The sequence below is a fragment of the Neofelis nebulosa genome, chromosome 10 (assembly GCF_028018385.1).
Source record: "Neofelis nebulosa isolate mNeoNeb1 chromosome 10, mNeoNeb1.pri, whole genome shotgun sequence".
In the NCBI taxonomy this organism is placed as follows: domain Eukaryota; kingdom Metazoa; phylum Chordata; class Mammalia; order Carnivora; family Felidae; genus Neofelis; species Neofelis nebulosa.
Genome location: NC_080791.1, coordinates 72,093,290 through 72,165,378, shown reverse-complemented (window position 1 = coordinate 72,165,378; position 72,089 = coordinate 72,093,290). Strand labels below are relative to the sequence as shown.

Sequence of the window (72,089 nt, the reverse complement as noted above, 5' to 3'; positions counted from 1 at the left end):
GTTGGCATTTGAACCTTGGCAATTTGTGTCCAGAGCCTATGCTACCATCCCTTATGCAAAGATCTTTGATGGAAGGTCCATAATGGGGGAGTGTGGCAGTCCTCTAAAGATCTGGGGAGATTCTTGTTGCCCAGCTGGGGAAGGGACCCTCTGCGGGAAAGGTCTTAGAGGGAGGGGACTTGGTCAGAGACAAGTGTGGACTTCTGGCCTGATGAGTGAGAGCTGAGTGGGAGCCCCAGGCTCTAGAAGCTCGCCCTGACCTTCAGCCTCACCGCCACCATCTCTCTCATACTTGTCCTGTGGCAGCTCCCCACTGGCTACCCGGCCTCCTGTCCCACCATTGCCCCATTCATTCTCCATGTCATATGTCTCCAGAACTCAAACATTGTCATGTTGACTCCAGGATAAAAAGTCCAACCTTCTCCCCTTGGCCTAGAGTGCCTTGCACGATCTTCCCCGTCCACCCCACTGGCCTTGTTTCTGGTCATTTCTCCCTTGACTTCTCCACTCGAGCCCACTGGCCTTCTTGCTGGTTGTAGAGCATACACTGTCCCCTCATTCCACCTGCTGTGTCCAGTGCAGGGCCTTAGTCCTTCCCGTCCAGATGTCTTTCCTTGAGGCCTTTCCTGGCCACACCACCTGAATGGATGTCCCCCTCTCCATACTCAGCCCCTTGCCATCCCCTTACTTAGGGGGTTATTTACTTACTTTCTCACATTTATCACTATGTGAAATTATCTTTTTAAATTTTATGTGTTTACTATCTGTCTTCCTCCACTAGAGTATAAACTTCCTGAAGGGGGAAATTGTGTTTTGATTAATGTTGCATCCTCAGTGCCTAGAGCAGTGACATACGGTATCTGCTAAATACATAACTCTTGAATGAGCACTTGCTCTGCCATTTCTTATCACTGGGCCTTTGAACATGCTGATCCTTCTGCCACCTTCTTCACTCAGCTGAATCCACTAACCCTTTAGTTCTGAGCTCAAAGACCACACCTTCAGAGAGCCTTCTCCCTTGCCTACACTAGCCCATGTCCCCCCTTACCCCCTGTATATCTGCCCTCCCAGAGGACTGCACTTCCATTGTTGTGTATCACTCCTGGTCAATTTCTATGTCTCCACCAAAAAGTAAACTGTGAGGGCAGGGACTGGCTGTTTTGTTTACTCCTGTGTCCCTGGTGCTTAGTACAGAGCCTGATACTCAGTAGGTGCTCCAAGATTATGTGTTGAATCATTGAAGGGAAAGCGGGGGGGGGGGGGGCCCTCAGGTGGCTATCAGAGTGAGGGCACAGGTCATTCTCATCTGTTTGTCCCTTGACAGGTCTAAAAAGCTCTGCCAGGTATTTTCACATACATGATCTCAATCTTTCTAATACACTCATGAGGTAGGCATTGTGATCTTTCTTTACAGACAAAGAAACAGAGGCTTAGAGAGATTAAGGAACCTTCCCAAGATTATATACTCAAGAACAGCAGAGCTGGGACTCAAACCCACGCCTCCTGACTTGAGTCTTTTTCCTGGTATCCCTTGCAGAGGGTAGATCCCAGGTGAGGTGGGAGGCAGCCCTACTCCTGCCCCAGGTTCTTTGCTTACCTCACAGCCTGCATTAGTTATCTACTGCCGTGTAACAAAACCTGGTGGCTTGGAACAACAGTATTAATTATCTCACTGTTTCTGTAAGTCGGAATCTGGGTGCAGCTTCAGGGTGTTTCACAGGCATAGTCAAGGTGCGGGCTGGGGGTGCAGTCATCGAAGGCTCAAATGGGGAAGGGTCCACTCCAAGCTCCCGTGGCCATTGGCAGGATGTAGTTCCTTGCTGGCTGCTGGCCAGAAGATGTCCCCATTTCTTTGCCACAGGGGTCTCTTCCTCAAAGCGGGCAAGCTGAGAGGGTCAGAGGCAGCCAGAGAGATGGAAGTCACAGTCTACCACTTCATCATGGAAGTGACATCCCATCACAATTTGCTGTATTTTGTCACGAGGAGCATATATCCAGGTCCCCGCACACCCAGGGGAGGGGGCCACTGGGAATCATGCCAGAAGCTGCCACTGCACAGCCCTGTTCCCTTTGGCAGCTCTCAGCTCATGAATACCTGTGTGGCAGCTGACCTTGTCCTGTTCACAAATATCCATGGGGATGCTGCCTGCATTCATTCACTTACGGACTCATCTATTTGACAGACATTTACTCTGTACCTACTGTGAGCTAAATCTTTTTTTCTTTTTAAAAAATTATTTATTTTAATTATTTTCAGCTAATCATGTATTTACTTAATTTATTTATTATTGGAACATAAGTAACATACCATGTTATATTAGCTTAAAGTGTACAACATAATGATTCAACAAGTCCACGCACTACTCGGTGCTCACACCGTAAGTGTAGTCACCATCTGTCACCATATGTTAAAATCTTACTGACTATATTCCCTATGCTATACTTTTCATGTCCATGAAATACTTATTTTGTAACTGGTGATTTGTACCTCTTAATCCCCTTTATCTATTTCACCCATCACCCCATTTCCCCTCTGGCAACCACCAGTTTTTTCTCTTATTTAAGAGTCTGTTGGTTTTGTTTTTGTTCTCTTTTTTTTCCTGTTTGTTCATTTTTGTTTCTTAGTTCCATATATGAATGAAATCATATGGTATTTGCCTTTCTGTCTGACTTATTTCACGTAGCATTCACCCTTTAGGTCTATGCAGCTTGTTATGAATGCCCAGATCTCATTCCTTTTTATGGCTGAGTAATACTTCATTGTATATATACACCACGCCTTCTTTACCCATTTATCTACTGAGGGACACTTTGGTCGCTTCTGTGTGTTTTGTAAAGAATTCTTCAGTAAACACAGGGATGCATATATCTTTTCAAATCAGTACTTTTGTTTTCTTTGGGTAAATACCTAGTAGTTGAATTACTGGATTGTACAGTAATTCTATTTTAATTTTTTGAGGAATCTTTATGCTGTTTTCTACAGTGGCTTCACCAATTTGCATTCCCGCCAAGAGTGAACTGGGTGCTAAATCTTGATTACTGGAGTCACCAAACTGAATAAGGCTCATTTCCTGCCTTGAAAGAGACAGGTCTGTAAAGAAATCAATGAGATTTGTGCATGCTCACGTAGACTTTGGGAAATAGCAGTGCTAATGCTCATTTAGCACTGTGTACCAGGCATCAGTCCAGATGCTTTCAATGTAGTATCTCTTTTGCCCCTCACAGCAGCCTGTAAGGTAGGTACTGTTACAATCACTCCATTTTATAGAAGAAGAAACTGAGGCACAGAAAGGTTAGCTCTTTGCTCCGGGTCAGCCAGCTGGCAGGCCAGGGTGGGACTCCAGCCTGGGCGATCTGACTCCTGAGTCCATAGGCTTAGTCGCTTAGTTGCTGTGCCGTCTTTTCTCTTGAGAGGCAGGCTCCTGGGGATGGGCTGTCGGAATGATGGGTGTTGGGAGGGTCCTCAGGAGCACTTCCTCCCTGTTCTTCAAGAGCGGTCTATAGACAGATATTTTTTGTGGGTCTTGGTGAAGCTGCCCGCTAGATTATCTGGAATGGGAAGAATGGCTGGGAAGCCCACTGGCAGTCTAGGGAAGAGAGTTGTTTTGGTTTAAAAGATTGACATTTTAATAAACTGCTCTTAATTAACAGCACTTTGAAATTCTGAGTGATGTGCTCTCCATCTTAAAACACGCGGGCGGGTGGCTTCCTAGAGAGGATGATGCTTGTGGGTGATCTCCCTTTTTGAAACAAACCCAGACCCTCCAGTCACAATGTATTTTTCATTCCAAAAATGATCTTTACTGCAAATGTTGCTTTGGTTCGAGCGAATTAGAAAGCCTTATTACGCAGGCAGGCACTTCAAACAGTGCCCGGCTCGCTGCGCCGGCTGTGGCATCAAAGGCTCGGCTGGAATCCCTGATTACCACCCAGGCTCTCGGCCACTCGGGAGCAGGCGGCATCTGAAGCGGGGCCCTGGCCCTGGGACCAGCGGGCTCAGGGTGCCTAGGAGCCGGGCAGCAGTCTCCCCGCCAGGCTTGGTGCTTTTCTCCCATCGGGGGTGTGGAGGGGTGCCGTGGGCTGAAGGGGAGAATGGCTTAGTTGCCCTTGGCTGGGCACTTACTGTGTCCCACATACACTTTTACATGCATTATCTTATTTAAAGTTTCCAATAGCCACTTATAGCAATTGTGGCACTGGGAGATGATGCCCTTCTTTTTCTCCCTTATTCTGGCCTAATTAAGAAATAAGACAAAAGAGCAAGGCAAATAAGAGACCGGATGTCCTGTCTATTATTGATACCACAGCTGATATTGGAGAAGGTGGCTGGTGTCTGCAGGCAAGCTGGCTTTCTCAACCTGAAGCTCACAGTTATGTCGTTCCTTCCCGGGACACGTGCACAGGCAGCCCGGGACAGGCTGCCTCAGGTGAGAGCATGGATCTGTCAGTTGTTAGCCGAGAGCAAAGTGCACGCCCCCTGCAGGCAAGCCAGCTCTCCCCAGATACAGAGAAGGGCTGAAGGGGGCATGGCCATATTAATCTTACCAAACTCACCAGTCAGATAATTCCTTTTTACTTTTTGAGGCCAAGTGAGTGAGGACAGAGGAAGGGGTGTGTGGGCCCCTCCATAAGTAAGGGAACAACGAATTCCCAGACTCTTTCCCCGGCCACTGTTATTATTTTCTTTATTCTCTGGCCGGGGAAGAAGGGCTGAGTTTCACAAGCTGCCCAGCTAGTAGGTGGTAAAGCTAAGATTCTGTCTGACTCTACTTCCTCTCCAGAGCTCGAGCTCCTCAAGTTCAGAAGTGAGTCCCAGGCATTCAGTGTCCTTAGGAACTGGCACAGCGTCTAGCTCAGGGTCTTTTAAGTGAACAAAGGAGATCCATTCCTTCATTCAGCATTTATCGCATTGCTATATGCTGGGCGCTGTACTTGCTGTTGATGGCATTAAGCTGGTCACGTGGGTGTATAGTGGCCCATCCCCCAAGAGACAGGCCTTCCTGCTAATCTCTGGAATCTGTGAATGTGACCTTATTTGGAAAAAGGATTTTGCAGATGTCATTAAAGATCTCAAGATGAGATCATCCTGGATTACCTGAGTGGGCCACAAGTCCAATGACAACTGTCCTTATCAGAAACCAAAGAAAAGGCAGGAGAAGGGGACAAGGCCACTCGAAGACAGAGGCAGGAGTGACGTGGCCACCAGCTGAGGAACACTGGGAGATTCCAGAAGCTGGAAGAGGCAAGGAAGGATTCTGTCTTTGGAGGGAGCACAGCCTGGCTGAAACGTTGGTTTTGGACTAGCATTCAGAACCACGAGAAAATAAATTTCTGTTGTCATAAGCTCACCAGTTGGTGCTAACAAAGTACCACGTAGGCAGTCCTAGACGTTGGAGGATAGAAAGACACCTTGGGCCCTTTCCCCTCATTCCTGACACATATGGGGGACGTGGGAAGAGGTGGCCAGTCATCTCATCAGGACCTGGGTCTGGAGTGCTTGATTCCCCCTAGCTAAGGCATGAAGGCAGGAGGCCTCTCTGCAACTTGGATGGCATTGTACACAACATGTTACTAATCGAGTAAACATAAATGAAAATGAATAGCCACAGGTGCACATGGACCCCTCTATACCAGGCCATGGAGATATGGGGCTGGAGGGTTTGGTTAAAATCTGATGGGTTTTCCCTGTAGCTCTGGCTGTTGAGATCTCTTGGCATCCAGAAAGGAAAGATGGAGAATTGCCAACTGGTTTTTGGAGGGAACTTCAGGAGCCACCAGCACTCCTTGCCAACCTTCTTCTCAAGGAGACATCCAGCTGCTGTCCCAATGCCTCAGAGAGTTGGCACAGCATTGGGCCACCCTTCCCGGGGCACTTCTGTCAAAGTACTTCCCTGCACGGAGCCCCCATCTGTCTTCCCATGATGGCTGCTTTCACTTTTATTTCACAAATGAAGAAACTGGGTCTTGGCAACTTTCTAGGGTCACACATACGGTAAGTGCTGAAGCAGGTACTCTGAGAGATGAGAGAACCTCAACAATCTTTGCTGGTAGTGAAAATAATGAAGCACAATACACAAGTAAGGCTTTGTAGTTGTCACCATTATGCTGTGAAGCCTCATCGTTGGTTATCATAACAAGCACGTTCGTAACTGGGCTTAGCTGTGGTCCTTGGAAGACTAGGTTTGTTACCTAAACGAGGGGCTTTCTTTCTGTACCTCCACAGATATATGTATTTGGGGTGGGTTTTTTTCAGAACATTTCCTAAATTTTGGTCTCCTGGGTCCATGTACAAGCACAGATTCTGCCTAATAGAGATCATCCATATGAAACCTGTTGGCTCGTTCAAGGTAACCTTGGGCATACTACATACCAATAAATATTAAATACAGATGCAATTAGTTAGAGGCACTAGGAAGTTAAGGATTGTATTTGAGCCTGCATTCTGGCTGGCCACTCACCCCTCCTTCCATCTGGGCTCTTTGCAGAGGCCTGGGAAGACACAGTTGGGACATTGGTGGCACCTCTCTCCCCTCCATCTAACCTCAAATCCGAACCATAGCACCAACCACGTGTGCCGTCCAAAGTGAGGGGTGTTCTGTAGCACAGTGATGGACAGCAGAGGCCTCGATGAACTGTCAGCCTTCTGCAGTGAGATAAGCATCATACACAGAATGTAAATCAACACCCTGTTTCCTTCATCAAGAAAATCTTGCTGGGGAAAGTCAGCTGCACTAAACAGTGTGCATAGTGACGTAGGTGATTTACAGTCTTGCCCCTAATCTCATTGCAGACTACACTTCAGCAGCACTGCTATGGTTCAGGTAAGGCATACAGAGAGAGAAAAGAGGCAGGGTCTGCCCTAAGGAGGGACAAGCGCCAGTCCCCTACCAAGCCCCCTGCCCAGAAGCCATAGGAAGTGGGAAAGAGGCCCCATGGGTGTCAGGTCTCTCCATCAGTGGTTCTGCTGATTAGGAAACTTGGCCCATCTAGCCCTCTTGGCAGAATCCTATTAGCAACGGAGTGAGGAAAAGGCTGGTCAGAGAGATGAAGAGAGGGATAGGGGCTCTCTTTCCCTACAGAGATGTCTTTCAGTTGTGCTGTAAAGCCTTAGTGACAAGAGCAAAAGAAATTTCCTGGCAATCGTACTGCAACCCTTACATGTTCTTGACTTTATGGTTCTTGATAAATGTAACAGCAGAAGGCCTGCAGGCATCTTCTAGCCTTCCTGGGAAATGTGAGGTTTTGTTTCCAGGGTGCTGGGATGCAGGTTTTTGGATTGGCAAGCTCCCAGAAATGGCCGAGATGAGCACACCTCAACCATTTCTTCCGCTGGGCAGAGTCAATCCTTACTATTAACTGACTGGAGGCCAGAGGCCTTGGGGCATTCTCTTGCCACTGGGCACAGTGGCCTGCATTTGAAGGGTCGGGATGCCTGAATTTGTGTCTTCAGAACACATCAGGGACACTCTTGGTTTTGGGGGTCCTGTTGCAAGGGGTCTGTGACAAAGCAGTCCATCCTGTCAGAAGGTGGGGAGTGAGAAGACAGAGGGGTCTCGGGGTCGCCTTGAGATCTTCCCTGTTTGCACTTGAGCTGGTCATGAAAGGATGCCAGAAAGGACCCAAATTGCCAGCCTGCTGGGTTCTTAGGGAAGGAGCTGGCCCAGGCCGGACTCTGCCTGGGAAGCACTTGGCTGCCTAAAGGAGCTCAGTTAACGGACGCTGATACAGCCTTACCTGCCAGTGCCTCTTTTGTGGTGGGCTCTGCAGGGGAACGCAGAGCCGAGGCAAGCACACCGAGCCGAAAGCAATACTAACGAGAGCTGATAGTACGCGTTCACCACGCACTGTGCTTATGCTCAGAGCTTGATGCACGTTATCTAATGTAAGCCCTTCGCAGTCCTCAGAGGAAGTGCCGTGTGATCCCCTTTGACAGTTTCAAATATTGAGACTTGGTGGTGACTTAGTCTGTCTGAGGTCACCCAGCTAGTGATGGTGGAGCTGGAACTTGAACTCCACAACCAGGCTCTGGATCAGTGGTTTTCACCTTGGCTGTCCATTTGCATCACCTGGAGAGCTTTTACAATGTACCTGCGTCTGCACCTCTCCCTAAACCAATGAAACTGGAATCTCTGAGGGTGAGGCTAGGTATCGATATGTAATAACTTCACCCCAAGGCTGCATGTATTCAACCAGGTTGAGAACCTTGTCTCTGGAACCTGTGAGCTTAACCACTGCACCGCACTGCCCTAGCCCTGCTCATGTCCACAGCAGCCCCTAACACAACACCTCTTGGTGACACCTGAGCACTTGCTTTTTCCCACTGGGCCATGCCGGCCCCAGAATGGGGCTCTCATGGAAGTCTCTGACATAGGAGGACCATTACTGTATCATAAGAGAAGTATCCTCTCAGCAGGGAAGAATCAAGGGCAGCCTCATGGAGAAGACAGGAGAATCCAGGGAAGAGTAAGAGGGAGAGGCTGCTGGGAGCTTAGCAGGAGCCCCTAGTCTTTGTTCATTCATATGAAGTTGATTCCCTAGGTACCACAGTAGAAGGGTGTCTGAGCAGGGTAGTGACCCCAGCAGGAAACCATTCCCTTGCTGAAGACCTTGTAGCTCCTATTGTACCCTCTTGCCCCAGGGGGAGGGCAGGAAATGGAGTTTGCTGAGGAATTCATTGAAAAATCAAGTGTAAACATATCAGTAAGAAAAACCATCTCCTTGTTTCTCCCCCATCTCCCTGTCCACACTAGCAGTGCCAAGGTCCCACAGCCCATATACTTAGTGCTTCATTCCTCTTGGCCTTTGTCCCCACAGTTTCATATGCCTGGAAAGGCCTTCTGTCTTCATCAGCCATATGAGCACATTTGCATTTATAGTTCAAAACCTGCTCCTGAAACCATTGTGAACTCTCCCTGGACAGACTTAACTCCTTCCTCCTCAACCCTGCCATAGCATGTACATAATTCTGGGGTTGCACGGATCACCCTATCATTGTAATTGCCCATGCCTGGTTCCCTGCAAGACTGGGAGCTCCATAAGCAGAGGGTCTAGCACATAATAGGTGCCTAAGTCATGATCAGATTAAATTTCTCTCCAAGGTCAAGAGTCTTGGAACAGCAGAATTTTAGGAAACCAGACATAGTGAGGTTTCTCTATGTCTGCCACTGCTAAGCAACATTATCCATGATCTTCGCTGCCTTGGACCAAACAATTGCTTAGAAAGGGTCTCTTTTGGAAGACAAAAGGATTACCTGTGATTGTGATATCAGTAATTTTCTGGCAGCCATTCACAACTGAGCCTGGCCAGCTCAGCTTGTAATATTAGCTATGCCAGCTTGTGGAAGAAAGGAGGCACAGATACGGTAAATTTTGGAGCAGATACAAGGGCAGGAGGGGCCTAGACCTGAGGGCGCAGTGTTTTTATGAGAGGTGGAGTGTGTGTGAGTGTGTTACTGAGGCCAGGGGTAGTATCTCTGGCGATGCTGCCAGATGGCCTGAGGGAGGCCATTGGTTGTGTGTGCATAGAGGGGAGAGGGAGGCCTAGGGGGTGGCTAAGAGGCCTCTGATGAGGAAGGGGGAGAGGGAGCCATCCAGGACTCATGGGGGGCTGGCATCATTTGGATGTGTAAGGGCATCTGCCAGAGTTAGTGGGTGGACCGTGTGCACAGGCGCTTGTGTGCAAGTGTGAGCTACCAAGTCCTCCCCCACGACTGTGGGCAGACCCAGGCTCCCGGGGCCAGCCAAAGAGGGGATTACTTTCTGGTTTAGTAGATTAAATGCTGAGGTTTCTGTGAATTAAATCCCAAAGCAGCTTTGGAATGTTTTCACTATCTGCACTGAGAAAATGAGATCTTTTTCATCTGGTAACATAGGGATAATAATACCCAGATCCCTGGGCTACAGTGAGGATTAAATGAGATCCTGAATGCCCAAAACCCTGGCCTGTGCCTGGGACACAGTGAGGCCCTAATCACTGGTGGTTCTCAAGTGAACCGAGGCTCAGAGGGGCTGGCGAGCGGCAAGCCTGAAATAAGAGAGCTTTATTCCTTAAAGACAGCAGCCAGTGCCCTTGTCTTTGGTGTCCTTTGGTCTGTGAGCCTTCAGTCCTGCCTGGGGCAGCTCAGGCTTGGGGTCAGATGTGGGCTCATTCTCAGGCTGTCCACGTCCTGGAGTGAGACCTGAAGCAAGCCCTTGAATCTCTCTGAGCCTCGTTGTCTTGTAGTATTAGGACTTACAGGGTTGCCCAAGGATTTGCTACTTTCATCTGCCCCTTAGCTCCCAGCCTCTGCCTGTGACCGCCTCCAGACTGTTCGCCCAAGAGTGGCCGGATAATAAGCTCTTTAAAACTGAAGTCAGAGCTTGTTTTCCCGAGCACACAACTCAGTGTTTAAAGTCTGCAGTCCTTGCCATGGGCTGGCAGGCCCTCAGTGATCAGCCCCCTGCCGTGTCTACTCTCCAGTTAGATGGCCCCGTGCACTGGGCCAGCAGGCAGCTTCCTTGCTGTTCCTAAATATCCCAGGCTCCTGCCTCAGAGCCTTTGTACTTGCTCTTCCCTCTGCTTGAATGCCTTTCCCCCAAGCAGTGGCATAGCTTGTTGCTGGACCGAATGTCTGCTCCAGCCTCTGCCGCCTCATCCTGATTTCCCTGTCCACACAGCCCTCTCAGCCCTTCTCTGTTCCCTTATCTGGATACAGTTTTCTCCTTGGCACTGAGCCGTGGCTGCCATTGTCTTGTATGTTTGTCTGTGGTTGGCTCCCAGGCTAGGATGCAGGCTTCTGGAGAGCATGAGCTTGGTTCGGCTCACTGCTGTCGGCCCAGCAACTGGGTAACTTTTGGCTTAGTAGCTGTTTGGTGAAGGAATAGATAGATGACTGAGCGAGTGCCTGCAAAGCATTGTTCCCACCACCCAGTGAGCCCTCAGAATTATTAGTGATGGAATGAAATGACCTCGAATCCATAGCCCCAGGATTCATTTCTTGCCTTGTTGTCAATGTACTGTGCAACCTCAAGCAGTGAACTTACCCTCTCTGGGCCCCTGGGAGAGCATTGGGCAAAAGGGGATTCCAGCTTCTGCCTTGGCTGAGGGAGATCAGGGTCACGGAAAGGGTAAGTTGATAAGGGTGTAGTTTGCCAAGCAAAAGAAGCCCCCAAAATATAAAGTAGAGGCCCGTTTTCTCTGAAGAAAGACAGTCACTTATTTCTCAGTATGCGGCCAGCTGGCCTGTGTCAGGTGGTCGTGTGTAAGAGAAGAAAAAATCCCTTTGACTGAAATGGTGATATTTTACTGAGGCCACTTGGTTTTGCTTTCAAATAATTTCTTCAGGGCTCCCAAGTGCCTCCTCTTTCTTACTCATTAGCAGTCTACAGAACTTAGAGGGAGACTCTAATTAGGGAAAACTTTTGTATCATTTGCTAGAGAAAGAATGAGGAGGGGCTACCTTACAGGCCAGAGAGAACTTTTTGCATCTACGTGAGACCCTTTGGCTCCAGGCCTTTGACTTGAGCTCAGGAGCAAAACCGAAAGCCACAGGTCAGGAGGACGAACCTGCCATTTGGAATAGGCAATCATCGTTATTTCTTAAGATATAAATTCTGAGAGAGTACACAGGTCTGGGGCGTCTGAGGTGTCTAGGGATGGGTCTGACTCTTGCTTGTCGAGGAAGTGCAATTATTGATTCTGCTATTAATGAGGAGTGTGGAGTTTACAGGCTCAGGGCAAAGGAAGAGCAATAGGGACAGCCTGCACTGGCAGACAAGATTCCAGAGACTGCTCTGCTGTACTCTAACTCAGACCCCATAGGGAAGGGGATAGGCCTACTATCTAAATCCCTCTGGAAATCTGTGAAGGTGAAAAATATTTATGCTCTTGTGCTAGTATTAGCTCAGTGTGTGTCAGCAGGGGGGAAGATTGCTGATGTCTTGGGTCATGTCAATGTAGGTAGAGTGTGCTGAATGAGGGAGGTCCTGCCAGCCACCATATTGATCAGCTCCACTGAAGTTGGGGTTTTTGGCTGTGGTTCCCATATAGAATATAGACAAAGTATAATGAAAAAGAGAAAGTGGTAGAATGATATGATTATTTTTTAAAACCACTTAATTAATGGTTAAGCAGCAGGATTAAGAAGGGTAAGGGGGATCTATCTGACAATGACCATGCTTTGGGCAATGCACAAGGCAGTGTTGGGGAGGTGAGCCCTGGTCTATGCGGATGGCAGCTTTCTCAGGTTGCTCTGCTGTGTTTCCTCATCCTTCTGACTCTGCCAGGATGATGGTTGCATGTGATGTTTGTCCCATGGGTGTCAGGCAAGGGCTATTCTTAGGTGTGGCCCTTGAAAGCCTTCCTAGGCCAAGACGTGGGAAGCAGTGCCTTGGAGGGTGTTTGGGAGTGACATGGACAATGCCAACTCAGAACAAGATCACCTGGGGCTGTTGACTCTAATCCCAGAGGCAAAGAACTCTGGGCCTCAGTCTCCCCTGTGTGTTCTTTGGTCTACTCTGTACCATCACCCCAGCCAAGGCAGTTCTCTTTGAAGCCATTGGGACCCCGGAAGAGATATGCTCCTGAGCCCTACCTACAGCCATTAGCATGAGTCTGGGTGGTAGTTTTAGCTAATGCAATGACAGGAATGAGTTGGTTTAGGTGCTGGGTATCTGAAGACCCTGAGTGATAAGCCTCTTTTTGCACTTCCCATATCCCCATGGCATTCCTTACATTATTGGAGTCAGCAGGCACCAGGTGATCTTGTTCTGGGTTGGCATCATTCACATCATTCCCAAATGCCTGGGTCCCAGGCCTGCTGGTCATTGATGGAAGGTGGTGAGAGAAGGGAACAATGTGTTAGACATCAGACACATATTATCTCATCAATTTATGAGGTAAATGTTATCAGCTCCATTTGATGAAGAAAATGCCGCTCAGAGAGGCTAAGCAACCTACCTAAGCTCACACAGGTAGGGAGTAATGAAGCTGATTTTTGTACCTGCGTCTTTGTAACTTCAAAGTCTGTGTTCTCTCCAGCAAGACATGTTTTGTCCCTGAAGAGATTACAGACGGGGAGAGGGAGTGTGGCTGGCCGAGCATCTGCCCCTAGGTCTTGGTTTGAGAAACAGGACAGGATAGCCCCCTTGAGAATGGAAATTGAGGTTAGTGAGTGAGGTGTCAGAGACTATTCCTGCCCCCAACCCAATAAATGTTGATATGGAAGTCAGAGACTGGTTTCCTTTCGAAGGGGTCCGTGTGGGAGAGTCAGCAGTAGGAAGAGCCTGGGGGAGCCATGCAGCAGCTGCCTCCCATCATCAGACTGTAGTGGTGAGAAAAGCCACAGCCCCAACTCGGTTGTCACAGCACAGATGGTGAGACACTGTCACTAGCTCTCCACTGGCTTTCTCTGTGGCCTTGGCCACACCACTCCTATCACCTCCATGGGCATGCATAGCTCGTACTTCTGTACCAGGATGGTGCCTGGGACTGTTTGTTAAAAGTGAGATTCTGTTTCAGGAAGGCCGCAGAGGGCCTAAGCATCAGCCTTTCTAACCAGCTGCCAGACAAGGCTGCTGCTGCTGTCCAGGGATCACACTCTGAGTAACCCCGTTCTCATGCTCTGAACTCTGAGCCACACTGTGTAGACAGTGTCACAGGAGCTTCCTTCAGGAAGTCTTCTCTGACCTGCTCCCCAACCTGCAACTCCTTTAGGTGCAAAGTGGTTAAGAACATGGACCTTGGAGCTAGATGTTCTGAGTTTGAATGCTGACTCTGCCTGTGTGACTTTGAGCAAGTTACTTGACTACTCTGTGCCTTGGTTTCATCATGCGTAAACTGGGGCAGATGATAATAGCATCTCTCAGGATTGGGGAGTGAAACAGTTGTTATGTGTAAAGCTTTCAGGATGAGCCCATTATAAATGTTAGTTCTATCCTCTTCATTATTTTTGTCATTATCACCTTCTCTTTCCTGTCAGCCTCCCTGTCTTGTTCCTCTCTGAGCCCCGTGCCTAGCACAGAGAAATTGCTCAGAAGTCAAGTGGGGAACACTGATGGGCAGGCAGAGCAGGGTCACTTCTCACAGGATGCAGATTTATGGCCTAGAGGCCAACACTGGGGCCGAAGGAGGGATTCTGTGGGGATTACCGGCTCCTCCCGGCAGGCCCGACCTTTCCTCATCTTATCTGGTTGCTGACAGAAAACAGAGGGTGTCCCAGTCCCAGCCCCACCCTGCTCTGGCCCTCTGTGTTCTGGACCTTTGCCTGTCTGCTGGGTTTTGCTCTGAGGGCAGACGTCTCCCATAAAGCAAGCCTCGTGAGGGAGGGATCTATAGGCCCAGGAAGACGGGGGGGGGGGGGGGGGGGGGGGGGCGGGGTATGCTTCAAAGCTGCCAAGACAGGGCCCCTGACGAGGTCTGTTTCATCAAGGACTCTCCTGTCTTCTTGCCAAATGCTGGGGATGCCATGCCCTGCCGGGGGCTCTAGGGGTCGGTGCCACATTTTGACAGAATGCAGTCCTCTCTTTAGATCCCTGGCTAAAAAGAAAAATGCACACACACGAAACAAAAGCCCTGCTGCCTAACATAAAATACTGCTTCCTAATCCCAAGTGTGGCCAAGTGGGCTGTTAAGATATTTAGAAGGCCTTTAAATTATTTCCACTTTAGAAATGGTTTTATGTCTCCCATTTTGTTCACTTGGTTGGCTAAGGTGTAATTGCTCTGCTGGCCCAGACTTTGCTTCCTCACCAATGGGGACCCTGGTTTTGCATCTTGATATTAAGAACAGATACTGAGAGCTGAATGGGGCATTGTTTCCTGGCCAGATCAGTAGCTGCTGCCTGCTTGGAGGAAGTGAGCAGTCCGAGATTGGCAGCCCGACCTAGCCCATGTTGTGGCTTGCTTTGATTGTTTGATTCTCTCCGGCTCCAATCGGGAGCCGATCACACACATCCAGGTTTTCATTTGCACTCCCTCCCCCCATCCCCTGCCATCCATTTTCCACAGTTGCAGGTTAAAGGAGTGGGTTTGGCCATTGGCAGCCTGTGCTGATTTTTTAAAGAGACTCTGTTCAGGTAGCTGGGCTGGAGGGACAGGGGATGTCCCCTGGGTGTCCTCCAGTTAGATCTTTGGGTCAAAGCAGAGGCCTGGAGTCTAAGTGTCTTCTGCTCTGTTTCCTTACTTGAGACCCGTAAAGGTTCGAGAAACTTCTCTCAAACTCGGAACAGTAAGGAACACCCATTCTTTCCCCAGAACATAGAAATCACTTGAAATTTTGCTCCTTTCACATTTTAATCAGAGAGGTTGAAATATAGAAAACCACAGCATCTCATTTAAAAATTTTTTTTTTTTCAACGTTTTTTATTTATTTTTGGGACAGAGAGAGACAGAGCATGAACGGGGGAGGGGCAGAGAGAGAGGGAGACACAGAATCGGAAGCAGGCTCCAGGCTCTGAGCCATCAGCCCAGAGCCCGACGCGGGGCTCGAACTCACGGACCGCGAGATCGTGACCTGGCTGAAGTCGGACGCTTAACCGACTGCGCCACCCAGGCGCCCCCAGCATCTCATTTTAAAAAGCATATAGAAAAACGTTCTACTGGTTACTTAAAAACTTTTTAAGTCTTTATCATCCTTCCCAGTGTCCCACCGCTTCCCTCCCCCTTGATCATCATGATGTTTGGTCATAAACGCCAAAAACCCAAATAGAACCCCCTGAGCAGTGGGACCCAGCTGAAGAACAATGACAGGATGTTGGCTCGCAGAGTGTCAGCATTTGCCAAATAAGTTTATCCTTTATTTATTATTTTCATTGTGGTTTAAAACACACAGCCCCCAAAGCCAAGTCTCTAAACCAAAACGTATGGCAGGCCTGCCTCGGCCCACAGCACACAGTAAACTCAGAGACTTTTCCCCTCCCTCCTCATCAGCGATTGGGACAGAAGATAGTATGTTTTGAATTTACAGAGAGATCTACTGCTTTGGGCCCAGTTTTAGTACTTTTAAAAAGCAATCAATAATGGCCAGTTTGTAATAAGAAAAATTTATGAACTGACAGGCAAAATGTAATTACGGAGGGGATTCTTTGCAAGAAAAAAGAGGTGATGTTAACAGACATCCCGACAATCTGTTTGCGCTCATTTCATTCATATAAATGATGAAGTGCTTCTGGGTTAAAGCAGCATTCTCCAAAGACTTCCCGGGAGCCTGGAAAAGTCACTGCCAAATTCTCTGCTAACAGAGGGCAGTGAGTCTTTGCATTAACTTCTCGTTGTTACCCGCAAAATGGGTTTTTCACGGTGTTACTTTTATGACTATGACTGTTCCCCAGCAGCAACTTACACACCTCATCTTCTCGGTCCCTGAGGAGATGCAGGGCACTTGTGAGCTTTCCAGAAACCAGGTGGTGTTGTAGGAACCTCAAGAGCCTTTGGCTCCTCCCAGGCCTCCCTTTCCTGCAGCTTTCTCCTTTCAGCCACCACTGCTGAGGACAGAGGTGGAGCTTTCTGAGTGTAAAAGGTGCCTGGAGAAAGGGAAAGCAAGGCTCATGGGAAAATAGCAGAAGTTGCTCCCAAACTGCCTGATCATCAGGCCCATGATAGGTCTCCACAAATGCTTGAAGGACAATACTAGTGACATCTAACATCTACATATCACTTTTCAGTTCATAAGGTACCACTGATAACAGTGTCCATTTTGACCATCCCAGCAATCTGAAGGGACATTTATTGTTACACCCATTCTACAGATGAGAAAATTTAGCCTCAATGAAATTACTTGGCTTCCCATGGTCACACAGCTTATTACTATTTCAACCAGGATTTCAACCCACATTTCTCTGTCTCCTAAGCCTGTGTTCTTTTTGAACATGCCAAGAAGAGAGAGACCAGTTCATTTAGAAAGAATGAAGAACAGGACAGACGTTCTTGTTAAAGAAATGCAGTCCAGTGAAATTTTATGTGAATATGTTGACTTTGAAAATGAGACCAAGGTTGCCGGAGGTAGAACCGTTTTTACTGTTTTGCATTTGCAGGTTGATGATTTTCCAAGTGTTTCCACATCTCGACTTTATGTCATTTGCAGCTTACAGTGACTCTGTAGGGAAGGCAAGGAAACTTCACCACTCCTGCATTGTGGAGGAGCTCAGAGAGGCTGGGCCACCTGCTTGGTGCCAGAGAGCACGTACCTGACCATGTCACCACAGCTCATTGCCATATAAGAGGGGTCCTTTGTATTGCTTTTACAGAAAAACCTCACTGTACTAGAAACAAAAAGTAGGGCCCTTAGTGATTTGCTTTTTTTCCGTGCATGTTTTACCTCTCAGTTGAAAGTTGAATGATCACAAGTCATGTTGAAATCCAGGAATCAGGGCAAGAAGCATCCGAAAAAGGGGAAGTTATTAGAAAGAGTCACCCAGGGGAGGTGCCAGGGTCAGCTTAGCCTCAGGGGAGCAGGACCCCCATCTTGACCTTCAGTCCCAGCCCCGATGCCGTGGCCTTGGCAACACCAAGTCACGGAAGCAAAGGGTCACATTTCCCAGAGCTTTTTAGGAACATAGGTGGAAATGGAAGGGGTCCGAGCCTTCAGTTACCTTGGGATCCAAATGCACAGCATCTTGCATGGCTGCTGGTTGCAGGTTTGGGTGTGTTTGGCCCTGTGCCACCTCTCCCGACACAGTAATGGGTGATGAGAGTGGCCAGAGACAGGTGTGGCTGTGGGGGAAGATGTCAGGATTATCCAGTCAGCCTTGTTGGTTAGAAATTTTGTTTTTGGATCTCCATTTATATTTCTCATTTGTTGCTGTAATAAAGCTACAATCCTCTAACAGTGGTTTAAAACAACACTTTCTTCTTCCCCCGTGTCTGTGGGTCATCTGGGTGTTGGCTGATCTCACTGGGGTCGGTCTTAGGGCTGTAGGGTGGGTTCACATCTGCCCCCTGTATCTTTTCTTCCTTCAGGGCAAGAGCCATGGTGATGGCAGAGTCACAAGACCCCAGCCAAACTGCTTAGTACATGAAGGTCTCTTCTTGGGTCACTTTTGCAAATATTCCACTGGCCAAAGCCAGTCATGTAACCAAGCCGAACCTCGGCAGGCCGGGGAAATCTGCTCTGCCCTCTCCAATGAACTGAGAGGGGAGCGGATATTTACTGAATTATCCAAACTATTCACACCATCCGCCTGACTCCAGCATCCTAGTTGTTAATTGACTATAACTCAGAGGGAGAAGAGATGTAGCTAATCATTATTGAAATGCCCCTGATCTCCCTGCATGGGAGAGACAGGCCATGGGAGCCGCAGGTGCAGAGGCTTACAGAAGGGTGTCCGGCAGGTGTGGCTGCCTCCCCCAAGGGGCAGAGGGTGTGGCGCTAGGGACCAGCACATCCTGGGAATCCCCTGAGTACTGCAGGGCAGGAGGACAGGACAGGGGTGAAAGGGAGAAGCACCAGAGCCTGATTGAACTGGGTTCCAATCCCAGCTTCCCTATTCTCTGAGCATGCTACTCCCTCCTCTAGGCTTTGGGTTCCCCATATGTCGTCACAGGACCATTACGCCATACACCTCAAGGCGGGTGAGTGTGCAGGGACAGGAGGCAGAAAGCCAGAACCCTTTGATGAGGGAGTTTGGCTTTTCAGGAGGGAAGGACGGAAAACAATATTTGAGAAGTTTTGGGCTTCTTTATAGGAAGGGGGCTGTAGGCTGAGTCTGTAAGTAAAACAGAAGGAGGTAGTGAGAGAGGTTGAATGGGGTGGGCTTCTGCTTCAGCTCATTAGAACGCCCCCTCAGTTCCTTCATTCCCGCAGGAAATGTTTACTGAGCTGCGGCCAGGCGCCCCCCACCCCCACGTGCAGCGACTGCATCAGTGAATAAAAGATGAAAACCTCCACCCTCGTGGTGGAGTGGAGGCTGCACTTATTAAGCATTTACTATCTTTTGGCCCTGTGCTGGGCTAGACATCCACCCTCGCAAGATGTTTGCTACCCTGTCTTATTTGAGGACAGGAAAACCAAGATTGGGAGTAAAGATCATCCCTCCCAGTGGGTGCCTACAGCAAGTAAGAGGCACAGCTGGCACCATTTGAGCCCAGAACCCTCTTACTCTGTGGCTGTCCTGGCCCCAGATAGCAGTTTACAAGCAAGCCTGAGACTCTCAGAAGGCAGGGGGACCAGATGAGAGGAGATGGGCAACAGCATGTGGAGGCGGTTTCCAGTCTACGGATGGGGGTGTTTGCTGATGTGAGCAGAGGCACTGGGCCGGGTTCCAAGGTAGGTGTGTGAGCATGGGTGGGTGGCCTGCCACAGGGCGGTCTCTCTCCTGGCCGGGCCAGAGGGGCCAGAGGGGCCCAGCAGCCCTTTCTTAAGAGTTAGGGAGCAGGGGTGACTCCAGAGGTCTCTGAGCTGCTTCACCATTAAGACAAGTCAGCTCCCATTACTGGTGTCAACTGCTCAAAGATAATGGGATCAAAGCTTGCCCAAAATCTGAATGAAATCTGGAACAGATGTTATTTAGGAAACACTTATTTTTGTTTGTTTGTTTTGAATGTGACGATAAGCCTAACAATTGATTATTGGCAGAACTTTGGCTCATATCAGAAACAATCAGCTGCCTGGCCTGAGACTGAATAGAATCCCCAGCTTCCTTCTACTTCCTTCCCCACTCGAGCCTGGATGTGGACTTCCCATGAGGTAGATGGGCCCCATGCCTCCAATTCAGTCTAGTCTTCAAGGCTCTCTGCTCTGCCCCTTTTGGCCCATCATCTTTCTCTCTTCCTGACCTTTTCTTTCTAATGCCTCCTCCTACGAATCATGTGAGCTCGGCAGGTGCACACATACACACTCACACCCACCAGATGCTGCAGCTTCCAATCTTGGCAATGGCCAAGGGTTCATAATGGGGGTCATTCCCAACCACACAGGGCTAGTCAGATCCTGTTCACCAAGGCCCCTCAAGGAATCTTTCTGTGGGGGCACGTGTGGGGGGCTCAGTAGGTTAAACATCTTGATTTTAGCTGAGGTCATATCTCACCGTGTGAGTTCAGGCCCTGCATTGGGCTCTGTGCTGACAGCATCCTGCTTGGGATTCTGTGTCTCCCCCTCTCTCTGATGCTCCCCCCCAAATATAAATAGACATTAAAAAAATAATCTTTCTCTAGACTTCACTCTCAGGCACTCCAACTGAATGGGCCTTTGGCTGCTTTGAAAATTCCAAGAGTGTGAGGTTTAAGGACACCATTAGTTTAGTACCTATTATGTACCAGACATTATACAAGCATATTCCAACTTTGTTCAGGATCTCTCTAGCCTGTGGCCTAGATGAGGGTCTCGGGAGTGGTCTTATCTTATGTTTCGTTGGCTCTTGCCCCATCCTGCAGAATTCCCTGGTCCTGTTTGAAGGGACCCTAGGATGGTGACCCAACTCTTAAACCAGCTGGTTGGCTGTTATTTTCATGAAACCTGTGTTAGAGTCTTCCTTTCTTACTTTCCTGCTGATGGCAGTCATTAAAGCTTTGACATCAGTGACTAGAGCCAGGTCCCCAAATTCTCCTCAGTTTGTCACTCTTCAGAGGCTGGAATTCGACCGTACTCCACAAAAAAATACCCTCCCCCCAGTCTGTGTTGCTTGGGTTCCAGACTGTGTTGGTTATGGACCATGTTTCGTCAAGTCCCTCTGGAAATTCATTCTTCCCTCTTCTGCCTGCAGCTGCTGTCTCCATGGGCTCACCCTAAGATTCCCTTAGCTAGACTGGGTGACCAAGATCCCCAACATGTGTCATATTGTCATAGCCTTCCATATTTTGGCTGCTACCTCCTTGCTGCTTACATTCCCCTTCTCTCCATGGAAAGAGTTATTCTGTGTTCCTTGCCCCAAGCTTTTGGATGTGTCTGATTCTAAATCCCAGTGATATGTTAGGATAAGTTAGAATGACTCTTTACAACAACCGTGTGAGGACATTGACCATATGATTGTATGGTCCAAATCACGGGATCCAATCAGGAGACTGAAAGTCATTGAGGAAAGATCACTGAACTGTGTTCTAAGAGTCCTGAGTTCTAAGGCTGTCTTGCCATGAATCCTGATATGGCCTTGGGCAAATGGGTTCTCCTCTGTGGTTTTCTGAGCTCCTACTCATGATCTGGAGGCAGCAAGAAGATAGCTCCCCAAATTTCCTTCCTGCTCTAACAGGAGAGATGCCTAGTTTAAGAATAGGCTGGTTTTCTTTGCCCACCAGCGACTGGTCATGCACTCCTTGAACATCCTCAACAAGGACATTCAGTGCTCAAAGGACAGAGTCAACTCAATACCTGTCTGCCCAGATGGTCTTGTTGCTATCTCCATCGATCTCCATCTTCACTGAGGCTTTACTTAATGAGCAGGACCTTCACTACCTGCCGGACCTCCTCTGCTATTGCTATCCTTTGCTGTCTCCATTTCAGCCACACTGGGCTCTTGGTGGATGCTTGACACATAGACATGCTCTGGGCTCAAGGCTGTTACCTCTCCCTGAGACACTTTCACCCCAGATACTGGTACAGATCTATCCCTTCTCCTTCTGGTCTTTGCTCACATGATACCTTATCAACAAGGCCTTCTCTCCAGCCTCTTTGTACGTACTCCCCACACACACCACTCCTCTCCCATTTCCCAGCTTTATTTTTACCACCTCAGTTATTACTGTCTGACATGCTATATATTTTACTTATGTTTTTGAAACCTGTTGTCTGTCTCTGCACATTGGGATGTAAGCTCCAGAAAGGCAGGGGATTTGGTCACTTTTGTTGAGTTTTGCACAATTCCAGAAGGCACTCTTCATGTAGGATATAATGTAGAATATGATGTAGTGGTTCTACCTGAAACAGTATCTGGCACACAGTAAGCCCTTTATAGATTTCTGTGGCATGAATAAGCCATGTATCCTTGGCACAGTTAAATCTCTTAGAAGTAGAATGGAATGCACATGTGAGTTCTGCATTCAAACAAAATAGAGGCATAAAATAGGATGACACAGCCTTAGATATTTAGATGAAACTTTTTTCCCCTGAAGTTTTAAGCCAGTCTCTTGCTCCTTCTCCATCCTTACCTCTGAACCAAGAGATTTAATAATCAGGGTATTAGAGAAATAGTCTGGAAGCCCATTAGAATGATACTTAATGCAGAGAGATTCAAGTTTATTCACTAAGTCATCATTGGAAAACAGGTCTCTTGAATTTTTGCAGATCTGGTGAGTAGAGGCCATGACTGCTCTTCCTCTTTGTACAGCTAACAGCCTTGCTAGACAGAGACAATGCCTTCTTCTGGATGGAACCAAGGTCAAGCAGGATGGGTGGGTGTCCCTTATAAAAGATTGGGGTTTCCTAAGCCGAGGGTTGCTCTCCTCAGCAACCTTTGTATCCATCCTTATTACTCTGTACCTAGAGAGAAGGAACGATGTCTTATATTCATGTACCAAAAGTAAGATGTGGTGCATTCTGGTGGGTGTGCAGATATCGTCTGGCCCACTTATGTTACCTCAGGAGAACTGGAGACATAGGGAAATGCGCAAATGCTAATTCTCTGACTAGTCCCTTGGAGTCTCTTCTCTTCCTGCAGCATCCATGGAACAATGGCCGCCCAACTCCTAACTTGCTGGCTCATAAGTAAGATCAAATCTCGACCTTTCTCAGTTCTTGGCACTCATTCATTCCTGTATCCCTTTAACATTTTAAACATTTTTTATTGGGTTAATTACAAAACTAATACCTGTTTGCTGTGAAAACTTTAAATAATACAGAAAAGTAAATAGTTTTTAAAAGCAAAAACTCCTTTTCTTATTTGTCAGTAGTTGGTACATATCTTTCCAGGTTCTTGTGCATGTATACATAATATCCCTGTCTCATATGCATGCTATCTCTGTTCTTCTCCCAGACTCATGCTCACACTCACTGACTGAATTCATATTTTTAAATTAAGAAAATGGACACTAGAAAGGCTGTTATGGGCACTCCACTATGTCAGTCTGTTCAGACCTACCCCCTTACTTTGAATGATGGCATATTCTTCCACCCTATGGTTCTACACAGGGAGATGGCTTCTACGGACTGAGTTCTTAACCAAAGCATGGGAGATACACAAAGTGGAGAATGTTCAAGTGTTCCATTTTGATCCAGGCATTTTTAATATAACTATTTAAATCAGAATTATGTAATGATGATGAATTTCTATTGTAAAACTATTTTCTAGCACCAAAAGGCCTTAGGTCAACTCAAATCCTTGACTTTTTGTTGTTGTTGTTGTTGTTAAACTATTAAATAGTTACAGAATCTTTATTTTTTCAGTTTTCACTGTAGATTACTAAAATTATGCTTATTTTTGTTCACTCCTTTTCCATGAAAACTTTCCAATAGAGGTCTGGTTTACGGATCTGTTTTTGATTCATACCAAGTATATTGATTATTGACTTGGGTTTGGTGAGTTGTCTTTTCTAGACATTATTTCTGTCAAGTTCAATTTTCCTGGGTCAGATTGTGTATATCTACATGTTACCATTTTTATCCATTATCCATTTTATTTTGTTAATTATTTTTACAAAACATTCAGTATCTTAATTATTCATTAAGATAACATTCATTAAGATTTAGATAAAGACTCCATAATAATTTTAAATAGCAAATCCTAGAGAAAGTTCTGAGTAATTCCCTTTGGGGTTCCAGAATGGCTTTCTGGCCCTGGACTGGTCTATTGTATGGCTAGCCCAAATCACCTTCTCTTGTTTCCCATCTCTTTGCCTTATGGCATGGTCTTGTTGTGCCCTTGGCTAGGCCATTAGTAAATGGAAGCCATGACATGTGAGATCAAACATCCTTGTGGCCAAAATAGGGGGTCTAAAACATCTTACTTTTGGTTCATGACTATAAGACATCATTCCCGCTCTCTAGGTGTAGAGGAATAAGGATGGATACAAAGAGCAATCAGTCACCTAAGCTACAGGCTAACAGAATCTAACTCAGTGGTCTGGGAACTTAGAGGAAGATTCAACTACCCCTTCAGGAAGTTAAGATGGGAGCAACAACCATGTTCACCAACTCACTCTAATATGGAAACGTGTGATTTCATAAAGTGCTTCAGGAAAAAAGCTGAAATATGGATTGGAGGGGTGGGGAAGATTTTTGGCTAACTTTCCAGTAAGCTGGAACTTTACAATTACCTATAGTCCTCTCCCCCATCCCCTTGCCCTTTCCTGAACACTCTAGTTAATCAAGGTTGAACTGTGCCTCCCAGGGGGTCTCAGAGAAGTACCCTTGAGCTTACTGAACATTTGGCTTCAGGGACAGGAAGACACTTATATGGTGCTGTGTCTTTCAGACACAACAGGCTAAGTCATCTTCCTTTGTCTCTTTTCTAAACTGAGTATCTATTAATACAAACCTTGCCTGGTGCTGGGGCACAGAGGGCTGGGCAGGAGAGTCTGCACGTGCCGCTGAGAAAGCTTTCGAGGCCATTATCTCCAGGGGCACAGCAGGAGCCAAAGTGGGTGTCATTAGAGGCCTCTAAAGGGCTGGTCTGCATCCCCCCAGAGATATAAAAAAGGGTTAATTGCGAAGAGGAGCTGACTAGACAAAGGACCAAAGACAAGAAATTGTAAACGGTAGAAAAAAAGGACACAGTGAAGACAAGATAGCGTGGGAGCAGATCACAGTTCCCCAAACAATCAATGCAGTGGGAAGTTTCTGGGCTCCTCTGTAATTTTGGGAGCCGGGAGGGAAAAGGAGCTTTTAGAACACCATTAAGATAGCAATCTTCAAACTACATCTGGCCCTAAATCCTGCAGAGCCAGACCTGGAAAGAAAGGGGCACCCCCAGACTTCCGGCAGCTTCTTTCTGTACGCCCCACAGGCTCCCTTATCTCTTCCGGCATTTATGGACAATACTGTAAGTTTTTCATCTTTTGACATCAGCCAACTTAATAAGAGTAATTAACTGTATTGCGTCTCCTGGCTTGCTTGTATGTGACATTTGTAACAGGACCCTTTCTTAGCAACCTCTTCCTACATGGGCCTGGGACAGGCCAACCAGACCCACCATGGCCTGAAGCTGTAGGCTGAGTTAGGTACTGGGACACAGGCCCAGCCCGAAATCGTTACTGGTCTGTGTGCTGTAGGCAAGTCCAAGGTGCAAAGAATACCGCAATCAAAAAGGACCTAAATCTCAGCCTTGCTAACTTATTATCTGTGGGAACTTGGGTAGCCAGAGCCTCTGTTTCCTTCTCTGTAAAATGGGACCAAGAGTAGCTGCCACCAGGGCCTGTGGGATGATACAGTGAGATGGCTTCAAGTCTGGGAGACCCTTTTCACTATGTCACAGCTGTCTTCCCCTGCTTTCAGTGTCCTGGTCACATTCATGGCATTAAGGGAGCTCTTTAAACATGGTGATGATGTTGTTGTCGTAGGAATGCGATGACCAGGACAGGAGCACAACCTCGAGCTTAGACTGAGCTCTCAAAGCAGGATATTGTACAAGTGGGCATATTAAAGTCTCCTCAGACACTGTGGGCATATTAAACCAGGAAGTTTTAGAGAGGTCTCTGTCGCTCATCTATCTGGTGAATGTGGCCATTCACAGTCATGCTTGCTGTTTATATAGGTGGACACCTCTCTCTCTGCGATTTCTCATGGATTGGCCAGATAATTAATTTCATGGCATATGTCATTTACCAACACCCCTGAGAAATCTGAAATACAAATAAATGCTTTTACCAGAAGTTATATTAAATATTTGACTAAGTGGTTAATAGATATTTAACATTACATGGCAAGGCTAGAGATAAATCTTGGGAATTTCTGGGTGACTTTCAGTCTGTAAAATTTCTTTGTAACCCATGGCCATTTTATTTCCTTTCCTAGGGCATTCATGCACGCAAGACACCTTTACTCTTTCCCCCATTCTGGGCCTCCGCCACAGGCTCTGAGTTTCCCCAGGGGGGCAGGAGTTCCCGACAGCTGTGCCTGAAGTCAGCCTCTCTTTTCTCAGCCAGCATCTCCCACCACACCCACGATGTCCTCTTGTGATGGTCTCAAGTCTTCCCAGTGGCCTGACGTATAGGGGTTGAATGGTGGTCCCCCACAGTTATGCCCACCAAGAACCTGTGGATATGAGCTTATTTGGAAAAGGGGTCTTTGCAGACGTACGTAAGTTAAAAATCTTGAGATAAGATGATCCTTGATTACCTCAGCGGACCCTAAATCCAATGACAAGTGTCCTTACGAGAGTCAGGGGAAGAGAAGACACAGCCAGAAAAGACAGGGAAGGCACGGGAAGACAGAGTCAGAGTTTGGAAGTATGCAGCCACAGGGAATGCTGACAGCCAACAGAGCTGGAAGAGACAAAGAAGGATTCTCTCCTAGAGGCTCCAGAGGGGGGCACTGCCCTTCCAACACCTTGGTTTGGGATGCTCAGAATATGAAAGCGTACATGGTTGTTTTAAGACACCAGTTAGTGATAATTGGTCACGGCAGTCCTAGGACACTAGGACACCCGCCTGGCCTGCTTTCCACCGGGCGCTGGTCTCCTAATCCTCTCTAGCATTGTCCTAGGAGGGTGTTTTATGTGCATACTGGGGTCCCCGTCTCCTGTATCCTTTCTACTCACTTTCACTTTTCCTCTTTACCTCAGAAAATTGTTCCTCTCGCAATGTTCCTCTGCCCCCCGGTTGTCCAGGTCCACTCTTTTGTCTGTTGTATCCTTACATTCAACTTTATTTCGTTTGCTTTAGCTTTTAATATTCAGGGGGTTCAGACACATGCCTCTCAGCTTCACCTTTTCAAAGGTACCTGTGTTTTGAGGCTGCAGTTAACAGGTGACTCCCCCATCCCTGTGCTGTTGGTAGACGGTCCTCTAGAGCAATGGCAGCTTGGCAGGGGGTGTTTCTAGCACCTGCTCACCTAGCTGTGGGGCTCACCAAGCCCAGGGAAGCTTGTCTGGTTAGATTCTGTCTGCCTGTTGGGACCTTGTATTGGCCAGATACTTGAGCCAAATTTGGTCGTTGGCCTGTCACTTCACCCTCTGCTCTCTCTCCCCTCTGGAGTTATGTATGATAAGCAGGCCTCTGATATTTGCTATCAGCATCCCTAAGCTCTCTTGGTGCCCAAGTGAACAGCCACACTTCCTCTGGGTCGCTTAAGCCATATGTGCTTCCGGCCTTGCGCAGCCCTCTCCTCTGCAGTGTCTTCTCTAGCCCATCCATCAAGGCTCCTGATGATGATAAATGTTCTCTCGTCCCTCACACCACAACCTTGGGTGAAGAGCTGGCCAGCCACTACCCTTCTGCCTGTTTGCCTCTCTGCCTCTCTCCCTTCTGGGAAGAGTCTGTGCCCCACTCCTTGTGATTCTGACAAGGCTGACCAAGAGTCCCAACCTCCTCACCACAGGGAGAGTGCAGATCCCCAGCAGAGCACCTCATACCCCTCGATGACTCTTGCAGGGATTCACTTGTGATCATGGGTTGTTATTATTTAAGCCTGAGCCTCTCCCACCCCCAGGAGAGGCCCTAGTAGAGAATGCTGCCAGCTAAATAGAAAACGAGAGTGGGGGGGTGGGGATTGATTCTCTGGTGATATACTTGAAGTGTCTGGATTTAGCTGTGTTTGATGCTAACCCACCCCTGGATTCTTCAGTGATGTGATCCCCAAAATTCCATCTTTGCTTGATCTAGTGTGACTTACGTTGCTGTTTTTTCAAGCAAGAGTCTTGACCAGTACATCCAACACAGCCAATGTTCTCCTATGGGCCACTTTGGAAGGACACGCTATATTTGGTCATGGCTATTGCCAAACCTCCCTGCTTCTTACTGGCTGCATTCAGCCACGATCATGCAGCATTCTTCCTTCATGACATCTCAACCATTGCTGTCCCTTGTTTCACATTGGTCACTTTCAGCCCAGCTTTCAGTCTGGGTGTCCCATCCTTTCCTGCCTCCTGTGCTCTATCTCTGGGCTCTGCTCCATTAGACAGGTCTCTTGTGCAGAGGGATGTCTCTGTGTTGTCACCAATGTCCTTTCTTCCTCAAGCCCAAAAGGAATCCCTTTGGCCTGTGTGATATTTCTGCGTTTTCTAACATGGGACCCACACAGCAGAGACTCCAAGAAAGATTGTGTGCATGATGTAGGAAAGATCACCTTCATCCAGTCCAGTTTAACTGTAAGAATAACAGTGTTGAAAAACAATCTTTAGCAGTCAATGCTGCAATGAATTATGCAGCAAATCATAAGCATCACCCCCAAATATTATGTCTACAGGAAATGGCCTTATGCAGCTAATTGTTAACTGGGAAACTCTTTCATTAATTCAAATGGGTCAACATTTTAAATGATACTGTCATATAAATGCGGTGTGAAGGTTTACGTGCAGATCACTCTAAGGTATCCCCCCCTTTTTTTTTTTGGTGAAGCCGACTAATGCTGCATTATGTTTTATTGTGCAATAAAATTATGTGCTAAAATTATGCTCATAAATGTACGCAAATGTAAACCAAGCTATTAGTTATGTTTTCACAGATAAAAGTCATTAGCATAGCTATCAAACTCTTCTCCCATTTGAATAACAGAATTATGTCTGGAGTCTCTGGCTGGCTTGCTGGGGTTCAGTCTCAGGGAGAACCAGTGTAAATCTTGCTGCCTGTCGGGTATGTGGGAGCAAATATTTTGACCTGACTTCCACCCACTGAGGCCAACTCCGCGCCACGTCTGCTGGCGTCATGGGCTGAGGAAGGACCCTTTCAGTATCCCCCAGCATCTTACATCCCTGGGAAGTCATTCTTTTTTTTTTTTTTTTTTTTTTTTATTTATTTTTGGGACAGAGAGAGACAGAGCATGAACGGGGGAGGGTCAGAGAGAGAGGGAGACACAGAATCGGAAACAGGCTCCAGGCTCCGAGCCATCAGCCCAGAGCCTGACGCGGGACTCGAACTCACGGACCGCGAGATCGTGACCTGGCTGAAGTCGGACGCTTAACCGACTGGGCCACCCAGGCGCCCCACTGGGAAGTCATTCTTAACACCTCCCCACCTACTTCCTGCTAATTAGACTTATCGGAAAAACAATTGCAGATCTTTTGAGATTGCAGGAGGCTGACAGCATCTTTTAGCAAACAGTCTCGGGGAAACAAAGTTTCATGTATAATTCATGAGGTGCGTGGTCATCCTGGTGGGAAATTATCTCCTGACAGACTCTGCGGTGGTGGTGTCCTGTCAGAATGGCCTACAGTGTATAATTAAAACCTGAACAGAACAAATTAATGCTGATTACTTTATAAACACTTTGAAAGCTTGAATTCTGTTCCCTGTCTTGCAAAAAGAAAACAGATATTTCAGAAATGTGTAGATCTGCCCCCCCCACCTCACTTATAGTTCTTCTAATAAAGGACCTTGAATAGATATTACAGTTAACATTCTTTGTTGTCCAATTTGCTCCCATGAAACACAACTGCACTAAGTCAGAGGCACCAAACCAAAAATTTGGCAGGTGCTACATTTCCATGCTGACAGTGTCTCTGCCCCTCTTCTGTAAATGCGTGTTTGTCTGTTGGCCTGGGCTGACAAAAGCTCTAGCATTCACAGAATGTGAGCACCGTAAGGGCCCTACCAGGTCAGCAAGACCCACCCCTTGTTTTAGAGACAGGGGAACTGAGACCGCCGGAGGAGGGAGACTGGCCCACGGTCAGGCAGGCAGAACTATGCTGAGATCCCAAGGTCAAGATGGCCAATCCAGAAGCTCCTTCCAGAACCCTGCATTTGGAGCAACAGCAGCTGCAACATTAAACTAACATTTTTGAACACTGATCAAACACCGGGCACTAGGCAGGCAAATCTCATTGAATTCTCACATCCCTGTGAGGTACATTTCATTATTATCCCCATTTTATGCGTGAGAAACCAAGGCTTGGGGCACCTGGGTGGCTTAGTCAGTTAAGCGTCCAACTTTGGCCCACGTCATGATCTCGCAGCTTGCAGGTTCCAGCCCTGCATTGGGCTCTGTGCTGACAGCTCGGAGCCTGGAGTCTGCTTTGGATTCTGTGTCTCCCTCTCTTCCTCTGCTCCTCCTCCGCTCAGGCTCAAAAACAAACATTTTTAAAAAATTGAAAAAAAAAAAAAAAAAAGAAAAGAACCCACGGGTCGATTTAGGTGTTTGCCAAGGTGCCTCAGTTGGTTGAATGAAGGGCCGATGCCTGGATTGTTTTAACTCTCCCCCATCATCACAGATGCCAACCTCACCCAGGCCCCCTCCACTTTTGCCTGAACTGTGGCCCTGGCTTTCTAAGCGGTCTGTCTCACAGACTCTGACTTTCATCTCTTCTCATCGATTCTCCACATCTCAGCCAGAGCTGGCTTTCAGAAACAGGAAATAGATCATTTTGCCTCTAGCATGAAATAATCAGTTCAGCAAATCTCTATTAAGCTCCTACAGTTCTCCGGGCACAGGGCTAGAGGTGGTGTGTCAGTGACTAAAACAGACATGGTGCTCACTCCTGTGGAGCTTGCTGTTAGGTGGGCAGCTGTTAGTAGTGGCAGCCTCCCACTACTCTTGAATCGAGGTCCAGATTCTTAAACACACTTGAAAAGGCTCGCCAAACCCTGGACCCTGCCTCTTTCTCCAGCTTTACCTTCAATAGTCCTTCCTGCCTTAGATGAGTTTAGAAAAACAAAGAATTGGGTCTCAGCTGGCTTTCTTTACTGCACAAACCTGTGAGGTGAACTTTTGTCAGTCCAGTCTGACCCACAAGGACCCATAGCTAGAGTTCTCTTTTCATTAATGGAAGTACTATCGCACAACCTATCACATCCCTCCCAGCTGGGGATGGTGTGACTGGGCGAAATAAGCCTAGGACTGAGCCAGGCATGGGTCCAAATTCTAGCTCAGCCTCTTAGCAGCTGGCTGAACTTGGACATGGTAACTTTCTATGAGCCTTAGTTTTTTCATATGAAAAAGGGCGTCTTTTGGTTTGATGTAGTCCCACTTTTGTTTGGGTTGCTTTTGTTTCTGGTGTCAGATTAAACAAATCATCCCCAAGATCTATGTCAGAGAACTTTCTGCTTATGTTTTCTTCTAAGAATTTTACGGTTTCAGGTCTTACATGCAAGTCTGCAATCCACTTTGAGTTAATTTTTATGGATGGTGTGAGAAAGTGGGTCTAGTTTCATTCTTCTGCATGTGGCTGTTCATTTTTCCCCGCACCTTTATTGAAGAGACTGTCCTTTCCCCGTTGTATATTCTTGCCTCCTTTATCATATATTAATGGCTACATATGCATGGGTTTATTTCTGGGCTCTCTATTTTGTTCCATTTGTCTATATATGTCTGTTTTTATGCCAATACCATACCTCTTTGATTACTATAGCTTTGTAACATAGTTTGAAATCAGGACATCCCTTTTCATGATTTTCCCCTCTTGACCTTCAGTATGTACACCTGAAGAGGTACAGAAACTGGCGCGCATGCAGTCACTTCCATTTCTGCAGAGGTCAGTGGGAGTGTGGTCTTGTCTGATATGGCCAACTCCAGGCTCAGGGGGAATTCCATTTTTCACTCAACTGTTTGGCAAGGGGCTGGGCTCTCGCAAAGGCAAGGCTTTGGTTTTTTGCAGTGTTTTCTGATTAGTGATCTCTGAATCTCACAGAATGTAGGAAGGAAATCTGTCTGGCCCATAAGAGGTAGTACCCATGTGGGCAGAGAACTTGAAGGCAAGAAGCACCATGAAGGATGCCTGGGAGTTAGAATATCTTGGGCTCCATTGGTTCTAGGAACAACACCTGCACAGCTAGATTGAGGGGAATAAGGTAGCTCACAGCCTGACTTGCACAGTTGTTCTGGATGTGCATTATACAACTCTAGGCTGTGCCATTCATACACTATTCATTGTAGACTTGTATATTTATTTACTTTTCTGGCAGATGGCAGGTAGTAAAATATCTCAGAGTGCCATTTTTGAACTGGTACAAAGTATTCCATAGGCTGGTGATGGTGCTGATCAGATATTGATCCCTGCACCCATCTCCTAACTATAGAAAACACTCCCCACCTCTCCTCCTAGCCTGATATGTGGTTGTTCTTCCCCATAAAGCAATTCCTGACCCTACTGTGGCAGACCTAGTGGGCTGGGCTCAGACCTGCTTAGGGAGAGCCAAGCTCTGCCTGAGGGGAGAGTGGACTCAGGGTCCAAACAGCCTGAGTGAAGTTCCCAACTTCAGGGTTTCAAAAAACTCCTTTCCCTCAGGACAGTCTGGGAAGTGAATGCTAGATGTCAGCGCCAGTTCACCCCCCAGCTTCTCCAAGAATAGGACCTATCTCACTGTACCTTGTAGAATGTGGGGTGAGATATTCATCCCTCTCCTTGGAGCCAGGACTCCTCTTGAATTGCCATCCTCCAGCAATGTGGAAAGAGCCCTGACCAGGGAAGCTGGAACCTGGGTTCTCGTCCCACCACTGCTTCCAATCATGTTCAATCCACCTCACCTCTCTGAGACTCAGCTTTTATTTTTTTTAATTTACATTCAAGTTAGTTAACATACTGTGTAGTCTTGGCTTCAAGTGTAGAACCTAGTGATTCATCTCTTACATATGACATCCAGTGCTCATCCTGAAAAGTGTCTTCCTTAATGCCCATCACCAATTTATCCCCCACCACCCCCCATTCCAGCAACCTCAGTTTCTTCTCCATAATTAAGAGTCTCTTATGGTTTTATATATAGACATTGATGGCAGAGTAAAGTGTATGGTCTCAAACCATCCCTTCTCTGTTAAATTATATCCCAGGAGCCTGGTACATTTCTTCACTTTTCTTGGGCTATGTGTTGGAAGTCCATACTGGCCTGCCTCCTCCTCCTTTGAATTCTCTTTCTGCCTGGCATTATCCCTCTCAGCCTCTGACTTCATGTCAGTGTCTGGGGTAGCAGTGGGGTAGCAGTGAGTAGCTAGGTTGTGTTTGCAGCACAGACAGCCTCTCCTTACATTGCGTCTTCTGTGCACGGTAATTGATGCTGTCATTTTTACATTTCTTGGCACCAAATCCTTACCAGCACTTTAAGTGAAATCTTTTGATTATTTTATTCCTTTTTTTTTCCTTTTAGAAAGTGTGAGATCTTCAACACCCTACCAGCAATATTTAGTGTCAAGACTGTGGAGTTTTAGAGGAGTGTGTGCGCTCATGTGCTTGTTGGGGGTGACAGGAAGAAAGACGCAGAAGGGGCCGGAAGGGTATCTGTTCTCTGTCTTAGCAAAGAGCAAGCAAAGATAGGCACACACTTCAACCCAGGAATGGATAGAAGACACCAGGGAGAATTTACTAAGAGAAGGGAATACACACTTGCACAGTGTGTCTGCATGGAAGGCCTTCAAGCCTTCCTGAATGCCAGCTCCTTGCGAGGCACTATACTGAGGGACTGTGGATCCGGAGAGGAGCAAGGCTCAGAGCCCCTGCCCTCATGGAACTTACATTGGAGGTTAGGAGAAAGAAATAAACAAATATATGTTTACGACTCTGAGGGAGTGAAGACCTTTTTAAACAAGACTTGAAATTTAAAAGCCATAGAAGAAAAGATGTGCATGAAATCTTTCAAATGAAATTCAAATAAATGATTTGAAGACATCAAAACTTTGAAGTCTGTATAATAAAATACACAAGTAAACAAAATTAATAGTAAGCAAAAGATTAGTAGAAAATAGTTGTGACATGTATCACACACAAAGGACTTTTCAACTGTATTGTATAGAATGTCTACAAATCAAAAAATTAAAAAAAAAACATGGGCAAAGGATATACATTAATGATCTATTGCCACATAACGAATTATCCCCCCAATTTAGTGGCTTAAAACATTTTCTCACTGCTTGGGTAGGTCAGGCATGCAGGCATGGCTTCGCTGGGGCTCCTTGCTCAAGATCTCTCCCAGGCTGCAGTGAAGGTGCTGGCTGGGGCTGTAGTCATCTTAAGCTCGACTTGGGGAAGGAACCGTTTCCAAGCTCATTCACATGATCGTTGATGAGATTCTGTTCCTCATTGGCTGTTGGCTGTTGGCCATGTGGGCTTCTCCACAAGACAGCTAAATACGTGACATCTTATTTCGTCAGACTGAGGAAGAGCCAGGAAAAGAGAGAGAGAGTGCTAACAAGATGTTAGTCACTGTCTTCTGTAACCTAACATTGGAAATGACAGACTATCATCTTTGTCGTTTCTATTCATTAGAAACAAGTCACTGGGACATTAAGGGAAGGAGATTATATAAAGGCATGAATACCAAGGGATGAGGACCATTGGGGCCACTTAGAAGTCTGCCTACCACAGGATACAAGTGGGTAGTCCATAGACAGAGAAATGACCTCTAAACTCATGAAAAGATGCTCAGCTTCACTAATCATGAGGAAATACAAATTAAAATAATAAAGAGGAATCATGCTTTATCCGTCACATTAAGGAAAATTAAATAATGATGACATCTAGTTTTGGTAAGGGTTTGGGGAAACAGGTACTATTATGCAGTCCTGGTAGAAGAGAATATCGATATAAAACGTGAAGATGTGCATAGCTTTTTACCCAAAAAGGGAACTTCTAAGATTCTACTGCAAACCAAACCAAACCAAACCAAACAAAAAAAATACAAGTATGCAAAGCCCTATGTTCAAGAATGCTTGTGGAAATGGTGTCTGTGATAGTGAAAAATGAACCCACAGGCATGCCCATCTGGAGGATGGTTAAGTAAATTATGAGACATCTAATCAATGGGATTCAAGCCAGAGATGACAAGAATGAGGTAGATGAAAGATCTTCAAAACATATTTTTAAGTAAACAAAACAAATTGCAGAATAGTTAGTGTAATGCCAGGTAAAAACAAAACAAAAGCACACACTACAGCAAAACCATTATTTTCCTATATGCACACATGTGTGTCTAGATCCCTATTGAGACTATGGAAGGACACAGATCAAAGTGGTTACCTTGGGGGTGGGAGAAGAGTTGGGCAGGAGGAAGGATGGCTAAAGGGGGCTTCTTTTTATCTGTGTAGTCTTAGCTTTTACAATAAGAATGTGTACATGTATTCTTTAATTTAAAAGTAACTGAAAAGCATGGGTATTTTTGGAACACACAATTATCATGAGTGGAAATAACATAATCAGAGTAATCTTGGGAATTCAAAGTCCATCCTCCAAGAAAAAGAGAACATACGAGGAAAGAAGAAAGTCCAGGGGCTCCTTGGTGGCTCAGTTGGTTAAGCTTCCAACTCTTGGTTTTAGCTCAGGTCATGATCTCACAATCATGGGATCGAGCTCTGCATTGTTGTTGGCTCTGTGCAGATGCACGGAGCCTGCTTGGGATTCTCTGTCTTTCCTCTCTCTACTCCTCCCCCACTTGTGCGCTCTCTCTCTCTCTCTCTCTCTCTCTCTCTCTCAAAATAAAGAAAGAAGAAAGTCCAATAGACAAACAAAAATAGAGGAAAATCTACTCCCCCACTTCTCTGACATTGTCTCCTTAAAGAAAAATCTGAAACAGTTTGGAAATGTCATAGATCCTAATAGTCTGTGGGCACCATAGCTTGGGATCAGTTAGAGCCTCAGTAAATAATGGTGAGATCAGATGAGTGTTTAAATCCCTTTCTGATCTATAATATCTGCAAGGCTGTCATTTCTGATTAACTGCGGTTAAAATATTAGAATATTTCTGTACTGGTTAGTAAATAGCAACTGTCACATGGACCAGACTCCTCCCCAACCACCCCCTGCACCTGACACTGTGACCTCCCCCTGGACCTGCATCTCCCACGAATCAGCAAGAAAAAAGGAAATGTCTGTCATACCAGAGCCCAGGACCTTGCTTGACAGGCCAGCATCAGTTCTGATTGGCCAGTGCCAGGCTGTTGTAGTGGTATATGTATATGCGTATAGATATAAAGTTTTAGGTAATTCAGGATGTTTGATGCATGACATGAGGTGATAAGGAAGCCAACCTATGTAGAACATTAAAAGCAGGTACAGCATTAGTGTTAATGATAACACCTCTTTCCCTCTCCCTTAGGTCACGATGGTAATGGGAGGAATAGAATTGGATGGAGATTAGAGGAGTTCTTGAAATATTGGGGCCTATGAAATTTTGAAAAAGTGTCCCCTCTGGTTGACTTGGCTTACACATGTCAAGTTGTAGATTCCATGCTCTTAACAACCCATCTTAAGATTTCTTTTTGTGAATCAGGGGCGCCTGGGTGGCTCAGTCAGTTGGGCATCCGACTTCGGCTCAGGTCATGATCTCGTCCGTGAGTTTGAGCCCCGCATCGGGCTCTGGGCTGACAGCTCAGAGCCTGGAGCCTGTTTCGGATTCTGTGTCTCCCTCTCTCTCTGACCCTCCCCTGCTCATGCTCTGTCTCTCTCTGTCTCAAAAATAAATAAAAACGTTAAAATTTTTTTTTAAAGATTTCTTTTTGTGAATCAGTATAGATAGAATGGCAGTACAGCATAGGAGTGCTGTCTGAATGGGCATTGAGTGCCTTGGGAACAAAGACAACAGTATGGATCAGGGAAGGCTTCCTGGAGTAGGTGATGGCTGTGCCTACCTGGCCTTTGGAAGACAAATAAGAAATAAGCAGCTGAAGAGAAGGAAGGGTAGGTATTTCAGGCAATGAGAAAGGTGACCAGAAAAGAAGGAGGAAGAGGAGGAGGAGGAGAAAAAAAGAAGGAGGAGAAGGAAAGGAGGAGGAGGAGTGGGAGGGGGAGGAGGGACAGGCGGAGGAGGGGGAGGAGGGGGTGAAGGAGAAGAAGCAGCAGCCTTGAAAGCGAAGTTTAACAAGGCTGGAGAAAAGAGTGTGGACAATGGGCTAGGAGGAAGCTGGCACAGAGGCCAGGACAGATGTAGGAGGAGACCGTGGTGACATAACTAATCCAGGGAGAAATGTGCCTTGCAGGGTCTAAGCAAAAGTGCCACACTTCCCACCTTTTCTATACTGCCTGAAAGTATCTTTCTTTAGTCTTAATTCTTGATTCTCCTTCTCCAAAATCAAACTCTGTGCCTTGCCACCTCTAGCCCCAGGAAACAGATTGACTTTTGCACAAAAGCAGTAGCAGAATGGGAATTTTTTTAAGTTTATTTATTTTTGAGAGAGAGAGACAGAGGGAATGGGGGAAGGGCAGAGAGAGAGGGAGAGAGAATCCCAAGCAGGATTCTGTCAGCCCTGCTGACGGCACAGAACTCGAACCCAGGAACCATGAGACAAGTCAAAACCAAGAGTTGGATGCTTAACCGACTGAGCCACTCAGGCGCCCCAGCAGAATGGGAATCTGCAGCAGCTGTATTTGAGCTTCTCTGGCAAAGATATAAACCATGGCTTCAAGATGACCCACTTTGGATCACAGGCTCTTGGTCCTTGACACCAATGGATAGACAGGAGTCACCTGTTAGTCACCACAGGTGAATAACCTGTGGACTGTGGAACTCTAGGTCTGGAAGTGCTGGTCTCAGGGAAGAGAGAGCCCCTGCCCCCACCTCAGGGTCAGAGTCCTGAAGGCCACCCTGTCACCTTCACCTCCTCCGCTCTCTCCTCCCAATGAAGGTACTGGGATGGGCGGGACTCACCAGGTTCTCAGGAGGCCTGCGGGTTGTGGTTCATGTCTTCTAAGCAGAGTTTGGTGGCGAGAAGTCTGATTTCGTGTCTGCTGGCTACTTTAACGGTTTCTGACGTGGGTACCATGGACACGATGTCTGCATCCTCTGAGCCTCAGATTCCTCCTCTGCAGTATGAGGAAAACAATAACCATACAGAGTCCTAGCCAGTGAAGCCCCCATCACTTCCTGTTACAAAGGGATGGACCAGTGGAAGTCAACATTCTCACCCAAACCGCCAGTCCCCTGGCAGGGAGCTTAGGAGAGGGTGAAGCAAAGAGCAGAAGGTTTCTTCCTAACATCTTGAGGGAGAGAGAGAATGGCTTCCACTACAGGTGTTAAGATTAAAGACCATTCTTGAAGGAGGGAGGACCCGGAGACCTATACTTAGAATGAACGGTAAATTATGACAAGCAGATATGGGAGCAGTAAAGGTGCACACAGAGAGGTCATCCTGGCGCTGTCACCAACTAGCTGTGTGACCTTGGGCATGTTGCTTAGCATCTCTGGGACTCGGTGTTCTCATCTATAAAATGAGGGGGGATGATATTATCAACTTAATTTTTGTTGGGTTGAATCTGCATTATTATAAGGATTAAATAAGTTAATACAGGTAAAGTTACCAGATCACTGTTAACTCGATTGCTTTAATTCTTATGATGCTTCCATGGCCCTGGTGGTTGAATCCTCTGTTTTATCTTTGGGGTAAAAATCATCACTAGTGACCCTGACAGTGAGTGGGAGTGGTCATTGGGAGGAACAGTAGTTCTGGGCACAATCTACTTTTCAGAGAAAATATAATAGATTGTTGCCATAATAGCATTCGGAGAGAAATTCCTGTCCCAAGTGGGGCCAGTGATTTACTCTGTGGTTATGAGTATATAATGTTACTAATGTAGTGTGTGTGACCCTAGCTCTTCTAAACTTTCATTGTCGGTGGATTTCAGCAATCCCCGGCCTCTCCTAAACGTCTGGAGTGGGGTGAGAGTCGGGGGGTGGGGGCTATCTCTCTTTCCCCCCTGCCGCAGCCCCTCCCTGTAGCACTCTAATGAAATGGCAGCCCTTGGGTGGAAATTCTGAGCTCTCAGGGCCCTCACCCATGGGAGGCTGGCTCAGCCTGCCTGCTTCTTTACTGAATGCAAGACGAGGCAAGAGGCCAAGGCGATTTCCTCTCTTTTACTGCATCATAAAAAAGCATCTCATTCTGCATGTGACACCTCTTGAGTGCTCATGCCCAGGCCATGATTAACAGATAATCTCATAAAGGCCTGTGGTCCAGCTGCCAAGACCCACCTGGGGAGAAAGCAAAGGCCTACAACAGAGACCCTTCCTATAGCCTCAAAGACTTGTTTCCTTAAAGTTACTCTTTTCCCATCTGGGGATAATCTAGGCTCTCCTGCCCCTTGCTGGCTTGGCTCCCTGGCTGCCATTTTGCTCTTTCAAAGGGAAGCTTGCTGCCAAACACCCAGACCCTTCCAAAGAGAGGACGTTATTCTCTGACTAAATTAGAGAAGTATTGAGCTGGAGACTTTGGGAATTGTCCAGTAGCGAAACCCTTTCATTGTAGTGATGGGACAAATGAGGCTCAGAGACATCAAGTGATTACCCCAGGGTCAAACCACAAAGGAATGGTAGAAGTGGACTTGGAATCCAGATCTCCTGACACTCATTTGAAATAGCCATTGTCTGCATTCCCACGGACCATAACCCAGTACTGTGTCCTGACTGAGTGTTTATTGTGTCTGAGCCATCCAAGAATGGCCTGCTGAGATGGGGCCTGAGCTCTGGGGCTGAGTCCCAGACTGGACTTGGAGCCATCTCAGGAAATCACCGGTGCTCCTTTTTGCCTGTTCAGCTCAGCAAGGACACCCAGGAGGGGACAAGGGGATTCATGACTGGCTGGTGGCAGAGCCCCCCAGCGAGAGCCTGACTCTCTGTTAGATCCCAGTGACCAGCACAGGCCACTCCTCTTTCAGCCTACAAGGACCACGGTGCAGAGGAAATAGCGTGGGTGTGGGTGTGGAACAGACCTGAGCTCCATTCCTGACACTGCTGCCTTCTAGCTGTGTGACGTTTGGCCATACAATTTGCTCTGAATTACGTTTCAAAAATAAGAGTAAAAATTGCTAGCGCCACAGGCTGTTGTGAGGGTTAAAAGGGATTCTTCGCAGATATGCTGAGTATGGAGCCTGACTGTATGTACTCAGTGTGTGGTTCTTGCCATTATTATTGCCATCCCTCCTACTAGACAACATCAGGCAAGTCACAACCTATGTGAACTTCAAGTTCTTCATTTTCTCTAAAATAATGAGACTATTCCTACCCTACAGACTTAACCAAAAGTTTATGGCAAAGCACCTAGCGGGTTCTCCAGTCAGCTTTAATTTCCTTCCTTCCATCTGGCAAGTCCACAGAGGAGTTCTGGTAGACAGAAAGAAAGGTATATTAACTCAAGGTTAAGGCTTGAGTTCTGTTATTTCCACCGCGGGTGCTAAACATCTATACCTGTATCTCTATCTGATGTGTCTCTATCTGTCTCTATATTTCTGTGTCTATCTCCATGACATATATGCTTCTAGTTTTTCTCTTACTTTTTTAAAACAAAGGGAAGTCATTCAATTGTATTTGAAAAAAGAAAGATATGTTCATGCTCCTAATAAACAACTAATATAATAGAGAAAAGTTTAGGGGCATCTGGGTGCCTCAGTTGGTCAAGGATCTGACTCTTGGTTTCCAACGAGGTCATGATCTCACAGTTTGTGAGATCGAGCCCCGCATTGAGCTTTGTGCTGACAGCGCAGCACCTGCTTGGGATTCTTTCTCTCCGTCTTTCTTTCTGCCCCTCCCCTGCTGTCTTTCTCTCTCTCTCAAAATAAATTAATAAACTTAAAAAAAATTTAAATAGAGAAAAGTTTAGAAATGAAAATAGTAAAATAACCCAAATAATAATACTCTTAACATATATTGAGAATAAGCAAACATCATCACTGTTGTCTTTGTATTTGTATACATAGATAGAAAAATAAATATCTAAAAAAAATTTTAATAAAAATGAAATCATAACTCTAAATACTATTGTAAAATATGAAGTATTCCCTTTAACTTTCCTGGAATTTAACAGAAGAAAATATACCAAAGAAAACTGTAGATTATTGAATACATGCTTCTTTACCATAGGGTAGTATTTCATGAAAAGTCCTTTCAAGGTCGATGGAAGTGATTATAGAAAGCAACAAGAGATGGCAGTCATCATGTCTTCTGAAACCATGTTTCAATGTTAATAGCAATAACGTTTGGGCTGTGGAAGATAAAGACATTAACACCCTCACACGTTCTCAGCTCCCCTCTCCACAAAATTTGGATTTTGTTAGTTATATGATTATTTGTACATTGTTCAGACTTACAGCTCTGTCTGCCCTCTAACTAGAATAGTTCCCATATTTCATGCAACCGTTCAATTCCAGCTCCCATGACTTACCTTGTAGGTAGGGTAAGTGGGGTAGGGGCAGCTAAACCGCAAAAGAGTAAAACATACGGTGTATTAGGAAATCATACATGCTGTAGAACAAAAGCAAAAAGTAAAGCAGACAAAGGGAGGTCCAGAATACTGGAATAGAGTGGAGTGGGCACGTATTGCCATAGTAAATAAGGCAGTTAGGGCGAGCTTCATTGAAGATAGTGTTTATTACCACTATAAATATTAACTAGACCTACTGCTTACCACTAGTGCACCTTCATGATGTTTCTGTCCCTAAGTTATTTTTTTTCTTTATTTCTTAATTGCCTGAATGTCACTGTCACATAGTTTTGTTCAAGAAGGGGGCCGTATTACTGATTTCTCAGCTTCGAGAAAGTCTATTGCTTTTTATATTTAACAACACTCTTGTGCGGTTGTAACACCTGGGGTACATTTTCTCTCTCTTATTGTGAACACTGTCTTTTGGCCTTAAATGTTGCTGTGGAGAAAGCTGAAGCCAGCTTGATTTTAACCCCTTGAAATGATTTGCTTTTGCTGATTAAATGTTTGCAGTGTCATTTTTTTTAAACTTACATACCTCTATTTTGAGTTGTCTGTATTAAATTTTCCTGGAACATGGTGTATCTTTCAATTTGCTTTTGCAAGTTTTTAATTTATTTAGAAAATTTAAAAAATTTTACCTTTGGGTTTGGAAACTTTTTTTTTATTTACTAGGCTTTAAAAAAATCTATTAGTTTCCCTGTACTTGTTTTTAATACCGTTGTTTTAATCTACATTTACTGTGATTATCTCAAGCTCCTATCCATCTAATTCATTTTCAGTGAAATATACCTGTTACTTGCTCTAATTTTTTTTTACATTTATTTATTTTTGAGAGAGAGGGACAGAGACAGAGACAAAGCACAAGCGGGGTAGGGGTAGAGAAAGGGAGACACAGAATCCGAAGCAGGCTCCAGGCTCCGAGCTGTCAGCACAGAGCCTGACACGGGGCTCGAACTCACGAACGGTGAAATCATGACCTGAGCCAAAGTCAGACATCCAACCGACTGAGCCTCCCTGATGCCCCACTTGCTCTAATTTTCATATTAGTTCTGTAGTGATGTGGTTTGTGTCCTCAGTTTGTTTCTCTAGATCCTCCATCTCCTAATTTGTCTTCAACCTCATTATCTTGTCTCTCAGAGCTTCTGTTCCTGAATTTATACTCTTACTAAGATGTTCTATAACCTGGAAGGCTATGAAGATTTCCTGTTGCTCTTTTGTTATGTTTTCTCCTAGGTTGCTTCTTTATCTCTCTCCCCTCCTCTTTCCTCCCTTCCTTCCTCTCTCCCTTTCTCCCTCCTTCTCTCCTTCCCTTTCTCCTTCCTTTCTTTCCTCCTTCCCTCCTCCTCCTCCTTCTCTCCCTCCCTTCCTCCTAGCCCCCTTCTTCCCTTGTTTCCTCCCTCTGTCCCTTGCTCCTCCCCTTTATCCCTCCCTCCTTTCTCCCTCCCACCCTCCTCCACCTCACTTTCTTCTTTCACAATGTTTGCATAGCTCTTTCATAAATAAGTGAGAAGTTCTTATGATGCTGTTTCAACTCACCAACATAACATTTGTAGAAGCTCATTATAAAGTGTCTGATTCCACATCCCTGCCTTAGAAAGTACCGCCTGGGGAATACATTTGAATCTATGTTTGTTGCCTAAGACTCTCTGGAAGACACTTAGGGCCTGCACGTCTGTTTCCCCTGCATCCAGTATGGCGGTATGGTGGACTGAGGCAGTGAATTTCGACAGGAGACTCTGAGGGGCATCCTGACTGGCTGGTGGGCTGGGACATGGACCAGTGAGGCTAATGCTATGACTAGAAGCTGTAGGAACCAGAAGAAACTGACTTGAGGGAGCCAGAATCCAACTTTTAGTATCCAAATTGAAAACTTGGAATCAGTATCTACAGTGGCTGAGAGAGCTTATGTTCTGAAGGGAAGCTGGCATTTAGTCCAGGCTCTGTAGCTTCGTGGTTTTATAATCTGGCTCCTCTGCCTTCCCATCTACACAAGGGTGGTAATGATGGTATCTTTCTCATAGAATCATTGTGAGGATTAGATGAGGCAATGAATCAACACTTCCCTCAGTGTGGGCAGCTTTCATAAATGCTAGCATTTTCTATCATTATAATAGTGAGACACAAAGGACACAGACTTCTGACAGGCATCGATACCACAGAATATCTGATCAGAAGGCAGCACTTAGCAGCGAAAATATGATCGAAAGTGGCACAATGTTTGGTGTCAGGAACAGCACGTAAGGCCTGTGATTAATTGCTCACAATGAGACCCCAGGCTGTGGCTGGGAGGCCTTGGGGCTCACACTCCTTCCTCCAGGATGCTGGCAAGAGGTGAGGGGAAAGGAGGGAAGCATGAGAGCCAGACAGGGTGGCTTGCCACAGTCCAGTGGCTCCCAAAATGTGGTCCCCAGACTAGTGGCATCAGCATCACCTGGGAATTTGTTAGAAATGTGAATTCACAGGGGCACCTGGGTGGCTCAGTCGGTTGAGCGTCCGACTTTGGCTCAGATCGTGATCTCGCAGTTGACAAGTTCAAGCTCCATGTCAGGCTGTGTGCTGACAGCTCAGAGCCTGGAGCCTGCTTCGGATTCTGTGTCTCCCTTTCTCTCTGCCCCTCCCCCACTCATGCTCTGTTTCTCTCTGTCTCAGAAATAAAATAAACATTAAAAAAAAAGAAGTTGGGGCACCTGGGTAGCTTAGTCGGTTGGGCGTCCGACTTCGGCTCAGGTCATGATCTCACAGTCTGTGAGTTCAAGCCCCGCATCAGGCTCTGTGCTGACAGCTCAGAGCCTGGAGCCTGCTTTGGATTCTGTGTCTCCCTCTCTCTCTGCCCCTCCCCCACTCATGCTCTGTCTCAAAAATAAATAAAACATTAAAAAAAGAAAAGAAATGTAAATTCACAGCTCTGGCTCCACACCTAGTGCGTCAGAAACTCCGGAATGGAGACCTGGACATTTGTGCTTGAACTAGTCCTCCCAGTGATTCAGAGGTACTCTTAGGTTTGAGAACCATTCTGACTTCTATTGTGCTAGTGTTTGGAGAATGAATGGCCAGGATGGGAAGGCAGTGACCCTAGAGTGCCATGGCCAACATCTTGGAAACTTGAAGTAGGCTGTGACTTTGTGTGCAGAATTAGACTGAGTTGTGCTTGTTAACAACCAATGAGCATTTCAATAGACATATCATCAGCCTGCATACTTATTCCTCTAAGTATATGTCATTTGTGTATCCTCTACATACATGTGGATACTGCTATGCTTAACCTATTCTTTAGTGAACCATAATTTTGATTATAAAATGGTAAAACATAGAGAAACACTTGAGTCTCATAGTAATGGTAAAACTCTGGAGCTTACGTTAAACCAGAGTATTATCTGCCATCTGGTGGCAGCATACCCCACCGACAGGTTCCACAGCAATACCACAAATGAAAGATCTCTGGGAGCTAGGAATTGGGGAAGGGGGAGTACATCTTGGGTCTGAAGAAATTAGAGGAAGATTCCTCCTCATGTCAGCTTATGATGGTTCCCTCTTAGAGAAGTGAGGTGGAATACGGATGTTAGCAGCAGACAGAACTGGGCTAGAGCAACTTTTGGAAAGTTACTTAACATCTTCCGAGCCTCAGTTTCCTCATTTTTAAACGGAGGTAAGAGTAAAATAATGCTTCAATTTCCAGATTATTGTGGGGGTCAAATGAGGGAATTGGTTGAAAACAGCTGGACATGTTTGGAAAACTGTTAAGAGCTGCCCAGATGTGAGTTGTTTATTATTTATGTCTGAAATTTGGTCTTTAATTGTGGAATGTAATGTTCTCTGTTGGAAGAATTCTAGATATTAGCAAACAGGTGGAGAAGGTATTTTGGTGTTTGGGTTTGTCTTGAAAAAAATTTTTTGAAGGACTTAGGGCCAAGAGATTCTGCCCTGAGATTACCCCAACTATGATTTAGGAAGGAAAGGGAAATGATCAACTCTACGCCCCAGCAAGGTGGTGGGGCAGAAAGTTGAAGAGCCCCTGGCCATAAGCCATTCAGGTGCCTTTTGTCCTTGTGTCATCTGGACTTGGGAGAAGGAAGGATGGAAAGGAAGACAGAAGGCTGGGTAGAAGTTTGCAGAGACAAAGGTGGGAATGAGGAAAAGGGGGAGAAAGATAAAGACAAAAAGAAGACAGGAAGGGAGTCAGCAACCAAGAGAATAAGAGATAGAAGAAAGAGTCCTTGGGGGAAACCAAGTTAAAAGAAGCTTCAACTAGAGGGAAGAGAAAAGGACATGCGCCCTGGAGCTGTTGCCCTAGAGGGTTCCAGGCCTTTCCAACTGGCAGTACTTTTTTATGAGTCCACTTTTGCCACTGAGACACTTGTTTCTTCAGGGACCTTGTGTTTTTGTACACGTGAAGTGTTTGGATCCAATGTGCTTAGTGAAAGAGAAGAGTCCTACATCGCTGGAAAAAGAGACCAGATGTCTTTGAAATCATCTAAATTGTCTCTATTTAAAAAAAAAAAAAAAAAAAAAAAAAAGAAGTTACTCTTTCCATTGCTGCCAGATCTGAAAGTCCAATTTGCCAGGATAATATATCCGGTGTGGATAAAGATTTCCAAAGTTGAAGTGTTTGTTGCTTAGCAACCTGGAGGCATGAAGGGGCCATTTGGGCTCTGCCATTGAACCCTTTGGGAGACCAGGCTTTACTCAGCAGCAGGCATGGGCTGAGAAGGAACCAGGGCTCACTCGGGCCTTGAGCCCACACTGTCCCTCCTCTTGTAGGTTTTTCCCCAGGTACTTGAGGGTAATAAAGTGTAAACAGAGGAGGAAGGGGAAGCAGAAAGAGGCAGAGAGAAAGGGAGCCGCCTAAAGAGAAAGGTCCCAGGCATTGAGTGAGTCTGAAAGAAAATACCAATTGTGCCAATGACTTGATCGTTGGCTTTCGGCACACATCCAAATATCTACTACTCCAGTGCTGTGGAACAAGAATACTTTTGTACTTTGAAAATGCTATTTTTACTACTAACTGTAAAGAGAAACTATGTACATTATTATTGTTATTGTTATTATTGCTGTTTTCCCGGTCTCAAGTTTCAGTGGAAACCTGCCTACCTACTCATCTGTGCTCTACATGAGGGTGGGCACTGCAGTAGTTCCTCCAAATCCATTGCCCCTTCTCCTGGTAATTACTCTGGTGTTTGGTCCAGTTTGCACCCTGCCTCTACACAGTTCTAGCAACAGCAAAGAGGTGACTCTATACATAGGGCCTGTGGCCCAGACCGAAGCTGGTGTGCTCAATCTCATCTTCTGGCCATAGTTATTTCTTCGGGGACAGGACTGTGACCCCATTCTGACTACAGAGCTACAAGAAGAGAAGTTTGCTGGGGGTTTCCAGAAGAGCTCTTCCTCAGGCATCTGGGGAAATTTCTGGGGGTAATCTCTTTTTTTCTCTCTGGATACTTGTAGCCATTTTGGGGACCATAAGAGGGAGACTACCTTAAGATGAGTTTGATTCTGGGAAGGGCAGGGTGAAGGGAGAGGAAATAATGAACAATGAAAAAATCCTTGATGGTATACGCTACTGAATCAAACTGTTCCTGAAGCCCAACTTGATCTTCAGTCTCCAATTATATAAGCCAATAATTGTCCTTTATTGTTTAAGCCAGTTTGAATTGGGTTTTCTGCTACTTAGAATCCAACATTTTTTATTGATGCAGTAACCTTTATTGAGCACCTATTCTATGCCTGTCACTCCATAAAATGCTCTTATATGTGTTATTGTCGCCTAATCCCCATGGTAACCTGGCAGGAAAGGTATAACATCCCTATTTTTCAGCTGAAGAAAAACCCCAGTTCTAATACTGCGGTGGTTTGTAGTAGAGCTGGGATTTTGATCCAACGTCTGACTTCAGAGCTCAGGCTCATCCCCAGGCTCAGATTCTCTGCTGGCAGGCGAGGAGATCTGCTCTCAACAGAATGGGGAGGGAGAGCAGTAAGGGAAGTCAGAAGTGAGTCCGGAGCTGACAGCATTGACAAAGGCCAAGACAAAGGCCCGAAGTAGAATCTGCAGTGGGTTCAGATGATCTGGCTGGTTCAGGATCCTCATGTGGTAAGCCACCCTCTGACAGCACGTGGCCCCCTCTCTGGCCAGGCCACAGCTTGCTTTAAATACCAGCACCCTGGACACCACGAGGAATAAAGACTTAATGACAACTACTCATCCCTATAAACATTTGCAAAGGCTTGTGAAATTTTATTTTATGTAACTTGTGTTTCCTAATTTAATGGCTTCCTTTCGGTGTCCCTCTTCCAAGTTAAGACATATCAGCAAACTGCTGGAATGACGAGACCATGGGGACATGATGGTACTAGTTAACTTTCAGAGTATTTACTCTATGCCAGCCACTCTTCTGAGAGCCTTCCACATGCAGTTTGCAGGTTATGAGTTAGTGCATTGTCACCCCTCTGTTGTGAGTGTGGACATGGAGGCTCAGAGAGGTTAGATCCCTTCCCAAGGTCACACAGCTACATCCTGTGCTCTCAACCACTACCCTATATTGCCTTTTCATGCAGACAGAATGAGGAAAACCTCTCACCAAGGTTCTTAGCAAACAGGATATAATAAGTCTAGTGACAGATCGAGCATGCTTGACTTTAAGCACCAGAATAACCCTATTTGGTGTGGAAATGAACCAAGTGTAGCTATAAAGTTGTGAGACTGATCTTTTAAAAACACACACACTTTATCATGCATATGACTGCCACACTTTTAGAAGTTATCCCTCACCCCATACTCTCACTTTTGAAAGAAAGAAAACCAGAAAAAAGATTCATATAAATAGCTTTGAAAAAGAAAAATGATGAGAACAGACCAGCACTGCCAGGCATGCAATATACTACAAGGCAGTATTAATTAAAACAGCATATGGTCCTGCGGATGAAAATAGACAAATAGATGAGTGGGAAAGGACAGAAAACCCCTCCACACTATTATTTGGTATACAGTAGAAGTAGTATTCCCTATATGTGGAGGTTGGGCAGAATGTGGCACCCAGAAACGTACTGATTTGGATTCTTTCCTCCTATCCTATACCACATTAAATTCTGGCTAGATTAAAAAATAAGATGTAAAAAGTAAGTCCACAAAATATCTAAGAGAAAATTTAAGTTCATGATTAGGAAAGGCTGTCCTAAATATTGCACCAACAACCAAAACCATGAACAAATTTGTAGATTTAACTGTATAAAAATTAAATATTTCTGTATAGCAAATATACCACAAAATATACAAAAGACAAAGGTTCCTAGCCTTGACACACAAAGAACTCTTATAAAATCAGCAAGATAAAATGGAAAACATAGCAATGTCAAAAAAAAATCAGGTCGGGGCACCTGGGTGGATCGGCTGGTTGAGTATCTGACTCTTGATCTCAGCTCAGGTCATGATCTCACAGTTCATGAGTTTGAGCCCCGCATTGGGGTCTGCATTGATAGTGCAGAACCTACTTGGGATTCTCTCCCTCTCTCTCTGACCCTCCCCAGCTCATTCTCTCTCTCTCTCTCTCTCTCTCTCTCCCAAAATAAATTTAACTTTAAAGAAATGTCACGTTGCTTTAACAAATTGTTAGTGGAAGCATAAACTCACACATGATGAAATACAATCGTGCAACATACATCAAAGACCTTAAACATTTGACTCAGCAATTCTCCTCCCAGAAATTTATCTTAAGAGAATGACTGACATATACACAGAGACATTTGTGTGAAAGATAGTCATCACAGTGTCATTCACGATAATTTTAAAAGGTGAAATTAAGCTAACTGGCTGAAGAGAGAATAGGTTAAATAAATGAGGGGGTCTATCCATTCAAAGAGCATTTAACAGTGATTAATGAAGATGGTATACATGTATATTAACTGGCATTGAAACATGTTTTTGATCTGCTGTTAAGTGGAAAAAGGAACTTATAAGTATGTATCAAAATATTGTACTTGTGTATAGATATAACCCTCTTCCTCTAAGAATCCCTAGTAAACTATCTATCTAATTATATATATATACACACACACACATATATACACACACATATACATGTATATATATGTATATATGTGTGTGTATATATATATAATATCTATGTTTTCTAATATTTTCTAAAATATACATTTCTAGGTAATAAACTTACATACATTAGCAAATTGTTTTGTATATATAAAATATCGCATAATAAAAAGCAAATACTGAGGGTGTGCTTATAGTAACAAGACTGTTTCTTCCCTTTTTGTGGCCTGAGTGACTTTTGAATTGGCCCAGTAGGTTGCAAGGAAAAGCATGGGCTTTGAGAACCTCAACGACTTGGTTTGAAATTTCAGTTATCCTATACTGGTTGTAAGATTATGGGCACACTTCTTAACCTTCTTGAGACTCAGGATTCTCATCTTCAAAATAAGAATAATATCTACTTTGCATGATTATTATATGCCATACATGCAAATACTTAAGCCCCTAGCTCGGTGACTGGTACCTAGAAGAGTGTTAGTAAATTGCAACAACTATTATTCTCCTTTAATTAACACTCAGCTCGAATGCCTCTCCGGATATCTTCAACTACCTTAGGCAGCTGGTTCTCTACTCACCATTTTTTCATAGCTCTTTGTGGGCACCTGCTATTGCTTACTCTGCATTGACCCACTAGATGTGAGCTCCTGGAAGCCAAAGATCAAATGGGCCCATCTCTGGATCTAGGGGCACATAAATATTTGTTGAATGGATAAAGGAGTAAATGAATAACAACTAAGATCAATGACAGCAAGGCTGAAATAAGTAAACATTTCCCTAAGAGAACAACTTTTGAGGGCTACACTCAACGGTATATATATTATGGTTCATGTTTTAAAATGTTTTTTATTTATTTAGAGAGAAAGAGCATGCATGTGAGCAGGGGAGAGAAGGAGAGAGAGAGAGAGAGAGAGAGAGAGAGAGAGACAAAGAGAGAATCCCACGTAGGCTCTATGTCCTAGAGCCTGACGCGGGGCTGGATCTCACCACCACGAGATCACAACCTGAGCCGATATCAAGAGTTGGCTGCTTAACCGAGTAAGCCACCAAGGTGCCCCCATTTTCTTAAAAACTACCTGAATGTTATTTGGAATCCCACCTCATGGGAAATGGGACTCTAAGATAAAATATATAATACATCAGATATATTATACCAGTAGCAAATGCAAATATTTATTGAGTACTTAACTGTGGGCCTGGCACTATGCTAGGCACTATTTATTTATTTATTTATTTATTCATCTCAAAAGATAAACTGAAGAAACTAATGATTAGAGAGTATAAGTCACTTGCATCCAGTATCCAGAGTGGCAGAACAAGGGTTTGAACCCATGTCTTTCTGGCTGGTTTTGATTCTTAACCTATGCTCTTAACCATGACTCTCCCCGGCGTGGCATTTCAAAGGCTTTATTGAGGAGAATGTTGAAAATCTTGTAACCACTGGATCCGTGGGCCTAAAGGGCTCTGGAGAGATGCCCCCAGCATGGATGGTGAGGAAGAGGAAGGGTGTTGTGATAAGAGGAGATAACCGAAAAGAATGAGAGAAGGGGGGGATGATGGGGACAAACAAGATGGGGTGCCAGACAGATTGGGGGGAAAAACCCTCTGTGGACCACCATGGCTTGCCATGTTGGGAGGCAGCATTTTTAATACTTGGGCAAAATTTTGAAGTGGGCCATACTAATGGCATAACCGAGGCAGGGATGATGGGTATGCAAGTGAAATTTTGTTTTGTTTTACAGTTTTAAAAGAACAACCATTATTGAAATAAGAATATTGATTTGTGTGTTAAATTAAAGCACATTGACTGTCTAGGAAAACATTGGCAGTAGGAAGAGGTCTTTTACCTCCCTTCCCCACAAGCCTTAACCTTCCCCCCACCCCCCACCCCCAGCCTTTTTGGGTGTTCTATTTCTGCTAATCCTTGCTAAGAAGTAACTGGTGAGCAAGAGGTTAGCTGGTGGGGTCTCAAGGTGCGACCTTTCCCAGGGGCATTTGCATGTTAATAGAGGATACTGGGAACTCAGGAACAGCCTCCAGGTCTCAAATGAAAGAAGTCCTGAAGGTGGATGAGAGGCGTGGGCATGGCCCCCAGGGCCCCCCGCTGTGTAGGCCACGTTGATTCGGCCTGTGTGGATGGCCGCTGCTCTGGGCTTCTCTCCAGCTGCTTTTACAAAGAAGTGGTTTGGAGAAGAACAAAGAGATTGTGTTTATCCCCAGGCAAGTGTTCCCTTGCCAGGGCTATGTGCACAGTGCCCAGCTCAGAGTCTGCACCCAGACTCTGCTTTGCTTAATGGTTATTCGTTGAATGAACGAAGAAAGCTCTTTCCTCTTCCTCCCTCCACCCCCTCACACCTTCAGCCCTGTTGTCCATAAGCCCTTGAAGCCCAAGACTGAGGGCCCAAGACCGGGGCAACTTCTTTCTAGTGATAAGAACATAGCCAAGAAGAAATTCCTACCATTTGCATTTTATTATTTTTTCCTCCTTATAACTGGAAAACCTCAAAACTTGTGCTGAATTGCATGACCTCACTGACCACGTTTCATGTTCCTCGTTGAACTGCGGTTAAAACAATCTCCTTCTTAACTACGGCCAAACTGCAGAAAAGAAAATTCCTACGTGGACGTGTTCTCAGGCACAGGCACATTTCAGGGTCCTAGGGAAGGAAAGGGGCGGGGGACGGGGAGGGAGCCGTGAGGACAAGACTACTTTTCTGTTTGGCTGAATTCATCAAAAATGTCCAAACCCCATACTGAACATTCATCACTAATTAAATCCTAGCACCATAATTCAGAGAAAACAATTACAGCATTTAGAATTTTTAAAGGAACTATTATTGCTGCCTTGGCCCTTTTAAAAATTATGCTCCCCAAAGGACAAAATGTGATCCATTAATATGTATGTATTATTACTTTTTTTGTGAGGGAAGATTGCTGATGCCTGTGAATATGGAAGCATTTATCGGTTGCCGACAGCCGCTCAGTTGACTTGCAGTTTTAAGTGCAGTATTTTCTAGAATCTAAAAGGCTATAACATTAATTACCTTTTTGCCTTTAGCTGGTGGCCTGCTAGTTTCTGTCCCGTGTTCTCGTCTCTTACCTTGTCACACTGGCAACCTGCTTATGGAGTGAAGGGGTCGTTCAGACCCCAGAGTCAAACGATTGCTGCAAGAGATCGCACAATAATCCATTCAGTTGAGGGTGGTTCCTCCCAGTTACCCTTGGTGCCCAGATGAGTTCTTGGTTTTTTTCATTTTTCAGGTGAGGCCCCTCTGCGTGGAATCCTATGCTCGCCCCTGAGTGAAAGGCATTCTGAATTTCGAAGTCAGGTCTGTGACTCTTCTACAGCGAGTATGCCCCTGCTAAACTGGGATCTGATTTTGTTTCTGTTTCATTTTATCCTTCTTTGTCTTGATAATTTAACAGAGTTGTAGAGAACCGAGTTAAGCCGAGTCTGGCACCAAGGATCACGGTTGGCCTCTGTGGAGCTGTAGTGCTTACTTGTGCGTGTGCACGCGTGTGTGTGTGCGGGCACAGAGTACACATATGTATGTATGTGTGTGTGTGTGTATATATATATATATATATATATATATATATATATATATATATATATATATATAAAAGCACGACTCAGAAACTTCCATTCGGCTCCCTGATCAGTCTATTGTCACATGCATTTGGCATTCATTATCCATGAGCCTCCGGCGCCTCTGGTCCTGTGCCCTGGCTAACAGTGATTTGGTTTATAGAGATCATATGGCAGGGAAACAGACCTTGAAAGACAGAGCTCTGAGAAGCACACTTGATGAATTTCCTATGATTTGAGTCTGGGTTTATTCTTCCCTGTGGCGGGGCAGACACCCCAGAGCACACGCGGCCGGCCTGGGAGCGCAGCGAGGAGTGGAGGCTATGACAATACGCACACTGTTTTTTTCTTCACACGTCTCGGGTTGCATTTCCTATCTGGGAAAAAAAGAAAAGGGAGCCTTGTAAGGGATCCAGAATCTGGGCAGGAAACCACACAGAGTGAAGGTTGCCATTGTCATTAGCAATTAATGTAACCACCAGGGCTGGAAGGAGAAAGCCCTGCCAAGGCTGAGGGGGAGGGGAGGGGGCGCAGAGGCTGTTGGAGGGGAGGGGGCCGCTTCCCCCATTCACCGGCTACCGGCTACCAGCTACCGTTGGATCCGTTGGTCCGAGGAAGGAGCAGGACATCTTCCCCAGCATTCACAAGAGATAATACGGTGCTAGAAGTTTTTATTTTAAAACAAGGTGTCTAGGACTTGATAAGTTAGTTATAAAATGCCACTGCCACCCATTTTTAGTTTCTGTGGCTCCAGGTCTGATTCCTTAGTCCCTTTGATAGGCTATTTTTTTCTTCTCTTTCAGTCTGTTGAGACTCATTTTTTTTTTTTAACAGTATTTACTGAGTGCCTGCTCTGTGCCAAGTACTTGGGGTGCTGAGCATGAAGTTGATGCTAATCTGCAACATGTGTTGAGTATATGTGTACCAGGCATGGTGCTGGGTATTTTCTACTCATGACCTCATCCAGGCATCACTGCAACTCTCTGAGCTAGGTTTTCTTCTTACCCCAATTTACAGATGGCATAGCTGAGGCCCAGAGAAATTAATTTACTCTCTCCAGGTCATAAAACGAATGCATGGGCTAACTGGAATTTGAGCCCAGGCAAATTTGTCCCTTCAAACCTATGCTCCCAATACTTGTTTTATGCCCTCAAAGAGCCCATAGTCAGGGGGAGTTTCCAGCAAGTTAATCAATGATTAAATGACAAGGTGAGGTGGGCTGTGACAAGGATAATTTTAGAGTCTTCAGGTGTCCAGAGAATAGACACCTAATCTACCCTGGGGAGGCACTCAGGGAAGGCTGCCTACAGGAGGTGAGTTTGACATTCCTCCTGCCTTCTCTTGTGCCTCAGTAGTATGTTGGCCAAACTAGTCAGTCTGGAAGTGGACATTAATGTAGTAGTATCTCTGCCCAGCTTCCTATACAGGCGTCAGAATGTTCTGTAGCTCTGTCTAGTCACCAAAGATGTCTGCTTCCTGTGTCCTACGCAATGAAGTCCCAATTGGGACTGCCAGTATTTCTCCTACACTTGAAATGGATACCAATCTCTCTCCTATTCCTCCTCCCCCTTCCCTGTTTTGTCTCTCTGCTTCTTCATCCCTCCCCTTTCTGCCCCCACCCTCTTTCTCTTTCTTTCTGGTAGTTTAAAAAACGCCACTTTTCATTAATGTGACCAAAATGTCATCAAGTAGTTTAATGCTCTTTAATGTCCTTGTATCGTTTACGTTTTGCGAACAGTGTGGAAATGAATCCCATCTGTGGGTTCAAGAACATCAAAAAAGTTGGACAGGCTATTTAGACGTGCTACTTCACATTGCATTAGCGTGTACAATGTCAGGGGGCCGAGCCAAGCACGGTCTGTCCCAGCCTCAGCCCGCCCCTTCCCCAGCCTGGGAGGGACAGATCGCTTACCTCCAAAACTCAGAGGCAGTCTGGGGATGGGTTCTGGAAGGCTGCCCAGAGGCCCCAGGAAAAGTGTGAAGCCTAAATAAAAGATGAGAAATGATTCAGGAAAATCTCAATCTTCCTTTCTGGTGCCAAGATGCCCTAACAATAGCTTTTTCATCTCTCGGGTGAGAGGCTGGTTATAATGCTGTTTGACTTCTTCAAAAGTGATTAACTAGTCTCTCTGTCTCTCTGTCCCTGTCTCTTTCTTTCCCCTCCCCACCCCACTCCGGCTCCCCAGGGAAGGAAGCTCTGGGGCCCACATTAAGCTGACAGTTTGCAAGAAGGTGGCTATAAACCAAAACTGACTGGAGGGTGTCAAGTTCAGGGCCAGCAGAGCTCATAAAAGTGGTGCTCTCTGGATGGCCTCGAGAGGGTCTCAAAACCTCAATCAACAGCGTTGGTGATTCCTGGATGACCCTGTTGCTGTGGCATCACCCAGGCAAAGGGCACTGATGTTGGAGTCACCCCACTTGAATTCTGGCTCCTCTGCTTTCTAAAAATACGCTCTTGAGCAAGGGAACCCCTGTGTCTGTTTCCTTTCCCGAAAACGAAGGATACCAATTGTTTCAGCCTGCTTAGATGAGCTAACGGCATGAAGCGCATAGACTCCTGTCTGGCCATAGTAAGTCCTCCAGCAAGGTTAATCATCAGTTGTTCATAGTATTACTTTGTTATCCTGTTCTTGCGACCTCACCCCACCTACACTGTACCCTTCAGGTGTGCTTCCAGGTAGAGTCAGCCCCTTCTTCCCTTCCAGCTGAGTTCTCATATCACCCTCCTCTGCAAGGATCGCAGTGAGTGGGAGGGGCAGGGGACCTTGACCTTGACTCCAAAATATCCTGGCTTTTTCCCAGCTCTGTGGAAAAACCCCTCATTCGACTGCATTCCCTGGAAAGAAGGATGTGGCTTTTTATTTTCAGAAAAACAAAAACAAAAAGCAAAACAACAGAAAAACAAAAACAAAAAAAATGAACAAAACAAAAACAAAAAGCCACCCAAATCTTCTATTCCTCCCCAGATATGGGTAACAGCCGAGAGTGGATTTTGAACTGTTAATCATTATAGCTGAATGAATGATGACCCACCTCTCTAAAGGCTCTCAATCGGTAGCCAGTATTGTAAACCCCATCCCCCTTATTTTGCATTTGCTTTTGTGAATGAATATTCTTTAATTTTAAATGTAAACATAAGCAAATAACCTGATTGTTATTTCACAGTCTTCAAGACAAGGTCATTCTGTTTTAATTTCTAAGTTAAATAAACAAAAACGTTCCTTTAATGCAATTACCAGAAAAATAATTGGCTTCTAAGTTCCTTATAGGATGTGCTTTATAAGATGTGCGCCCATCAACCTGTTGGTTATTTATGCTAAGGCAATTTGGAGAATGCCAAGGGGTGTTATAAGTGGACTTTCCTGGAGGCTTGTAAACGCAGCTTATAGCAGCCACCGCTCCAGCCTTTGGGCTGAGACTGGTGGGAAGGACACTGGGTTCTAAGAATCAGCAGGCCTGGTTCTAAGATCGGAATCATCTCTTCTTGCTGTGTGAGCTGGGACAAGTCACCCAGGCTCACCCAGCCTGGACTTTTTCGTCAATGTAAAAGGGTTTCTGCCCGAAGAAGCTCTCAGTGTCTTGTCATTGTGACCATAACATGAGCTCATCCTTCAGGTTTCATGAAGAAGGTCTTTCCAGACCTCCTGACTGGATGACATGCTAGAGCCTTCCTTAACCCGTCTACTTTCCATCTGAACTCACAGCACTATTGTTGGCTGCTGGTATAGCACTATGGCTAACAGCACAGACCTGGGAGCCAAGCTCCGTGGGTTTGATTTCTGGCTCTGGGGCTTGCTGGCTGGTGACCCTGGATAAGTCACCCAACTTCCAAGGCTAAGAATAGTATCTATCTCAAAGGACTATTGTAAGGATTAATTGACTTAATATGCGTCAGGCACATAGCCCAGTGCCTGACACATAGAAAATGTTCTGTATGAGTACATCGGCTTTTATTCTCTCTTCAGTTATTTACTGTCTCTCTTTAGTCCTTCACTGAGAGTTCTCTGAGGACAAGCACTGCGTCTGCTTCCACTGCTGTAGCTCACCCACCACTGAGCACCGTGCCGGGCACCTGGAAGATTCTGACGATTATTCTTTGGATTGTGTTGAAGTAAAATAATGTAAAACTGCTTTGTAAACCACTGTGCAAGGAATTTTTTTTTCTTATTAGTTCCGGAAGGAGTTTATTTGATGAAAGATGTCCAGGGCTCTCTCAGAATTGCTGCTGCTGCTGTTGAATGTGACAACATTTTGATCAGTTGACTAGTCAGTTTATGAATCACACTTGTTACCAGTCTTCCCTACATTTAGTTCTTGTCTTCCTGGTTTGTGCCGAGTGGATTTGCCAGAAAAAACCTTTGGGTTTGCTAATGCATACGACTCCACCACTCCACCGATGTTTACTGAGTGTCCCTTACAGGGCGGCCCCTGGCTGGGAGAGGCTGCAGACAGGAAGCAGAGTGGGACTCATTTTCAAGCTCACAGTCTAGGAAGGGAGGCAGATGTATGAATCCAGGCCTAGCCATGCATATTACAATAAATGAACACCTGATTCAACCTGGGCCAGAGTTCTTCCTTAGGATTTTATATATGGTGACCAAGAGATGCAAGGTCTCTCTTTCCTTTGGGGTCAAAGGCTGGTTAAATAGAAGCCTGGACATGTCTGGAGACCGTACTTACTCTTTCCATGTTGTCTGGGGAAAGCCCATGTGACATTGCAAAGGATGAAGACAACCCACAAAGTGAAATGGGGTGGGGAGTGAGGGAGAGCTTTGGGGATTCTTTGTCATTGCAGCAAAGCCAGACTACTCAACTCATATAGATGCCATCTCACTTAAAGGTCTTTCTGATACCACATACCATGGCCTGCAATTCCCACTCTTCGGAAAGCTTGGGAAATGAGTTAAGGGATTCCAAAGCCATGGATGTGCAGGAATCTTAAGCAGGGCTCTATTTGTATCTGTCTTGTTGTTGACATCCTAGTCCCTAATGAGGTCATTTGAACATCTGTAGCGTATCTGCCAAGAGCCAGTTAACTGGAAATGACATTAGTCACTGTTAGCACAGTGTCTCTTCCCCTTTCTCCCTTGGATCTGTGCCTTGGGGACACTCCGACACAGCTCAGAGGTTCTTAGGGGCCAGACATCAAAGGGAGGGATATAGTCACCAGCAGACCCCTGTCAAAACATTCAACATTTTACTTGTTGGCTCCCAACCTGTCTGATACTGAGGACCTCTTTCAGTAATCCTTATGTCTGAGTGTTGAAAGATCAAGTCTTCAAACATAAAGTGCTGATTAAGTCATAGTATACTTACTTGCTCACTTTCTATTAATCTGCCTTTGTATGTAGTACTGATCAGATCACACTAACAAGACAGAATTGATTTAATTTCAGACCAAAGACCTTTTAGTTGGGCTAGCCGGCATTAACTATGGTAAGAGGAGTGTTCCTGGTGGGTCTTTTATTTTCTTTTTAATTTACTTTCAAAAATGATCCATTATTGTTAGACCTTTGAAATGAATGAAACAGCTCAGGAATCCCTACTTTTTAGCACCTTAAAAATATGAGATCTAAAACTCCCTTACAGTCTGTCATTAATGCTCACTTTAAGAGGTGTCTGTGGGGCATGGGACCTGAGGTATAACACTGAGTTTGCACGCTCACTGCCTACCAGACCCTGGGCCAGGAGCTTTGAAGTCCTAATATCTTTTGCTTATCCCCAGGCCCTGCAGAAGAACCAGAGGAGGGTCCAGCCGGACCAAGCTCTGGGATTCTTTTTTTTAAAAATTTTTTTTTCAATGTTTTTTATTTATTTTTGGGACAGAGAGAGACAGAGCATGAACGGGGGAGGGGCAGAGAGAGAGGGAGACACAGAATCGGAAACAGGCTCCAGGCTCCGAGCCACCAGCCCAGAGCCTGACGCGGGGCTCGAACTCACAGACCGCGAGATCGTGACCTGGCTGAAGTCGGACGCTTAACCGACTGCGCCACCCAGGCGCCCCAACTCTGGGATTCTTAATGTAGCTCTTAGCTCTTGGAGATGAAGTGCCAGTGGAGGCCAAGAGCCTCCAAATTGACCAGTACAACCAATTCACATCAAGATCCTAGTGCCCACTGCAACGAGATTCAGTACCCAGAAGGAATGAGGACATGGCTGTTCTGAGGGGAGAAGATTGGTCCCCCTCCCAGCTTTGTGTGTGTGTGTGTGTGTGTGTGTGTGTGTGTGTGTGTGCGCGCGCGCGCGTGCGTGTGTGTGCGTGTGTATGCGTGCGTATGCATGTGCACTCAGGAGTTGGTTTCCTCATAAATACTGCTTTCCTAGAGGTTTTTCACTATTTCCATCAACACAAGTAACCAGGCAACTGTGCTGTGACTTAATGGAAATGTTGGAAGGGGCCATAAATCTTCATTTTGGAGATGAGGAAACTGTAACCAAGAGGGGCTCTGAAGTGCTGGAGGTCACACATCAAGTAGGGGAAAGCCAACATTTCTCCCAGAACTTCTGGTTCCAGAGACTATCTAGCTCAGTATCCTTGGCATGCAGATGGGGAAACTGAAACTCAGAGAAGGTATGCCCTTGCCCAGGGTTATGATCAGTTCATGAAAGAACCAGGGGTAGAACCCAGGCCTCCTAATTCTAATTCCAGTGCACCTAAATACTTCAGATGCCTGTTACAGATGAGTGGGAACTTGGAAATTCACTCATTTATTCATCCACTCATTCATTCCACAAACTGGCTGGCCTTTATTACCCATTAGAAGTGATGACACATTTCCCAGAGGCCCCTTCAACCGTATCTCAGTGGGTGGAATTTCACCCCATGCTGAAGCCTAACCCAAGACTTTATCTCAGTGCCTAGAACTATGTCCAACACAGAACAGGTGTTCAGTAACGTTTGTCGAATGAATAAACGAGTGATTAATGGATAAATAATTAGCTTACACCATGAGGATCCACTGCTTGTGGATGGGGATGGGCAGTTTTTTGTCATGGAAGATGCGTATGTGAGAAAAATTGGGTTCTACTAGCTCAGGGGGAAGAGTAAATGGATGTCTACTGAGTAGATGACCAGATGTCTACTACATCAAGCTTGTCCAGTTTCTATTATTACAGAGTCACCGAACACTTTTGGATGAGCTCAGCCTGTCCCACTCTATGTTGTTCACGCAAAACAGCCAGCAGGAGGGTGTGTACTGGCTCACTGGGGCTTGGCCAGGGTGGGAACACAGGGTGTCTATTCTTTCGGTCCACAGCAAAGCCAAGAAATGAATTGTGACTTCCTGGGGCAGCAGGAACTTAGGGTTAGGCTCCATTTGTTATCTCCCCTGGTGACAGGCTGGTCCCCTGTGATGTCATCTGAGCATCTGCAGGCACCTCTGCCAGGAGCCCGCTAACTGGAAATGACATCAGCTACCAGCAAAGTGACTTGGGCGCCCAGCAGACACGTCCCGCTGATCCCCTGTCTGGAGCTCATCTCCTGCCTACCTGGAAGTCTTCTGGCTGGCACTTTGGCAAACAAAGAGGCATTTGAGAGGGAATTAAGTTGACTTTAAAAGATAGCCTCAAAGTGTTTCCCAACACATTGATGCTTATATTGAATTATAGGTGCTAATAAAGCTGTCAGAGCCTTGGCGCGAGAACCAAACTCAAGCTGAAGGATCCCTGGGAAATGAGAATTCATCTGGGCCTGGAAAGTCAGTCCCTGGTCCAGCTGGAGGCTCACACACACACACTACAAAGCTAAAAAAGGGCTGGAATTATCCATTTCCACCACCTTATGGATTGGCCTAACGGGCTTGCCATAGACTTGAAGCAGAAGGCAGATTTGGGGACTCCTTCATGTGCCATTGTACTCCTGGGACTGTCTTAATCCCTTCCTTTATAAAACACTCAGTGTGGCCATCAAGACTGAGTGACTATCAGAATTTGCAGTTAGAAGGAGCCATGTTTAGAGTGTTGAGGAAAAGGACCTACCACAGAGCACTTCTGGGACTTGCCTAAGATCAAGGACTTTAGTGTCTGTGATTTTGTACAAATGACACACAGATAAGTCCTAGATCTATCTCACATACAACTCTACTTACTAAGAATTTATTATATGCCAGTCCCTGTACTAAGCTCTATGCATTCATGATGCTTTGAAAGCATCCAGTAGTCCCTTGAGCAACTATGTGTGCATTCATTTCAACAAATACTTAGAAACTATGAGAATAGAGATCCTCAAACATGAGAACCTATAGCATTCTAGCCCCTGCACTGGACTCTCAGGACACAGTGGGGGGCAAGACAGACACGTACTATACCGTCACTTGGGCTCAGTGGAGTGAGCAACCACCATTAACAATTGTAAATGCAGTGAGTATTAAGGAGAAATCTGGGGTGCTGTGTGAGGATATGTTGGGTGAACCCAAGGCTGAGGTGAGAAGGCAGCCTGCCTTGAGGAGGTAAAATCGAAGCTAGGAGCCAAAGAATGAGTGGGGGTCAAGGAAGGCAAAATGTGTGCCAGAAGAGCCAGGCTGCGCTAATGCCCCTGTGTGAGTTTCCTATGGCTGCCGTAACAAATTATTGCAAACTTCGTGGCTTAAAACAGCACAGATGTAGTCTCTGACAAATTCGGGAGGTCAGAAGTCCAAAATCAGTTTCACTGGGCTAACGCCAGGGTGCTGATGGGGCCGGTTCCTTCTGGAGACTCCAGGGAAGAGTCTCTCCTTGCTTCTTTCAGCTTCTGGTAGCAGCCAGCATTCCCTGGCTTGTGGCTGCATTACCCCAGCCCCTGTCCCAGCGCTCACAATTGCTTTTTCCCCTTCTCTCATCAGACCTCCCTGGCTTCCCTTTTTTGCAGACATAAACTTATGATTACATCAAATCCCCACCCCCCCCCCCCCATATAATCCGGGACCATCTCCTCCTCATCTTAAGGAATGTAATCACTTCTGCAAAGTCCCTCTTGCCTAATAAGCTAAGATTCACAGGTTCTGGGGATTAGGATGTGAATATAGTTGGGGACCATTCTTCCATCTACCACAGTCACAAAATGAGGAAAAGCCTGGGAATGCATTTAGAGAAGTAGCATAGGATAGCGATGGACATGTGCGCTCTGAGTGCTGACTCCTAGGTTTGTAACCTGGCTATAGCAATTCCTTGCTGTTTGATATTGGCTAACTTATTAAACCTCTCTGCATCTCAGTTTTCCCATCTGTGAAGTGTGGCTAACAATAAAACCTACTTTATAGGATTAGAATACCGATAAAATGAGTTATTTCAAGTAAAACATTTAGAGTAGTGCTTCATATGTTTATGTGCTTAGTAAATGTTAGTTTTTATTATTAAGTATTATTAACTATCTTTATTTAGATATAATTTAAATATCACATTGTGGTATATAAACTATATATAATTATATTACATTATGTTGTATATAATTGACATATATACACACATAAATTTGATATACTTATATATGGCAAAATAATTGTCATCCTAGGTTAGCTAACACCTCGATCATGTCACATAGTTGCCATTTCTTTTTTTGTGGTGAGAACATTTAAAGTCTACACTCTTAGAAAACTTCAGGTACATAATATGGTATTAGGGACTATATTCACCACACTGTATATTAAATTCTCAGAACTTATGCATCTTGTACCTGGAAGTTGTGCTCTGACCAACATCTCCCCATATTCCCCACACTCCAGGACCTAGTAGCCACCATTGTAGTCTCTGTTTCTATGAGTTTGAATTTTTTATATTCCATATAAAGTGATATTATACTCTGTCTTTTTCTGACTTATTTTGCTTAACATAATGCTTTCAGGGTTTTTCCATGCTGTCATAAATCTTTTTAGTGTTTATTTCAGAGAGAGAGAGAGAAAGCACGTGGCAGAGAGAGAGGGGGACAGAATGTCTGAAATAGGCTCTGTACTGACAGCAGGGAACCCGATGTTGGGCTCAAACTCAAGAACTGTGAGATTGTGACCTGAGCCGAAGTTGACGCTTAAACGACTGAGCCACTTAGTTGCCCCGATGTTGTCATAGATTAATTGACTGTATATTCTTGGGATTATTTCTGGATTCTCTGTTTTGTTCCACTGATCTGTGTGTCTGTTCTTATGCTGCTACCACACTGTTTTGATTACTATAGTTTTGTAATATTTTTTGAAATCAGAAAGTGTGATGACTCCAGCTTTGTTCTTGCTCAAGATTGCTTTGGCTATTCGGGGTCCTTGTGGGCCCATACCAGTTTTAGGAACGTTTTTTCTATTTCTATGAAAAATGCCCTTGGAATTTTGATAGGGATTGCATTGAATCTGTAGATTGTTTTGGGTAGTATGGACATTTTAAGAATATTTGTTCTTCTAATCCATGAGCATGGAATTTCTTTACATTTCTTATGTCTTCTTCAATTTCTTTTATCAATGTCTTATAGTTTCCAGTGTGCAGATCTTTCACCACCTTGGTTAAATTTATTCCTAAGCATTTTGTTCTTTTTAATACTATTATAGATAGGATTCTTTTCTTTTTTTCTTCTTTTAATATTTATTCATTTTTTTAAATTTATATCCAAGTTAGTTAGCATATAGTGTAACAATGATTTCAGGAGTAGATTCCTTAATGCCTCTTACCCATTTAGCCTACCCCCCCTCACAAAGCCTCCAGTAACCCTCTGTTTGTTCTCCATATTTAAGAGTCTCTTATGTTTTGTCCCCCTCCCTGTTTTTATATTATTTTTGCTTCCCTTCCCTTGTGTTCATCTGTTTTGTGTCTTAAAGTCCTGATATGAGGGAAGTCATATGATATTTGTCTTTTTCTGACTAATTTTGCTTAGCATAATACCCTCTAGCTCCATCGACGTAGTTGTCAATGGCAAGATTTCATTCCTTTTGATTGCCGAGTAATACTCCATTGTGTGTGTGTGTGTGTGTGTGTGTGTGTGTGTATGTATGTATGTATGTATATATATATGTGTGTGTGTGTGTGTATATATATATATATATACACACACACACACACACCCCACAAATTCTTTATCCATTCATCCATCAATGGACATTTGGGCTCTTTCCATACTTTGGCTATTGTCGGTAGTGTTGCTATAAACATTGGGGTGCATGTGTCCCTTCGAAATAGCACACCTGTATCCTGGATAAATACCTGTATTGGATAAATACCTAGTAGTGCAATGGCTGGGTCATAGGGTAGTTCTATTTTTAGTTTTTTGAAGAACCTCCATCCTGTTTTCCAGAGTAGCTGCACTGGCTTGCATTCCCACCAACAGTGCAAGAGATACTCTTTCTTCACAAAAATAGGATTATTTTCCTAACTTCTCTTTCTGATAGTTTGTTTTTAGCATGTAGTAATGGAACTGATTTTTATATATTAATTTGGTATCTTGCAACTTTACTGAAGTTGTTTATTAGTTCTAACAGCATTTTGGTGGAGTCTTTAGGATTTGCTATATACAGTATCGTGCCATCTGCAAATAAAGACAGTTTTACTTCTTCCTTTCTGACTTGGATGCCTTTTGTTTCTTTTTCTTGCCCAAATCTCTGGCTAGGATTTCCAGTACCATGTTGAATAAACGTGGCAAGAGTAGGCATCCTTGTCTTGTTCCTGAACTTAGAACAGAAGCTTTCAGCTTTTCACCCTTGAGTATGATGTTAACTATGGGCTTGCCATATGTGGCCTTTATTATTTTGAGGTGTATGCCCTCTATACCCAGTTTGTTGAGGGTTTGTATATTTTTTTATTTAGTTTTGTCAAATGCTTTTTTCTAAATCTATTGAGATGGTCTCATGATCTTTATCCTTCATGTTGTTAATGTGCTATATCACATTTGTCATTAACCATTATAATTTTATTATTAACATTTTTTTCCCAAGAAACAGAGAAACAAGGAGGACAGTATCTAGGAGGTCAGGATGGTAAGCAGGATTTAATTGTGGATGATGCAGAGACTTACTTGAAGCCCATTTGATGAATTTGGATCACCATCCTAATGATGATCAGAATCATGGAAAAGCTTTAAGGAGAGTGAGTGGCCCAATCTGATTTGTCCTTAAAAACATCATTTGGCTGCATGGTTGAGGATGCACTGAGACCAATTAGGTCGTTCAAGTGAGAGACGATGCTAGGTGTCACCAGTCACATTTACTGAGGAAGAAGCTGAGGCTCAGAAAGATGAAATTACTCATTAACATGGCCTTAAGCTAGTTTGAGCCTTTACTTGTTAAGGTCACTGAGTCAACAAAAAGTGGCACCGAAAAGCTGGTGGTGGGATTTGAGACCAGGTGTGTCTGATTACAAAGTCTGCACTCTTTGCTGAAGTACATGAACACCATAACCATGGCCATAAGAAAGACCTGCTGCTTCCAGACCCACCAGGGGCAGCTGCCTGAAGACCCGATGGGAGACCCCTGTATAGAAGAAGCTTTTCCGTGTCTGTTCCAGCTCAGCTCCTCTCACATTAGCAGAGAAATTTTTCTTTAACTGTAATAAACTGGCATCTCTATCCAAAGACTCTTCCACCCTGCTCCCAGACTCACTATTGCCCTATCCTTCCAGGCTAAGTTGTCTTGATCCTTGATAGCTTGGGTTTTGTTCTGAAAGCTTACCCCTCAATGATTACAGTGGCAGTCATAGCCATAGAGAGCATCAGTGGGTAAGGGGCATAGAGAGAGGGACAGAGATAATCTCAGTGTGGGGCTTGATCCCATGAACCTTGAGATCATGACCTGAGCTGAGACCAAGAGTCAGACGCTTAACTGAGCCACCCAGGTGCCCCAAAAGGGAATCTTTTTAAATTCATAAAACTAAAAATTCCAGAAAGGGATGCTTTCAGGTGTGGCTGGATCTAGGTGCTCACATTATATTGAGAATTCACCTTAAGCACTACTTTGATTTCCTTCTGAGAGTGATTCATTTCATGGCAATACATCAGTGACTCCTAGCTAACATTCCTTCCCAGTCTAAGCTTTCTTGTGTAGTAGATCCAACAAAAGTTTCAATATGAGTCTCACTGGATGTACTTGAGTCCACATGCTCATCCTTAAACCAAACACTGTGGCAAGGGGGATGAAATACGCTAATTGGCTGGGTTAGCACCATATAGTTCCTCTGGAGCTCAACCGTGTAGGATCGGTCTTACCCAAACTAGATGCACTGAAGGTTGGGGAGTGAGAACTCCCCAAAGGTAAACTTAGGTGTTATTAGCCAACAAAAGGAAATCAATGATTGGCCCATGAAAACTCAATAAACATCCACTGTTTTTATAAGTCCCAAAAGCTTTCTACCTCAGGGGCGCCTGGGTGGCTCAGTCGGTTGAGCGTCCGACTTCAGCTCAGGTCATGATCTCGCGCTCCGTGAGTTCGAGCCCCGCGTCGGGCTCTGGGCTGATGGCTCGGAGCCTGGAGCCTGCTTCCGATTCTGTGTCTCCCTCTCTCTCTGCCCCTCCCCCGTTCATGCTCTGTCTCTCTCTGTCTCAAAAATAAATAAACGTTAAAAAAAAAAAAAATTAAAAAAAAAAAAAAAACTTTCTACCTCAGCCCACCTGATCTCTTCCATCTGAAACATCTTCCTTTGATGCTTTACCAGTGGAAATCTTCGTCTCAGAGCCAGACTCGAGAATGTCCTTCATCCCAGGGTTAGGCTCCCTCTCTCACTCTTCCCCTAGATCTTTCTATACACATTTTTCTTTAGGTTAAAGAAACTGTGCATTGCAGTTATCTGGGCTGGTCCCTTCCTACCTCTCCTGACTGGGCACGGCCCGAGCAGGGACTAAAACGTCAGCATGGAAGTTTCACTCCTGGACCAGGCACAGAAGAGATACTTACATGACATTTGCAAAATTAGTGACTGCCTCTCATGCAGTCCTGATAAAAAATATTCTAAAGCTGAGTTTAAATAAGATAATTCAATGCTCCTTACCCCTTCCTCTTGGCTTTCCTGCTCCCCCATCTCCTCTCTGGTGTCCCCCCCCTTCATAGAATTAGAGACTCCCCACACTGGGAGAAGCCTCAGGGAACACTCAGTGCAGACACAGGACTGGACTAGACCAGAGTCTTCTGACAACTGGTTCACTAATCTCATTCTGGCTCATTTTTTTTTTTTCTTTTTTGGAGTATTCGTTTGTCCTCCCAAATAATCTTGCAAAGAAGATATTCTTTTTTTTCTGTTTCATGATGTGACTAGTGAGGCTCAGGAAGATTAAACAGCTTGCCTTCCTCCAAGTTTCATTTTATAATCCTACCTTTTGTATTCCTCTCATTCCTCTGATCTTCTTAATATGTATGCAACCTTTATTTTAATATTATTTCCTTCGATTATGTTAAAAGTGTTTAGGCGAGCCACTGGCAACAGTTTTATAGGGAGGGAGTGTTTAAGCAACTGTTGATGTAAAGAATAACGCACCCAAGGACCCATAGCCAGAGCTGACTCCCTGCTGCCAGACTGTCCCCACACACGGGGACTGAGAGTGGAGGTCCCCTGGAGGAGGGCAGGAGGATAGGGTTACACTTGGAGCCGAGAAACAATATGATTCACTTCCCATCACCCTCAGATGCGTTTTTCTTTCCCCACTAGACATGAGCTCATGGAATTCTGTTTCACGTTCCTTTCAATAGATTTTCCTTTTCCTGGAGTAAGGTTAAATGGAGCCATCACAGGGACACATTCATCAAGAGCAGCCATTGGACAGTAATAGGATAATTGTGCCGGCCCCTGGTACCACAGAGATGATCACTAGCATTGCTTTAAGAATGTGCAGAGGCCGCATTTACGTTTTAGGGCAGCCCCTTTGAAAACTTTGGCAAAGGTCCTCAGCGCTGTTTTCCTTCCCGCAGTGTGATGTGAGAACGCTGTTACAGTGCGTGCCTTGTTTAAGCACAAGCCAGGCACTGTGCGGCCTGGGAGGTGGATTATGTCCCAGATGATGGCGGAAAGCCTTGGCAGGGATGGATTCAGTTCCTCCAGGCTCAGTGTATATATATTATGATAATGTGTGTTGCCCACAAATTCTGTGGTTATCATGCCAATGTAAGAAGCAGCTGAATGCAAAGGAATAAAGCAAATGTTTTGATTATTCATATTCTTGATCTTGACACTCAAGGCCCTCTATATTTTGGTCCAGTCTTCTTTTCCGCTATGGACTTATACATACCTTGAATCCAGAGGACAAAGAGGCTCATTTTATGTACCAACTGTGATTGCTTAGGAGTGGTTGCCTGAGACAGTGTTGAGAAGGATTCTGAGGCCATCCTGACTCAGCAGAATGAAGCTTTGTGATTGATTAGTGAGACCTGCCATATGTGAGGGTGATGAGTTAGCAACACACACATCTGTCACCCCCATCTCTGTCCAGCCCATTCTCTTTATTAGATAAGCTGCAATTATATACCTCCCTGCCTTTTCCCACCCTCTCATTGTTAGGAATTGTTTCCTTGTGAATATCTGTTAACATTCTTCGTGGATCATTGCAAACTTTAGCTGTTTTTTTAGAAGGCTGTTACAAGTGCCCATAAGCAGGCTTGTTTTTCTTTCTTCATCATGCCAGTAGCCTTTGGTAACACTCTTAGCCAAGTTTCATTTTCTTGCTTGCGTTAGAAAGTTACGTATGTATGTACCTTATTTCTCCTGCAGGAGTATAAACTCTTTGATGGTAGAATTCAACCTTCTTTTATCTTTGTAACCCCGTGGCCAGTTGCTCAAAGAAAAGCTGGAATCTGAGAATGGGTCTTAGCTCCTTTGGTCTAGTGTCCACGTTTTACAGATGGGAAAACTGAGACTAAGAGAAATTAGGAGAGTTTCCAAAGGTCGCACCGAAAATTAGAAATATTGGTTCTGACACTGAAACTCAGACTCCTGGAATGTTAGAGCTGGAAGGGTTCTCAGAGGCGCCTGGTTTAGCTTTGGCAACCAGGAAGCTCTGAGTGGAAGGACTTCACACTCTTCCTGGCTATTTCCTTATTCTGGGCTTTGATGGTCTATGTTCGTTGTGATCACTCTGTGGTAAACATGAATTTATTGTGAGCCACAACAAGTCATTTTTGGAAACAAGCTGGGAGCAAATAGTGAACAAATAAATTGGTCCCTTCTATTCATTCATTCCTCTGTGGAAAATTATTGACATTATTTTATATCCTAGGAATATAGTAGGGTACAAATCAGACAAAAAGCTATGCCCTTATGAAGTTTACATTCTAGATGTGTGTGTATGTGTGTGTGTGTTTGGTTCTACTTGTATTAATTCATTAAATACAACTCTTTGTGATAGTTAATATGATCATCATCCCCATTTTGCATATGAGGAAATAAAGTCCCAGGGAGTTAAATAATTTGCCCAGCATTGCACAGCTAGAAAGTGATGAAGGTAGGATTTGAACTCAAGTGCTCTGGCTATTTACAAATAGAAAATTGAGACTCAGAGAGGGTAGACCACTAAGTCGAGGCTACACAGCTGGCCTAGGGGCACGCACAGTTGGGCTATCTGACTCTCAGATCTGGTCCTTTTCAGGCGACCAGTCTTCCTTTTTTCCCCTAAGCTGTGAGAAAGGACGGGACAGACAGAATCAATGGGTACGATGCCCTTGTAAGATGTGAGAACATACAATTTCTCTTATAGGATAGACATGGGCCGTTTGTTTCATATACTGGTGAGATGGCAGGAGGGTGGGGAGCAGATTTCCAACACACCAAATATTACCCTAATTGGCTCAAAGGCCATGATTGTATCAAGTTCCAGAAATTATGAGTGAACCAGACAGGCCACCGCAGCTGGTCTGCAAATTATTGGCTCAAGTGTTGTAATTATTAAATGCAGCAAAGAGAGAGAGAGAGAGAGAGAGAGAGAGAGAGAGAGAGAGAGAAAGTGAGCATGCAAGAAGCTCAGACACTTAGTCCAGGATAATTGATCCAAAAATTATGGGTTCCAAGAAGGCCAACACTTGCTTAAATTTAGATTTGGACTCAACTCCTGTCACACGCACACAAATGACTACTGTTTCCTGGACACCCACTCAGCACACACAATCGGCCCCTCAGTTCTGCCAGCCCGCAGGAACAAAAGGGATTTTGATTCTGATTATTTTTAAACTTTAATGACAAATCCTTTCCTTCTCCACATTAAAAAATAAAGGCTGTGCGTAGTACCATTAAGGGACTGCTCGCTGCCGCTTGATTCTCGGAGGCACTTACGTTGTTTAAATTTTAATTTCCGGGTTGAAATTTTTATTGAAAACATCACTATCTTTCTAAACAACAAAAAAAAGTTTCTTGTCTTGCCACTGTACCACTTTGTTCTTTTACCTGCTCTCACTTCTCCTCCACAGGAGGTTTTCCTCCTGGAAGCCTTCCTCTAACCTGGTGATCAAAACTGGCTATTCCTGCCCTGGACAAAAGGTTTTTCGTCTTTTTTTTTTTTTTTTTCCTTTGGTAAATAAGAGTTTGTTTTAGGGGCTGGCTGAGGACTTGACAACTGGGGCAGTGTCTCTCCAACAATGACAGCAACTATGAGGATGGTGGTGAGGTGGTGATGATGATAGGAGACCCCACTCACTGAGCACCTCCTGTGTGCCTGGCACCGTGCTAGGCACTCCGTGTATATTGCCTCCCATATCTTTCAGCACACGGCAGGGAAGTGATTCTTACCCTGTCTTACAGAGGAGAGACAGAGTCTGAGAAATGGCTGCATCAGGGAAGGGGAGATGGAATCCCTTAGCCTCCTAGAATAACGTTCACAGTGACAACTATCAGTACAAGGTCAGATGGGGAGGACTGAGTGAGATCAAGACAGTCATGTTTTAGTAGGTGCTGGGGTAAACCAGGGAGTCTTCATGGCAAAGAGGGTATTTGGGCTAAACGTGGGAAGTGAGGTTAGGCTTTTGACATGCAGAGAAAAGTCCAGAAAGTGTCCTTACTAAAGACAAGAAAACTGCGGGTGTGTTTGGGAATAAGTGGTTTGACCAATTGGGAAAATGAGGAGTGGAATTAAGGGCAAAAGATTTAAGATGTGGTGATCAGTTCTTGGAGGGCCTTGAATATCAGCCTAATGGTAATGGTCTTCTCCCTGTGGTCAGAGGAGTCATCCAAGGGTGTTCAACAAGGGAGCGACCACACTGGAATTGCAATTTTGAAAGATCACTCCAGCAAAGGGTGATTAGGAAATTGGAGGAGGTAAGGCAGGAGGCAAGGAGGCCAGAAGAATGGCTGTTGGAATAGACTTCCTAGCTCTATTCCTTATCTCGCCACGCTCTTCTTGGTGGCCGGCTTTGGGTCCCATCTCTCCACCTTGGACTCCCTGTTGCCCACTGGTCCCAGCCTGCCCTCAGATAGCTCTCTGCTGCCCCCACCTGGTCCAGGCAGCCCCTGACACAGTACACTTGCTGGCCTGGCTGGAGGATCGAACACAGGGGCCAATATTGCTATCAAGAATGTAACTGCTGCTGTACTAGCCAAGATTCAGAACACGTGCTATGTGCCAGGCATCGTTCATGTCCTTTACAGGTACTAAGTGTTTACCTGTCATAGTAATTCGCTGAAGTGGCTGCTGTTAATACTTTTATTTCTCAGGAAAGGAGACTGAGACATAGATCTGTCCCATCTTAAGAGTTTGCCTGGAGACTGCCCATAATTCCCGCATTAGAGTCACTTCTGTCTAGATCCTGTGGGAGGAACTGGTCAGAGCCCCATTGAGTAGAGATGCCCATGGGGTGAAATGAAGGTGTGGCTACTTTAGGGACATGACCTGGGCTGGAGAGGGCATGAAGAATTGGTAGAAGGGAGAAAGTAATCCTGTCCAGGGTCCTAGCTCAGAGAGCTGGAACCAAAGGGAGAGACAGAACTTGAGCTTTCAGGGGCAATGGAGGCAGGAGACATGGAAGACAGAAGCAGAGAAAGCCAGAAAGAAGCCTGGGGAACTCCAGAGCAAGGCTTCAGGCCCCTGCTTGTGACTGGAAAGTGGGTTTGGGGCTGGCTTTGTGACTTCATTGGTTTCTTTAAACAGACAAGGTTCTTACTGCTCAAAGTAATCTTTCTGACTTGACAATATTTTGGGGTTCAGGTTCTGACTCTTAGGAGATTCCTGTTAAGGAAAACCCGCTGGCATCTTTCAAGCTGAGGAGGGGCCCCTGAGGAGGCCAGAGACAGACAGGGCAGTTTTTAATGGGAAGATGGAGGGCATGGGCGCAGCTGGTGGTCAGCAGGAGGGAGCAGCCCAGAGAGGTGTGTGGGGAGCCAAATGCTAACTTCTCCCACTTTCCAGTTTTGCCTGGGGCCAGCCTTGGGCCAAATGATAACGCTGCTATAAAACAATCCTCAGGAAGGCCGGTTTGAGAAGGCAAAGCATACCTTTCCACAGTTAAGTACCT

The 72,089-nt window shown here is 45.3% G+C and overlaps 1 long non-coding RNA gene across 1 annotated transcript; it reads right to left on the bottom strand.

Moving 5' to 3' along the window:
* Positions 1–33,324: 33,324 nt before the first annotated feature.
* On the bottom strand, positions 33,325–41,094 carry LOC131488732 (uncharacterized). The gene is made up of 3 exons (XR_009250271.1): positions 41,063–41,094; positions 37,558–37,712; positions 33,325–34,070 (listed from the first exon to the last, which is right to left on the bottom strand). It is a non-coding gene; the product is annotated as an uncharacterized LOC131488732 (long non-coding RNA).
* Positions 41,095–72,089: the final 30,995 nt, after the last annotated feature.